The sequence below is a fragment of the Lampetra planeri genome, unplaced genomic scaffold, assembly GCF_965212315.1.
Source record: "Lampetra planeri unplaced genomic scaffold, kcLamPlan1.2.h2 scaffold_250, whole genome shotgun sequence".
Taxonomy (NCBI): Eukaryota; Metazoa; Chordata; class Hyperoartia; order Petromyzontiformes; family Petromyzontidae; genus Lampetra; species Lampetra planeri.
In genome coordinates, this window is record NW_027615079.1 from 1 (window position 1) to 67,500 (window position 67,500).

Genomic DNA, 67,500 nt, shown 5'->3' on the forward strand with positions numbered 1-67,500 from the left:
TACCAGTTTAAAAGGGTAAAAACCTACTATATTTTGCCACTGGTAAAAGAGATCTCATAGGGGAAATTTAGTTCAGATCCACACGGCGTAGACGTTTCAATACGCGCAAAAAAAAAGTTGGTCTATTTCTTTGTGTATCTCTCCCTTGTGATGGGACTTTGTAGGATGAACGTTGAGACTTATAAAGGGACACACGGGGGTGACCGACATGGTCCGAATTGGTCCGTAATAAGGCAGGGCACTGATCGTGGGTTGACCGGTATGAATAGGAGAGTTGTGGAGCAGAAGAGATGGGGGGAGTGGGGAGAGAAGACGGGACACAGCAGGTTCCGGAGAAGCCGCGGTGAGCGGAGGAGCCGGGAAGGGAAGAGGGGAACGAGGAGGAGAGGAGGGGAGGAGAGAGAGGAGGGGGGAGGAGGGGGGAGCAGAGGGGAGAGAGGAAATGTGGTGGACAGGGGAGTGGGCGATGGAGGAGGCCGTGTGCTCGGTGGCAGATGACGGGGAGCTCTGCGTGCTGATGTGAGCTACACGTCGGAGGCCGTCGGACTGCGAGAAGGGCTGCGTGCAGAACGAGAGAGAGCGAGGAGAGTGAGCGAGTGAGTGAGAGAGTGACCGAGAGAGAGAGCGAGAGAGTGAGCGAGAGTGACCGAGTGAGTAAGCGAGTGGGCGAGAGAGTGAGCGAGAGAGTGAGCGAGAGTGACCGAGGTGAGTGAGCGAGTGGGCGAGAGAGTGACCGAGAGAGGGAGAGAGTGAGCGAGAGAGTGAGTGAGCGAGAGAGGTGAGCGAGGTGAGTGGGCGAGAGGGTGAGCGAGAGAGAGAGCGAGAGAGTGAGCGAGAGTGAGCGAGAGAGTGACCGAGTGAGCGAGAGGGTAAGCGAGATAGAGAGCGAGTGAGTGAGCGAGAGAGTGAGCGAGTGAGTGGGCGAGAGGGTGAGCGAGAGTGACCGAGAGAGAGAGCGAGAGAGTGAGCCAGAGAGTGACCGAGTGAGTGAGTGAGTGGGCGAGAGGGTGAGCGAGAGAGAGAGCGAGAGAGTGACCGAGTGAAGTGAGTGAGCGAGTGAGCGAGAGCGAGCGGGTGGGGGTTTACATAAAGCAAAGTTAAAAAAAAAATTACGAAATGATGAACGAAGCAAAGTGCCGAATACACCGAGCATCTTCTTGTTTCCACTGATCGTAAAAATAACTAAATAATAAATAAAAAAGGGGAGGAGAGGGAAGGGATCGGAGGGGAGAGAAGAAATGTGCTGGAGAGGAGAGGGGAGAGGAGGCACAGGAGGTGGAGAGGGGAGGAGAGGCACAGGAGAGGGAGGGGGACGAGGTGGAGAGGGGGAACGAGATGGAGGCGAGAGGAGGCACAGGAGGGGAGAAGGGGGACGAGGTGGGGAGGAAAGGGAGCAGAGGGGAGGGGAGAGAAGAAATGTGGAGGAGAGGCACAGGAGAGGAACAAGGTGGAGAGGGGAGGGGGCACAGGAGGGGAGAGGGGAGAGAAGGCACAGGAGAGCAGAACGAGGTGGAGAGATGGGAGGAAAGGAACAGGAGGGGAGAGGGGCACGAGGTGGGGAGGAGAGGCACAGAGGAGAGAGGAACGAGGTGGAGAGGGGAGGGGGGGGAGAGGCACAGGAGGAGGGGGGCGGGGTGTAGAGAAGAGGGGAGGGAGAGGGGAGGCACAGGAGAGGGGGAGGGGGGGCGGGGGTGACCCACACGCACACCACACCTCCAACTCAGGGCCGACTTAGAAAACATTTTAATTTTTCATTTTTTTTTCTATTTTTTTTTTCCATTTTTAAACACGCTTTTGTACAGAAAGTTGGCCAGTCGAGGTCAAAATCGGTTTCTTTTTTGCTCGAATCCCAAAAGCATGCACACACGGCAAACCACCCCCCCCACCGACCCCTGCCCCCCTCCACCCCCCCACTTCACGCAGCTTTACTGTAAGGTCGCTTCAGTCAATTCCTCCACGACTAACAAGAATTACTCTGCAATTGGCTAATTTTTAAACCATTTCTCTTATCTAAACTGCGTTACGTTGGCAAACGGGGGACGACGGATTGAGGGGGTGGGAAGATGAATCTGAAAAATAATATCACGCCGATTAAATTTCCCCGTTTCATCGCTGCGCTCACCACTGGTTAGGGGGGTCCTTACGAATTTAAATTAAAAAAAAAAGCAAAGCACCGCTCGCCAAGGTTGGAAGTGGCCATGAGCCGTCGTCACGGCGACGGCCCGCGCCCAGAGCCGTTGTCAGGGCGACGACCCGCGCCCAGAGCCGTCGTCAGGGCGACGACCTGTGCCAGAGCCGTCGTCAGGGCAACGACCCACGCCCAGAGCCGTCGTCAGGGGCAACGACCCGTGCAAGAGCCGTCGTCAGAGCGACGACCCGTGCCAGAACCGTCGTCAGGGCAACGACCCACGCCATAGCCGTCGTCAGGGCAACGACCCGCGCCTTAGCGGCTACCAAGGCCGGCACACGCACGAGGCGGGGGGGTGGTGTGGGTCAGCATCACGCCCGGCCACCTTTGTCTCCCCCATGGCGATGTTTTACGGAGGGGGGGCACCCATCGCCAAAGAGGCGCGTCACCGTGGCCGTGCCGACCTGGTGTGGCGGGGACCGAGGCCCAGGACCGGTTCAGATAAAATCGCATCGTGGGTCGGTGAGACCGCCAGAGCGGGAATCTAACGAATGGGGCCCGGAGCCGGGATTCGTAGCGCATAGCGCACTAACGCTCCCCACACTCACTCACGCCGGCGGTGGTGGCGCGGTGGTGATTTGGTGGCAAAATGAAATCTTCGGTGGGACACCGGCGGTGTCACAGCGGCAGCCTGGGACCGGCGGGGGGGGGGGGGGGGGAGAGGGGGTGTGTAGGAGCCCCCCCTCTCCACGGTCATCGTCGTCGTCGTCACATTCACTTTCTCCGTCACGTTCACTTTACCGCGTCGCCGTCGTCACCATGGTCAGGTTCAACTGTCACCGTCTTCACGTTCAACTGTCATCGTCGTCACCATGGTCACGTTCAACTGTCCACCGTCGTCACCATGGTCACCGTCGTCACGTTCAACTGTCATCGTCGTCACCATGGTCACCGTCGTCACGTTCAACTGTCACCTTGGGCCATGGGTGTCCATTTTGAATACTTTTCAAAATGGCCACCGCATCCCCGTAGTCAACTTGCTAAACTCTTGAGTCTTCTCGTTGCTTTCCTTTGCTTGTTTAAACGGTTGTCTGTGTGTCGGTTCTATCTTTTAGCTTTTTTTCTTAATTACGTTTTTTGCTTATTTTTTAAAGTTTCCATTTCAAAGTTTTCTTTTTTTGTCGATTTTCATTTTTTTTGGCCCGTTACCCCAAACACCCCTCCAACCCCACCCATCCCTCCCTCCCACACCCTCCCCACCCTCACCTTTCCCAAAATGCCCGAGCGAGTCTCTTTCCTTTGGAAGCCAAATACGGTTACACACACACACAGAGAAATAGGCCCTGCGGTCAATGTCGAGCGAGACTGGGTTACGCGCGGACCAAAACTAAATCGGGGGGGGGGGTTCGGGGGGAACCAAACTCCGCCTGTAAAACTATCTGAAGAGGAAGTGAAATGGAAAACGGGGGGGCGGGGGGCGAGGGAGCGATTCGACGATTCAAAACAACGACAAAAAGCGGAGGAGAAATGTTTTGGGTATTTTTTAAATATTACGTCAAAAAAAGGAGAGGGTTGGGTCGGGGGGGGGTCGGGGGGTCGGATGGAAAAAAAACCGTGGTTGGAGAGAGGCCGCCGCCTCTCGTCACTTCGCGAGTGACGCAGACACAAGCAGGACCCCCCCCCCCCTCCACCCCACCACCACCCACACCCCTGGGGGAGGGGGTGGGTGGTTGTGGTGGTGGGGGGAGAGGCCGATTTTTCCCCGGCGACCACGCATAAAAAAAACCCACAAACAGCGGAGAGAAAACGTGGAGGGGGATGAAAAAAAACACGCACAAAAGAATCGCGCAAAAAAATCAAGTCGAACCGGTGCCTAACGGGGTGGTACAGGGTGTGTGTGTGTGTGTGTCGCGTTAATTTTATGTCGTTTTTTTGTCACTTTTACTGTGGGGGGGGATTTTTAATCACATTTTTTTTAGACCCCTTTTTTATAACGTCACTATCGTTGGAAACAATCTCGCCCGCCCGATCGCCCGTCCGTCGCCCCGCCCGCGCGTGCCGATGGGTGGGTGGTCGTTACAACACTCGGCGGCGGGGGTGGTGTGGGTGGTGCGGGTGACAGTGGGCGGTTGTTGTGGTGGTTTGTCGAGCCGACTCTACAATCGCGGGCTTGGCTCGGTTGGTGGTGGTGGTGGGGGGGGGGTGGGTGGGGAGACGGTGGTGGTGGTGGGAGTGTGGGGGGGTGGGAGTGTGGGTGGGGGGGGGGTCGGTGTGGGAGCCCGGTGTGTGTGGGTGGGGGGAGTCGTACATTTAAACGACCACCCCCCACACCTCCTCCCTCCTCCCTCCCCGTTCTTCTTCTCCCGCCCCTCCCCTCCCCCCTCTCCTCACGCCTAGATGAGGTCGGCCACGTTCATGGGCATCTCCTCCACCTGCGTGTTGTAGAACGTCTCGATGTCACGCAGAATCCGCTTGTCCTCCTCAGTCACAAAGTTTATGGCGACGCCCTTGCGGCCAAAACGACCTCCTCGACCAATCCTACACGGGGGGGTGGAGGGGGGGGAGGAGGAGGAGGAGGGGGGGGAGGAGGGGGAGGAGGGGGGGGAGGAGGGGGGGGAGGAGGAGGAGGGGGGGTGAGGATGGGGGAGGAGGAGGGGGGGTGGAGGAGGGGGTGGAGGAGGGAGAAGGGGGGGGTGGAGGAGGAGGGGGTGGAGGATGGGTGGAGGAGGGGGGTGGAGGAGGGGGGAGGAGGGGGGGGGGTGGAGGAGGAGGAGGGGGGTGGAGGCGGGGGGTGGAGGAGGAGGGTGGAGGAGGAGGGGGGTGGGGGTGGAGGAGGGGGGTGGAGGAGGAGGAGGGTGGAGGGGGGGGGTGGAGGAGGAGGGGGTGGAGGAGGAGAGGGTGGAGGATGGGTGGAGGGGGGGGGTGGAGGAGGAGGGGGTGGAGGGAGGGGGTGGAGGAGGAGGAGGGGGGGGTGGAGGAGGAGGGGGTGGAGGGGGTGGTGGTGGAGGGAGGTGGGGGGGACACGCACGCGTTGGTAAGTTGGCACAGTGGACAGGGAAGGTGGAGCGTGACAAAGTCATCCGGCGCAAACTCCAGTGATCGTCCCTTGCAGCAGCAGCTTTTGGCTAACCGTCGAACAAAGATGGTGGTCACCGCGGCAGTCTGGAACATACAGAGACCTGTAGACTCATCACACAGAGACCCACAGACTCATCGCACAGAGACCCACAGACTCACCACACAGAGACCCACAGACTCACCACACAGAGACCCATAGACTCATCACACATAGACCCACAGACTCACACAGAGACCCACAGACTCATCGCACAGAGACCCACAGACTCATCACGCAGAGACCCACAGACTCACCACACAGAGACCCACAGACTCATCACACAGAGACCCACAGACTCACCACACAGAGACCCACAGACTCATCACACAGAGACCCACAGACTCATCACACAGAGACCCACAGACTCACCAAACAGAGACCCACAGACTCACCACACAGAGACCCACAGACTCACCACACAGAGACCCACAGACTCATCACACAGAGACCCACAGACTCACCACACAGAGACCCACAGACTCACCACACAGAGACCCACAGACTCATCACACAGAGACCCACAGACTCATCACACAGAGACCCACAGACTCATCACACAGAGACCCACAGACTCATCACACAGAGACCCACAGACTCATCACACAGAGACCCACAGACTCATCACAGAGACCCACAGACTCATCACGCAGAGACCCACAGACTCATCACGCAGAGACCCACAGACTCACCACGCAGAGACCCACAGACTCACCACGCAGAGACCCACAGACTCACCACACAGAGACCCACAGACTCACCACACAGAGACCCACAGACTCACCACACAGAGACCCACAGACTCACCACACAGAGACCCACAGACTCACCACACAGAGACCCACAGACTCACCACACAGAGACCCACAGACTCACCACACAGAGACCCACAGACTCACCACACAGAGACCCACAGACTCACCACACAGAGACCCACAGACTCACCACACAGAGACCCACAGACTCATCACACAGAGACCCACAGACTCATCACACAGAGACCCACAGACTCATCACACAGAGACCCACAGACTCATCACACAGAGACCCACAGACTCATCACACAGAGACCCACAGACTCACCACACAGAGACCCACAGACTCACCACACAGAGACCCACAGACTCACCACACAGAGACCCACAGACTCACCACACAGAGACCCACAGACTCACCACACAGAGACCCACAGACTCACCACACAGAGACCCACAGACTCACCACACAGAGACCCACAGACTCACCACACAGAGACCCACAGACTCACCACACAGAAACCCACAGACTCACCACACAGAGACCCACAGACTCACCACACAGAGACCCACAGACTCACCACACAGAGACCCACAGACTCACCACACAGAGACCCACAGACTCACCACACAGAGACCCACAGACTCACCACACAGAGACCCACAGACTCACCACACAGAGACCCACAGACTCACCACACAGAGACCCACAGACTCATCACACAGAGACCCACAGAGTGGAGCGAGTGGGGGGTACCTGTGGATGTAGTTCTCTCGGTTGGTGGGCAGGTCGTAGTTGATGACCAGGGAGACTTGCTGCACGTCAATGCCACGGGCCTGGGTCACGCACAAAGACAAAGATCCCCCATGTAGCCTTAGTTAACTTGTCCGCCAAATACAGGCCTCGTCAGAGGTCGAATTCGGAACCACGACCTCCTGCGTACCGGGCTCGGTAGTTAACATCCTGCCAAATACAGCAGGCATCGTCAGGGTCGGCATCGGACCCACGACTTCCTGCGTACCGGGCAAGGTGGTCAACATCTCTCAGTGTCTGGGATCGAAACCACGACCTCCTGCGTACCAGGCGAGGTAGTCAACATCTCTCAGTGTCTGGGATCGAAACCACGACCTCCTGCGTACCAGGCGAGGTAGTCAACATCTCTCAGTGTCTGGGATCGAAACCACGACCTCCTGCGTACCAGGCGAGGTAGTCAACATCTCTCAGTGTCTGGGATCAAAACCACGACCTCCTGCGTACCACGCAAGGTAGTCAACATCTCGCGAGTGGGCTCCGCTACTCACCAGCAGGTCCGTGGTGATGAGCACGCGACTGGAGCCAGAGCGGAACTCGCGCATGATGAGGTCTCGCTCCTTCTGATCCATGTCACCGTGCTGCAGACGGACACAACAAAGACAAAGATCCCCCGTGTAGCCTTAACAGACTGTAGGGGCAAGTGCTGTTAGCGAGCAGCACCTATGAAGGCCGGCACGGTGGCACACGAGGGGGTGGGTGGCCAACACCACGCCCGACCGCCTTTGTCTCCCCAGTGGCGATGTTTACACACCGCACCAGGTACTCATTTGAGGCTGAGTCGACCTAGGAGAGGCCCGGGACCGGTTCAGATAATCGTCACCGATGTTGGCCGTGAGCGGGAATCGAACCCGGGTCGCCAGGTTTGTAGCGCAGCGTAGCGCTAACCGCTACACCACCGCTCCCCATGCAGACGGACACACACAGGTGTACACACACACACACACGTATCGTGTGTCAAACTTCTTTGGCACCGTAACGTAGCCAACCGTGCCGTGTGTCGAACTTCTTTCGCACCATACTTAGCCACAAGCGGCGGCGCGCGAACGCCCTAGCCGTCACTCGGCCCGTGTTTAACCGGCGGAGTCGGGGTGGATGGGAGGCGACTGAGTGGATTGGGAGAGCCGGTGAAGTGCGGTTGGTGGCGTTGTTGTGGAGTGTTGGTGTTAGACGGTGAACGGGCCGAATCGCCGGTTCCGGTGGATTCACGGAGCTGGCGGGACACGCCGAGAGGCAGCTTCAGGTCATCGGGGGTCATGAATATCGCAGCTCCGATTGGCACAGTTGGGTCTGGAGAATCAGCGAGTCTGGGCGAGCTGCTGAGCGTGCTGGCGAGCAGGCGAATCAGCGAGTTGGTGAGTAGGTGAGTCAGCGAGCCGATGAGCGAGTTGGTGAGTAGGTGAGTCAGCGAGCCGGTGAGTAGGTGAGTCAGCGAGCCGGTGAGTAGGTGAATCAGCGAGTTGGTGAGTAGGTGAGTCAGCGAGCCGGTGAGTAGGTGAATCAGCGAGTTGGTGAGTAGGTGAGTCAGCAAGCCGGTGAGTAGGTGAATCAGCGAGTTGGTGAGTAGGTGAGTCAGCGAGCCGGTGAGTAGGTGAATCAGTGAGTTGGTGAGTAGGTGAATCAGTGAGCGAGTTGGTGAGTAGGTGAGTCAGTGAGTTGGTGAGTAGGTGAATCAGCGAGTTGGTGAGTAGGCGAGTCAGTGAGTTGGTGAGTAGGTGAATCAGCGAGTTGGTGAGTAGGTGAGTCAGCGAGCCGATGAGCGAGCTGGTGAGTAGGTGAGTCAGCGAGCCGGTGAGTAGGTGAATCAACGAGTTGGTGAGTAGGTGAGTCAGCGAGCCGGTGAGTAGGTGAATCAGTGAGTTGGTGAGTAGGTGAATCAGTGAGCAAGTTGGTGAGTAGGTGAATCAGCGAGTTGGTGAGTAGGCGAGTCAGTGAGTTGGTGAGTAGGTGAGTCAGCGAGTTGGTGAGTAGGTGAGTCAGCGAGCCGATGAGCGAGTTGGTGAGTAGGTGAATCAGTGAGCGAGTTGGTGAGTAGGTGAGTCAGCGAGTTGGTGAGTAGGTGAGTCAGCGAGTTGGTGAGTAGGTGAGTCAGCGAGTTGGTGAGTAGGTGAGTCAGCGAGTTGGTGAGTAGGTGAGTCAGCGAGTTGGTGAGTAGGTGAGTCAGCGAGTTGGTGAGTAGGTGAGTCAGCGAGTTGGTGAGTATGTGAATCAGCGAGTTGGTGAGTAAGTGAGTCAGTGAGTTGGTGAGTAGGTGAGTCAGTGAGTTGGTGAGTAGGCGAATCAGTGAGTTGGTGAGTAGGTGAGTCAGCGAGTTGGTGAGTAGGTGAATCAGTGAGTTGGTGAGTAGGTGAGTCAGCGAGTTGGTGAGTAGGTGAATCAGTGAGTTGGTGAGTAGGTGAGTCAGCGAGTTGGTGAGTAGGTGAGTCAGTGAGTTGGTGAGTAGGTGAGTCAGCGAGTTGGTGAGTAGGTGAGTCAGCGAGCCGATGAGCGAGTTGGTGAGTAGGTGAATCAGCGAGTTGGTGAGTAGGTGAATCAGCGAGTTGGTGAGTAGGTGAGTCAGCGAGCCGGTGAGTAGGTGAATCAGCGAGTTGGTGAGTAGGTGAGTCAGCGAGGCGGTGAGTAGGTGAATCAGCGAGTTGGTGAGTAGGTGAGTCAGCGAGTTAGTGAGGCGAGTCAGCGAGCCGATGAGCGAGTTGGTGAGTAGGTGAGTCAGCGAGCCGGTGAATCAGCGAGTTGGTGAGTAGGTGAGTCAGCGAGCCGGTGAGTAGGTGAATCAGCGAGTTGGTGAGTAGGTGAGTCAGCGAGCCGATGAGCGAGTTGGTGAGGAGGTGAGTCAGCGAGCCGGTGAGTAGGTGAATCAGTGAGCGAGTTGGTGAGTAGGTGAATCAGCGAGTTGGTGAGTAGGTGAGTCAGCGAGTTGGTGAGTAGGTGAGTCAGCGAGCCAGTGAGTAGGTGAATCAGTGAGTTGGTGAGTAGGTGAATCAGTGAGCGAGTTGGTGAGTAGGTGAATCAGCGAGTTGGTGAGTAGGTGAGTCAGCGAGCCGATGAGCGAGTTGGTGAGTAGGTGAATCAGCGAGTTGGTGAGTAGGTGAGTCAGCGAGCCGGTGAGTAGGTGAATCAGTGAGTTGGTGAGTAGGTGAATCAGTGAGCGAGTTGGTGAGTAGGCGAGTCAGCGAGTTGGTGAGTAGGTGAATCAGCGAGTTGGTGAGTAGGTGAGTCAGCGAGTTGGTGAGTAGGTGAGTCAGCGAGTTGGTGAGTAGGTGAGTCAGCGAGTTGGTGAGTATGTGAATCAGCGAGTTGGTAAGTGAGTCAGCGAGTTGGTGAGTAGGTGAGTGAGTGAGTTGGTGAGTAGGTGAGTCAGTGAGTTGGTGAATAGGTGAATCAGCGAGTTGGTGAGTAGGTGAGTCAGCGAGCCGATGAGCGAGTTGGTGAGGAGGTGAGTCAGCGAGCCGGTGAGTAGGTGAATCAGTGAGCGAGTTGGTGAGTAGGTGAATCAGCGAGTTGGTGAGTAGGTGAGTCAGCAAGTTGGTGAGTAGGTGAGTCAGCGAGCCAGTGAGTAGGTGAGTCAGCGAGCCGGTGAGTAGGTGAATCAGTGAGTTGGTGAGTAGGTGAATCAGTGAGCGAGTTGGTGAGTAGGCGAGTCAGCGAGTTGGTGAGTAGGTGAATCAGCGAGTTGGTGAGTAGGTGAGTCAGCGAGTTGGTGAGTAGGTGAGTCAGCGAGTTGGTGAGTAGGTGAGTCAGCGAGTTGGTGAGTCAGCGAGTTGGTGAGTATGTGAATCAGCGAGTTGGTGAGTAGGTGAGTGAGTGAGTTGGTGAATAGGTGAATCAGCGAGTTGGTGAGTCAGCGAGCCGATGAGCGAGTTGGTGAGGAGGTGAGTCAGCGAGCCGGTGAGTAGGTGAATCAGTGAGCGAGTTGGTGAGTAGGTGAATCAGCGAGTTGGTGAGTAGGTGAGTCAGCGAGTTGGTGAGTAGGTGAGTCAGCGAGCCAGTGAGTAGGTGAATCAGTGAGTTGGTGAGTAGGTGAATCAGTGAGCGAGTTGGTGAGTAGGTGAATCAGCGAGTTGGTGAGTAGGTGAGTCAGCGAGTTGGTGAGTAGGTGAGTCAGCGAGCCGATGAGCGAGTTGGTGAGTAGGTGAATCAGCGAGTTGGTGAGTAGGTGAGTCAGCGAGCCGGTGAGTAGGTGAATCAGTGAGTTGGTGAGTAGGTGAATCAGTGAGCGAGTTGGTGAGTAGGCGAGTCAGCGAGTTGGTGAGTAGGTGAATCAGCGAGTTGGTGAGTAGGTGAGTCAGCGAGTTGGTGAGTAGGTGAGTCAGCGAGTTGGTGAGTAGGTGAGTCAGCGAGTTGGTGAGTATGTGAATCAGCGAGTTGGTGAGTAGGTGAGTGAGTGAGTTGGTGAGTAGGTGAGTCAGTGAGTTGGTGAATAGGTGAATCAGTGAGTTGGTGAGTAGGTGAGTCAGCGAGTTGGTGAGTAGGTGAATCAGTGAGTTGGTGAGTAGGTGAGTCAGCGAGTTGGTGAGTAGGTGAGTCGGTGAGTAGGTGAGTCAGCGAGTTGGTGAGTAGGTGAGTCAGCGAGTTGGTGAGTAGGTGAGTCAGCGAGTTGGTGAGTAGGTGAGTCAGTGAGTTGGTGAGTATGTGAATCAGCGAGTTGGTGAGTAGGTGAGTCAGCGAGTTGGTGAGTAGGTGAGTCAGCGAGTTGGTGAGTAGGTGAATCGGCGTGCTGGTGAGTAGGTGAATCGGCGTGCCAGTGAGTAGGTGAATCGGCGAGTAGGTGAATCGGCGTGTTGGCGAGTAGGTGAGTCAGCGAGTAGGTGAATCGGCGTGCCGGCAATCCGCGTGCGTACCATGGCGGACACGGTGAAGTCACGCGCGTGCATCTTCTCCGTGAGCCAGTCCACCTTCCGCCGGGTGTTCAAGAAGATCACCGCCTGGGTGATGGTGAGCGTCTCGTAGAGATCGCACAGCGTGTCCAGCTTCCACTCCTGAATCGCACGAGCAACGCACGCACACCAAGGCGGTCACACACACGCACACCAAGGCGGTCACACACACACACACACACGCACACCAAGGCGGTCACACACACACACACACGCACACCAAGGCGGTCACACACACACACACACGCACGCACACCAAGGCGGTCACACACACACACACGCACGCACACCAAGGCGGTCACACACACACGCACACCAAGGCGGTCACACACACACACACACGCACACCAAGGCGGTCACACACACGCACGCACACCAAGGCGGTCACACACACACACACACGCACACCAAGGCGGTCACACACACACGCACACCAAGGCGGTCACACACACACACACACGCACACCAAGGCGGTCACACACACGCACGCACACCAAGGCGGTCACACACACACACACACGCACACCAAGGCGGTCACACACACACACACGCACACCAAGGCGGTCACACACACACACCAAGGCGGTCACACACACACACACGCGCACACCAAGGCGGTCACACACACACACCAAGGCGGTCACACACACACACCAAGGCGGTCACACACACACACCAAGGCGGTCACACACACACACACCAAGGCGGTCACACGCACGCATGCAAGCAGCCCCCTGGGGTAGCAGTGGCATAGTCGGCTATAGCGTCTCTCGCACGCGTGCCCACGGTAGGCCTCGGCAAGGTAAGGTAAAATTGTAAAAACAACGAGCCTACCTTTACCCTACCTTTCACCTTACCACAATACAATCACTCTACCCTACCTTTTACCCTTGAGCAGGTAAGGTAAAAAGCAACGAGCCTACCTTTTACCCTACCCTTTACCCTAACCCCTTGGCATGTCGACACCTTTACCTTTACCCTTTACCCCGGTAAAAAGGGTACAATTACCTCACCTTGCCGAGGCCTAGCCCACGGTCGGTCGCGCCTAGTACGCCCGATTCAGACTCGAGTCCTTGCAAAAGGTTTAATCCAATTGGCGCTTGAACATCTCAACACACCTCCCTGTTCTACTGCCAGAGAAGGAGAAAAACTACTCCTCAATCTCTCGGTCGTTTTTTAACCCACTTCCCGTGATCCAATCGAGCTGACATTTTCCACACAGACTCGTTGTGCGTGACAATGAATTTTGCGCGAAATTTTTTTCCAAAATTTTACACTTTTCAGGACAAAAAAATTATATTTAATTACCAATTGCTTAATGCTGCCATGCAATCATCTGACCCATAGGTGGCAGCCATCTCAAGCCAGAGGACGAGAGGACTCTAGCTGCCACGCTTATAAAGGATTTAGAGTGAAAAACTTAGTTTTTACGGGTTATACTTGTTTCATACTTTGATACTGGCAAAAAAAAGGTGCCATGTTAGTAGCCGCTCATCCCGAGCTGTGAACGCTCTCATAGTGCACTGCCCTTGGCGCCGTCCGCATTTTGTCTATCGACCACCGTTGTGGCCGAAACGTCGTGAGAATTGTATTTTATTGTGTTTGAGTTTTATTATTTTATAATTTCCCTTCTACGTAACTTTACCGAAAGAACCAAGAAGAAGATATCGACCACCAGTTCTAGTTGTGGTGGTTGTGGCGGTTGTTCTCGTTGTGGTAGTTCTAGTGGTGGTGGTTGTGACTGCAGCGATTGTGGTAGTTCTAGTGGTGGCGGTTGCGATTGTGGTAGTTCTAGTGGTGGTGGTTGTGACTGCAGCGATTGTGGTAGTTCTAGTGGTGGTGGTTGTTCTCGTTGTGGTAGTTCTAGTTGTGGTGGTTGTGACAGCAGTGATTGTGGTAGTTCTAGTGGTGGTGGTTGTTCTCGTTGTGGTAGTTCTAGTTGTGGTGGTTGTGGTGGTTGTTCTCGTTGTGGTAGTTCTAGTGGTGGTGGTTGTGGTGGTTGTTCTCGTTGTGGTAGTTCTAGTGGTGGTGGTTGTGGTGGTTGTTCTCGTTGTGGTAGTTCTAGTGGTGGTGGTTGTGACTGCAGCGATTGTGGTAGTTCTAGTGGTGGTGGTTGTTCTCGTTGTGGTAGTTCTAGTTGTGGTGGTTGTTCTCGTTGTGGTAGTTCTAGTTGTGGTGGTTGTGACTGCAGCGATTGTGGTAGTTCTAGTGGTGGTGGTTGTTCTCGTTGTGGTAGTTCTAGTTGTGGTGGTTGTGGTGGTTGTTCTCGTTGTGGTAGTTCTAGTGGTGGTGGTTGTGACAGCAGTGATTGTGGTAGTTCTAGTGGTGGCGGTTGTGGCAGCAGCGATTGTGGTAGTTCTAGTTGTGGTGGTTGTGGTGGTTGTTCTCGTTGTGGTAGTTCTAGTGGTGGTGGTTGTGACAGCAGCGATTGTGGTAGTTCTAGTTGTGGTGGTTGTGACGGCAGCGATTGTGGTAGTTCTAGTTGTGGTGGTTGTGGCGGTTGTTCTCGTTGTGGTTAGGTCAGTGGTTCCCCCACGCACCTCGCGCTCCACCATGATGTAGAACTGCTTGATGCCCTCCAGGGTGAGCTCCTCCTTCTTGACGAGGATGCGCACCGGCTCGCGCATGAACTTCTTGGTCACCTCCAGCACCTCGGCCGGCATGGTAGCCGACAGCAGCACCACCTGGGGGTGCGGGAGCAAGCCCAGGACGGTGAGCAGGTGAGCGAGCGAGTCAGTGAGCAAGCCCAGGACGGTGAGCAGGTGAGCGAGCGAGTCAGTGAGCAAGCCCAGGACGGTGAGCAAGTGAGCGAGCGAGTCAGTGAGCAAGCCCAGGACGGTGAGCAGGTGAGCGAGCGAGTCAGTGAGCAAGCCCAGGACGGTGAGCAAGTGAGCGAGCGAGTCAGTGAGCAAGCCCAGGACGGTGAGCAAGTGAGCGAGCGAGTCAGTGAGCAAGCCCAGGACGGTGAGCAAGTGAGCGAGCGAGTCAGTGAGCAAGCCCAGGACGGTGAGCAAGTCAGCGAGCGAGCGAGCCAACAGGCGTGCGTGCGATTGGGGAGCCGCGGGGCAGTGGTTATGTCCGTACGCATGTGTAGGTGTTCAACTTCTTTCGCACAGTACGTAGCTAACCGTGCGCATACCCCCCCCCCCCACACACACACACGCGCAAACTCCACACACACATACAAACCCCCACACACAAACCCACGCACGCAAACCCCCACGCACGCAAACCCCCACACACGCAAACCCCCACACACGCAAACCCCCACACACGCAAACCCCCACACACCGCCACACACACAGGCAAACCCCACACACGTGAAGTGAACGAATGCCTGCGAGTAGGCGAGGTCACGGGACAGACCGAGGTGCCATGGATCGACCGACTGAGATAACTAGCCAACTTGCTGTGTTTTAGCCACCCGGCGCTCCGCTCGTTGTTGTGAGCGTCGCTCCCTCTGACCTCCGTTGTTGCCTCCAACTGCCCAGTAGCATCCTTCACGAGCCTCCTCCAGAGGCCGATCTTGACACCGCTGGTACCAGTCATCGGCAAGTCCTATCAGCTCCACATCCTCCTGTACCACATCACTCCATCTCTTCTCTAGCCCGTGCCGCGCCCGTTTAGCCCCCTTGATCCGGCCAAACAAAAGCTGTTTAGGCATGCGGTGGCTGGGCATGCGGGCTACATGACCCAGCCAACGCAGCCTTGGCTGGAGGAGCTTACCCATGGGACTTTGCCCAGATCTTTCAAGGATTTGTGAGCTCCTCACACAATCCAGCCTGCAGGTTAAACCCAGGATGGATCGTCGGCAGGCCAGCCGAAATGTTTATAACCGGCGAAGATATTCCATTAGGGGAGTTCACGTTTCGCAAGCATGGAGAAGGGAGGGCATGACCTAAAGCTTCGTGTAGAGTGACAGACCAGGTAGCTTCCACACAGCGTTACACAACCGATGAAAAGATAATGCCGCTCGACTGATTCGGAGTGAGACCTCTGCTGTTAAACCGTAGCTGGTCATGAGCACACTGCTCAGGTATGGGAAACTCTCCACTCTCCACAACCCCCCCCCCCCATCACCAATTGGGAGTTGAGGGGGGACAAACATCACCGCACACACACAATCCCCACACACACACACAAACACACACACACCCTCAAACACCTCGCCATTCGCCACTTAGTGGCGGTGATGTCACCACGACACTTGTGCCAGGCTATGTACACCTTGAGGCCACGTGAACTGTCGAATGCCCGCTGGCAGGTCACGGGGCAGACCCAGGTGCCACAGGTCGACTGACAGACGACTGGCTGATGCACCACCTGTGCCCCATACTGTGCTAACCCGCACACACAAACACCCCCACAAACATACCCCCACACACACAAACACACCCCCACACACACAAACACACAAAACACACACCCCCACACAAAACACACACCCCCACACTCAAACACACACCCACACACACAAACACCCCAACACACAAACACCCCCACACACACACACACACAAACACCCCTAACACAAACACCCCCACACGCACACACAAACACCCCCACACACAAACACCCCCACACACAAACACCCCCCACACAAACACCCCGACACACACACAAACACCCCCAACACAAACACCCCCCAACACAAACACCCCCACACCCCCACACAAACACCCCAACACAAACACCCCCACACCCCCACACAAACACCCCAACACAAACACCCCCACACACACACAAACACCCCCAACACAAACACCCCCACACACAAACACCCCCACACACAAACACCCCCACACACACACAAACACCCCCAACACAAACACCCCCCAACACAAACACCCCCACACCCGCACCTGGATGTTGGAGTTGAGCTTCTGGAAGATCTCGTAGATCTGGTCCTTGAAGCCGCGACTCAGCATCTCGTCCGCCTCGTCCAACACGAACATGCGGATGGCGCGCGGCGAGAGGTAGCGGCGGTTGAGCATGTCGAAGACGCGCCCCGGCGTGCCCACCACGATGTGCGGAGCCTCCGCCTGCAGCTTCTGCATCTCGTTGCGCACGTTGGTGCCCCCGATGCAGGCGTGGCAGGCGGCGCCCATGTAGTCGCCCAACGCCAGCACCACCTTCTGGATCTGTCGGAAGGGACAAGACGGCGAGGGACGGTGAGCGAGTTTGCGGCCAAGCGAGTGTGCGGGCGAGTTTGCGGGCGAGCGAGCTTGCGGGCGAGCTTGTGGGCGAGCGTGCGAGTTCGCGGGCGAGCGAGTGAATCTGTGGGCGAGCAAGCGAGTTTGTGGGCGAGCGAGTGAGTCTGTGGGCGAGCAAGCGAGTTTGTGGCCGAGCAAGCGAGTTTGTGGCCGAGCGAGCGCGTTTGTTCACCGAGCGAGCGAGTTTGTGGCCAAGCTAACGAGTTTGTGGCCGAGCGAACGAGTTTGCGAGCGAGCGAGTTTGTTCACCGAGCGAGTGCGTTGGCGTTGGCCGAGCGAGTGTGCGAGTTTGTGGCCGAGTGAGCGATCTCGTGAGCGAGCTCGTGAGCGAGCGGTGCGTCCGTGTACCTGCTGCGCCAACTCGCGAGTGGGCGCCAGCACGAGGGCCTGCGTCTCCTTGGTGCTCACATCCAGCTGCTGCAGGATGGAGATTGCAAAGGTGGCAGTCTTTCCTGTGCCAGACTGAGCCTGGGCAATCACGTCATAGCCTGCGGGCACGGCAGGGACACGCAGCGCACACGCGTGTGCGCGAGGTTAGCACGGCTGGCTAGGTACGGTGCGAAAGAAGTTCTACAAATGTGCACTACACGTCACACTACACGTCACACTAATCTATAAACTACACACCACGCTACACACTACAATCAACACTATACTATACACCACACACTACACATTACTATACACTACGCTTCACACTCCATACCACACTATACACTACACCACTATACACTACGCCACTAAACTAAATTGAAAACGAATTTCTTGAGAACTACTCTGTTTAGTTTGTTGTCCTTCCCCCGCTTTTCCGATTAGCACGGTTGGTTACGTACGGTGCGAAAGAAGTTCAACATACACACATTACACGCATGCCAAGATCCGTGTAGCCTGTGCCGACTATTGGGGAAAGTGATATTAAGCGAGCACCTATGAAGGCCGGCACAATGCACAAGAGGGGTGGCCAGCACCACGCCCGGCCACCTTTGTCTCCCCAGTGGCGATGTTTACACACCGCACCAGGTACTCATTTGAGGCCAAGTCGACCTAGGCGAGGAGGCCCAGGACCGGTTCGAGATAATCGTCACCGGTGTTGATCGTGAGCGGGAATCGAACTGGACTCGCCGGGTTCGTAGTGCAGCGGTGAAAACCGCTCCCCGCAACAACAAAACCCGCCATTCGCCACTAAGTGGCGGCGATGTCACCACGGCACCTGCGCAGAGGTCGCAACCGGGTACCCGATACCCGTACCCTACCCGATACCCGTACCCTACCCGATACCCGTACCCTACCCGATACCCGTACCCGATCAGGTACCCGTTTGCGACCCTGGTGCGGCCGGGTACGGGTACGGGTAGGCCGTGAGTCACTGGTGAGTCACCGTTTGTCACTCATTTCCCAACGTCTTGTCTCTTCTCACAATTCAAGTTCCTAGAATCAACCCACCCGCGCCTGCAACATGGCTTCATCCCAGAGGTCGCAATCGGGTACCCGTACCCGTACCCTACCCGATACCCGGCCGGGTACGGGTAGCCGGGTATCGGGTAGGGTACGGGTACCCGTTTGCGACCCTGGTGCGGCCGGGTACGGGTAAGGAATCAAAACCCGTTTGCGACCTCTGCTTGGCGGCCACGTGAAGTGTCGAACGCCCGCTGGGACAGACCCAGGAGGTCACGGGACAGACCCAGATGGGTGCCACGGGTTGACCGACTGAGATGACTGGGCAGATGCACCACCTGTGCCCCCCCTACTCTGCCACACACACGCACGCACACGCACGCACGCTCACCCTTTATGCAGGGCAGGATGGCGCGCTGCTGGATGGCAGACGGTTTCTCAAAGCCGTAGGCGTAGATTCCACGCAGCAGAGTCTCCTTGAGGCTCATGTCATCAAAGTTGTCCACGATCTCATTCCAGTTGCTCTGTGCACGCGCACACGTGGGGAAACACGGCCATTCCATTGACGAGCGTTTAGCTTCGCGCAAGCGAGTTTGTGGCTCTTTATGCGAGCCTATGGGTCTCTGTGCGAGCCTATGGGTCTCTGTGCGAGCCTATGGGTCTCTGTGCGAGCCTATGGGTCTCTGTGCGAGCCTATGGGTCTCTGTGCGAGCCTATGGGTCTCTGTGCGAGCCTATGGGTCTCTGTGCGAGCCTATGGGTCTCTGTGCGAGCCTATGGGTCTCTGTGCGAGCCTATGGGTCTCTGTGCGAGCCTATGGGTCTCTGTGCGAGCCTATGGGTCTCTGTGCGAGCCTATGGGTCTCTGTGCGAGCCTATGGGTCTCTGTGCGAGCCTATGGGTCTCTGTGCGAGCCTATGGGTCTCTGTGCGAGCCTATGGGTCTCTGTGCGAGCCTATGGGTCTCTGTGCGAGCCTATGGGTCTCTGTGCGAGCCTATGGGTCTCTGTGCGAGCCTATGGGTCTCTGTGCGAGCCTATGGGTCTCTGTGCGAGCCTATGGGTCTCTGTGCGAGCCTATGGGTCTCTGTGCGAGCCTATGGGTCTCTGTGCGAGCCTATGGGTCTCTGTGCGAGCCTATGGGTCTCTGTGCGAGCCTATGGGTCTCTGTGCGAGCCTATGGGTCTCTGTGCGCGACCCTATGGGTCTCTGTGCGCGACCCTATGGGTCTCTGTGCGCGACCCTATGGGTCTCTGTGCGCGACCCTATGGGTCTCTGTGCGCGACCCTATGGGTCTCTGTGCGCGACCCTATGGGTCTCTGTGCGCGACCCTATGGGTCTCTGTGCGCGACCCTATGGGTCTCTGTGCGCGACCCTATGGGTCTCTGTGCGACCCTATGGGTCTCTGTGCGCGACCCTATGGGTCTCTGTGCGCGACCCTATGGGTCTCTGTGCGAGCCTATGGGTCTCTGTGTGCGACCCTATGGGTCTCTGTGTGCGACCCTATGGGTCTCTGTGTGCGACCCTATGGGTCTCTGTGCGCGAGCCTATGGGTCTCTGTGCGTGAGCCTATGGGTCTCTGTGCGTGAGCCTATGGGTCTCTGTGCGTGAGCCTATGGGTCTCTGTGCGTGAGCCTATGGGTCTCTGTGCGTGAGCCTATGGGTCTCTGTGCGTGAGCCTATGGGTCTCTGTGCGTGAGCCTATGGGTCTCTGTGCGTGAGCCTATGGGTCTCTGTGCGTGAGCCTATGGGTCTCTGTGCGTGAGCCTATGGGTCTCTGTGCGTGAGCCTATGGGTCTCTGTGCGTGAGCCTATGGGTCTCTGTGCGTGAGCCTATGGGTCTCTGTGCGTGAGCCTATGGGTCTCTGTGCGTGAGCCTATGGGTCTCTGTGTGTGAGCCTATGGGTCTCTGTGTGTGAGCCTATGGGTCTCTGTGTGTGAGCCTATGGGTCTCTGTGCGAGCCAACCGAGCTGTGTGTGTGCATGTTGAACTTCTCCAACCGTGATAATCGGAGGTGCGGCGGCGGGCGGGGGGGTGAGGACAAACTAAATGCAAAATGCGGTTCTAACGCAGCGAGTTTTGAGAATCGAGATTTAACCGACTTGAGACCCCGCAACGGTTCGTGTTTCTGGGCTACCTGAGCTGACGGGGGAGGGTGGGGTGGGTGAACGGACGCCACTTTTAGCGCAGACGCCGAGTCAGCTGTACCGGGAGACGATCTCCGGCTACGGGTGTGGTATCTCCACCGCCACCATCACCGCCATCTCCCATTCGCTATCATCGCCATCGCCGCTGTCGTGACTATCGCCACACCATCGTCATCATCTCACCGCTATTGTCACGATCACCACCACCGTTACCATCACCGCCACCACCACAACTATCATCACCATCGCCGCTATCAACACCATCTCTTGTCTCACGACTACGATCACCGCTACTAACACCATCACCACCAACCACCACCGCTGTTGTCACCATCTCCAACACTGCTACTGTAACCATCACCGCCATCATCATCACCGCTATCGTCATCATCACCGCTATCCACCCCATCTCACGGTTATCATGACCATCACCGCCATCGTCACCATCACCGCCATCGTCACCATCACCGCCATCGTCACCATCACCGCCATCGTCACCATCACCGCCATCGTCACCATCACCGCCACCACCAAAACTATCATCACCATCGCCGCTAACAACACCATCTCTTGTCTCACGACTACGATCACCACTACTAACACCATCACCACCAACCACCACCGCTGTCGTCACCATCTCCATCACCGCTACCGTAACCATCACCACCATCATTATCACCGCTATCGTCACCATCACCGCTATCCACCCCATCTCACGGTTATCATCACCATCACCGCTATCGTCACCATCTCCATCACCGCTACCGTAACCATCACCACCACCGTAACCATCACCACCATCATTATCACCGCTATCGTCACCATCACCGCTATCCACCCCATCTCATGGTTATCATCACCATCACCGCTATTTACACCATCTCCATCACTATCACCACCATCACCATCTCACCCACTATCCTCACTATCACCATCACTCTCTATCAACATCACCGCTATCGTCACCATCACTGCTTTACTATCACTACCATCACCATCACCGCTCTCGTCACCATCTTTATCACTGCTATTGTTACCATTACCACCACCATCACCATCTCACCCGTTATCTTCACTATCACCATGACTCGCTATCAACATCACCGTTATCATCACCATCACCGCTATACTATCACTACCATCACCATCTCACCGATATCGCCACTATCACCATCACCGCTATCAACAGCACCCGTCTTACGGCTATCATCACTTTCTCCGCTAACGCCACCATCTCCATCACCGTTATCATAACTATCAGTACCATCATCGCATCGCTATCCTCGCCATCACCGCTATCGGTGATGGTAAACATCAGCACTGAGCAGACAGTCTTGCGGTGGTCTCTCTATGTGTCTTGTGGTGTATGTCTGTGCAGCGCGCCACAAGAGTCGAAGCCACACGCGGCACCTCACCTCAATGATGCCATCGGGTTCCATACCCTCCGGGCCATTGTCACGGGATCTGCGGGGGGGGGGGGGGGGGTGGAGGGTCAGAAGGGAAGGGGGAGAACAAAACGTCAAACTTCGAACGAGAAAACGAAACACGAACATTCCACGGCGACCCTCCCGGGCGTACAAAGACACTCGCCGTTACGATGACGCACGGCGTGTGCACGTTGCACGCCGTCGGGACGGGAATCGGAAGAAAAGCTAAAAATAAAAGAACTTTCCACCGGTACCGAGGCTCTCCCCACAAGGCCCGTGCGCGAGGGGGGAGCAAGCTCGTGTGGCGCAGTTTTGGTGCCGGCTATGGTAGAGTGTGGGGCGGTGATCACGGTGCTACGCGGTGAGGTAACGACGTCTTTATAAAAAATCAACGGCGCTGTTACCGCTACTACGTCTCTAAAAAAAAAGTCATCTCCTGTAGATGTCGATGCCACTGGTTCTTCACGTTCTGCAGATGCCACTGGTTCTTCACGGTCTGCAAATGCCACTGGTTCTTCACGTTCTGCAGATGCAGATGCCACTGGTTCTTCACAGTCTGCAAATGCCACTGGTTCTTCACATTCTGCAAATGCCACTGGTTCTTCACATTCTGCAAATGCCACTGGTTCTTGACGTTCTGCAAATGCCACTGGTTCTTCATGTTCTGCAGATGCCACTGGTTCTTCACGTTCTGCAGATGTAGATGCCACTGGTTCTTCACGTTCTGCAGATGTAGATGCCACTGGTTCTTCACGTTCTGCAGATGCCACTGGTTCTTCACATTCTGCAGATGTAGATGCCACTGGTTCTTCACGTTCTGTAGATGCCAATGGTTCTTCACGTTCTGCAGATGCCACTGGTTCTTCATGTTCTGTAGATGCCACTGGTTCTTCATGTTCTGTAGATGCCACTGGTTCTTCACGTTCTGTAGATGCCACTGGTTCTTCACGTTCTGTAGATGCCACTGGTTCTTCACGTTCTGTAGATGCCACTGGTTCTTCACGTTCTGTAGATGCCACTGGTTCTTCACGTTCTGTAGATGCCACTGGTTCTTCACGTTCTGTAGATGCCACTGGTTCTTCACGTTCTGCAGATGCCACTGGTTCTTAACATTCTGCAGATGTAGATGCCACTGGTTCTTCACGTTCTGTAGATGCCAATGGTTCTTCACGTTCTGCAGATGCCACTGGTTCTTCATGTTCTGTAGATGCCACTGGTTCTTCATGTTCTGTAGATGCCACTGGTTCTTCATGTTCTGTAGATGCCACTGGTTCTTCACGTTCTGTAGATGCCACTGGTTCTTCACGTTCTGTAGATGCCACTGGTTCTTCACGTTCTGTAGATGCCACTGGTTCTTCACGTTCTGTAGATGCCACTGGTTCTTCATGTTCTGCAGATGCCACTGGTTCTTCACGTTCTGTAGATGCCACTGGTTCTTCACGTTCTGTAGATGCCACTGGTTCTTCACGTTCTGTAGATGCCACTGGTTCTTCACGTTCTGTAGATGCCACTGGTTCTTCACGTTCTGTAGATGCCACTGGTTCTTCACGTTCTGTAGATGCCACTGGTTCTTCATGTTCTGTAGATGCCACTGGTTCTTCACGTTCTGTAGATGCCACTGGTTCTTCATGTTCTGTAGATGCCACTGGTTCTTCATGTTCTGCAGATGCCACTGGTTCTTCACGTTCTGTAGATGCCACTGGTTCTTCATGTTCTGCAGATGCCACTGGTTCTTCATGTTCTGCAGATGCCACTGGTTCTTCATGTTCTGCAGATGCCACTGGTTCTTCATGTTCTGCAGATGCCACTGGCTCTTCACGTTCTGCAGATGCCAACGCCACTGGTTCTTCACCTTCTGCAGATGCCACTGGTTCTTCACCTTCTGCAGATGTAGATAACACTGGTTCTTCACGTTCTGCAGATGCCACTGGTTCTTCACGTTCTGCAGATGCCACTGGTTCTTCACGTTCTGCAGATGCCACTGGTTCTTCACGTTCTGCAGATGCCACTGGTTCTTCACGTTCTGCAGATGCCACTGGTTCTTCACGTTCTGCAGATGTAGATGCCACTGGTTCTTCACGTTCTGCAGATGCCACTGGTTCTTCACGTTCTGCAGATGCCACTGGTTCTTCACGTTCTGCAGATGTAGATGCCACTGGTTCTTCACGTTCTGCAGATGTAGATGCCACTGGTTCTTCACGTTCTGCAGATGTAGCAACGGAGATCGCACGCCCAGCAAAGGAGCTCATTTGCTTTCTGGTAACCTTCAACAATTTAACTTTTAAACACAATCTAGTATATTCAATAATACTGTTTGATCTTACATGAAACTAAAACTATTTTAATTCGCCAGGTACGGCCCCCACAGAGCAATGTTTCTTTGAGAAGCGACGTGGCAATCACAAACGATAGCTCAACCAAGCGGCGGCTCATCATCATCATGACGCGGGGAAAAGCATAGCAGCCAAATACTCTAAAACGCATGACACGTCGATTCTAAATGTGGGAGGGAAAAACCAAGACGACCTGGAGAAGAATCTACCGGACCACGGGGGAGAGACACACGCAAACGCCAAATATACAGCAGGCGTCAAGGGGTCAGAATCAAACTCACGACCTCCTGTATACCAGTTTACACGCCTCTCTCCCCGTGGTCGCGTGGATTTTCCCCCGGGGTCCCTCCGATGTTTCCCCTCCACGTTTAGAATCAACGTCACATGTTTAAGAGCATTTGGGCTGCTATACACTACCACGTGATGATGGCGATGATGATTAATCCACTTCCGTTGAGCTATCATTTGTGGTAGCCAGGTCACTTCTGAAAAAGAGTTGCATGGGCTCACTCAGTCGCGTGGTAAATTAAAAAAATTGTTTCGATTACACGGGAATAAGCGCTGCTAGCGACCGCCTATTGAAAACGGGCGCGGCACACTCGCACGCCACCACCCACGCCATTTGAGGCCGAGGCTACCTAGGGGGAGGGTGACCCTTGCCAAACCAGTTCCAGACACCCTTCAGCCCCCCCAAAAAACGAAACAAATCGTGTTCAGGCTAATTATTTGAGGCCGAGTCGACCTAGCGGAGACCCAGGTCAGTTACGGACACCAATTTAGCGCAAAAAACCGCGGGGTGCGGTGTGTGTAGAGCTTCCTTTCGCGCCGTACGTAGCCAACCGTGTTTTAAACTCAGGTGTCGTGGTGGCGATGCTCATTTGAGGTAAACCCCAACCACGTTCACTCCGCTCCCCACTCACCCCCATGTGGCAACAGCTGATGACGATTTTGACGACGATGCTATGAGTCACGTACGGGCAGCAGTATACCCCCACCCCCCAATCGTGTAGACGGTGGGGGAAGCTTCTGCACCAGACTCGATGGGTTGGGTCCCTTACCCACCCAGCAATTCCCTTCCTCCCCCACCCACCAACTCCCTCCCCCCTCACTCCCCACTATTATTATTTATTTTTCCCCACTATTGCTTTGTTAGCACCAACATCCCCCAACCACATCTGCCCATAACACTGGTGGATAAAAGCCATCGACCCGCACCAGTTGTTTGACCACACTTTCAGAATATGTACCGACACAGAAGGAATCTGATTAACTTCATTTTTCACAGACGTCCATGAAACTTCTTCTTGGTTCTTTCGGTAAAGTCACGTAGAATGGAAATAATAAAATAATAAAAAATTATACAATAATTCTCACGACGTTTTGGCCACAACGGAAGTAGCCGTCCTCAGGTGGAGAGCAGGTCTGTCGAGTAGACAGAGTCTGAATGACAAGCCCCAGGCTTGGAGCGACTATTTAAGCTGGGATGGAGGGGCGAAGAGCGCCTTGACAAAATAATTTGCATATCAAGATGAATGTAGCATATTTATGGGAAATGCAGATATGCGATTAGTACTACTTGTGAAATGCGTAGGAGGTTTGGCGAGGGATTTAGTCCATGAAACTACTGAACTTTTACCAGGTAAGGCCCAGCGGCTCTTTTTAAGAATCGACTAGGCCAGCACAAACGATAGCTCAACGAAGTAGCGGCTCAACATCATCATCACGTGGAAACTTCTAGCAGCCGCCAAACACTCTCAATGCGTAGATATTGTTTCTAAATGTGGAGGGGGAATACAAAAAAAACGGAAGACCCGAAGACTAAATCCACGTGACCACTTGGGAGAGACAGAAAGACACACAAACTCCAAATACACAGCAGGCATCCATTGTTCGGGATCGAACCCACGACCTCCTGTATACCAGGCGAGGGAGGTGACATCTCCCAGCCACCGTGGTGCCCCCAGTAGTGGGAACGGGGTCAGAAAGTTACTTCAAGTTATGCGAGGCCAGAATCGGTACGGACGTAACAGATGCCGCTCATCACTTAACATTCACCGTGGGCAAAGTTCGTAACGTGATGCGTTAACTGCACACACAGCGCGAAGCCAAAACTATGTACTGTATGTACGTTGAACTTCTTTCGCGCCGTACGTAGCCAAACAAGCAGTTCTAAAGAAAGCAAATAATTAACGCTCTTTATTCAACCCCAGAAGAGATCCTGAGCCGAGTCTCAGGACTAATTGCCAGGAGGAGGGTGGCTACTATACTGGGGTTTGTTTGACCATTTCCGCTCACGCCATACAAACTATATATTGTTTTATTTTTAAGGGCCCACTCTTAATAGGGAGTGCGCGTCATACGATGCCGGGAAACCGGGATGATTCTGGACTCGCACGGGCAGACAATGCTTGCGACGCAGTCCCTCCCTTGGTCAATCCACTGCTGGATGAAGGCCGTGGCGGTCTAGACACCCCTGACCTTGCCACACGATGATTGCAGTTCACCAATCCGCTTGCTATGCTGCAACACCGCAACACCCACACCCCGTCCCCTCCATCTGAACGAGTTTCATCACACGTAGTAGCAGTAAACTATTTTTATTGTACAAGTTGTAAGGCACCCACTGAACTGCTATGTGGTAAGGGCCCATCCATTTCGAACGTTCGCATAGAGGGGGGGAGGGTGAAACCTTGATCATACATTGTCTACATTGGCCTTCAAAATGAGTTAGATAATCCGGCGGTGCTTAAACACGTTAACGTTATTCATTCTTGATCGTTTCTGCGTGGATTAAATATCGGCCGTTCTATACAATTCGGGGAGGGGGGGGCGCCAAGCGTACGTACGCAGGTGGGGGGGGGGGGTCGGTGTTAAAAGTACACGTGCGTACAGGGAGGGGGGTAAGGGTGAAGTTGACAGATGTTTGCGTACGTACTAAATGGATGGGGCCCCCTAGCTCTTTTTTAGAAGCGACCCCTGGCTAAAACAAATGATAGCTCAACAAAGTGGCGGCGCATTATCATCATCACGTGGAAATTTATAAGCAGCGGACAAATACTCTCAACGCGTCATGTTAATTTTAAATGAGGGAAAAACTGGGGGATTCGGAGAAAAATCCACACAATCACGGGGGGAAACAGAGAAACGCAACTCCAAATATGGAACAGGCATAGTAAGGGTTGCGATCGAACCCACGACCTCCTGCGTACCAGGCGAGGTGGTCAACATCTCCAAGCCACCGTGACGATGATGATAGAGACACTTAAAACTTCAAATATACCGCATCAGGCGGTCAGGGTCGGGATCGAACGCACGACCTCCTGCATACCAGGCGAGGTCGTCAACATCTCCTAGCCACCGTGGCGATGATGATAAGAGACCCGCAAACTTCAAATATACCGCAGCAGGCGGTCAGGGTCGGGATCGAACCCACGACCTCCTGCATACCAGGCGAGGTCGTCAACATCTCCTAGCCACCGTGGCGAGCAGGGACGATGACCTCGGTAGCAGGAGAGTCGCGGTTAACAAGCGCCAGCAAAAAATCCCCATTACGCAAGAACTCGGCAAAGCCAGCCAGAGGGGACTGGCGTCAAGATCCCAAGGCAAACAAGGAAGGGAGAGATAGAGGGGGAGGAGAGGGAGTCCAAAAGCCTCTTTCACAAGCTCATCCGAAAGCATCGCGTGATGCGGTAAAAAAACGATGGGGTGGGTCACCGCATCATCATCATCGTCGTCGCGCACACGTTTTCAGATGAGCCGCAGCTTCCGCGGCCGTCTGGAACGCTCTCTTTCTGCCCGGTATTAAGAAGCCGCTGGGCGCTGTGCCACTTTTGAATCATTATCATCATTACCATCCAGGATTGACAAACTAATTTGACTTAGAACTGGTTGTTGCGTTTCAATAGCCGTCTCCCCCCCCCCGCATCTACGATTCGCGCGACGTACGATGCAAAAAAAGTTCAACACAGACCACACATAGCATGGTTAGCTACGCGCGGTGCGAAAGAAGTTCAACATGCACACGCGCTCGCTCGCATTTCGGCCACGCAAGGGAGGCAAAGGCAACTATCACAAAGCTCCAGGGTGTCTCTTTGTCCACTCGTGTGGCGGGGGTGGTGTTGGGGGAAGCGGTGGCCCATCCTGCCTCCCCCTCCCCCACCAGAGTTCGACTCCAGGCCGAGGCTAAACAATAATGTAGCGGCGGCAGAGGTCGCAAACGGGTTTTGATTCCTTACCCATACCCGGCCGCACCAGGGTCGCAAATGGGTACCCGTACCCGTTCCCTACCCATACCCTACCCGAAACGAGTGACAAACGGTTACTCACCAGTGACTCACGGCCTACCCGTACCCGGCCGTACCAGGGTCGCAAACGGCTACCCGTACCCGGTCGGGTACGGGTAGCCGGGTATCGGGTAGGGTACGGGTATCGGGTACCCGGTTGCGACCTCTGAGCGGCGGGCGAGTTGATGATAACGTCTGTAACTGGCCCTATCGTGTTCCCCCTCTTACGCCACATTCATTCGTTAAACCCTCCCCCCCCCTCCTCCTCCTCCGCGACTGATCAGCATGGGGGGAAGTATGGTCAAGCAAGAGCACGTGACCGGACACGGGTGGAGTTATGGCTCCGGGAGTTTATGTAACTAAAGCGTGTAAAAAATTAACCCGTAAAAACAAAGTTTTTCACTATAAATCCTTTATATGCGTGGCATCGGGGCGGCTAGAGTCCACTCGTCCTCTGGCTTGAGATGGCTGCCACCTATGGGTCAGATGATTGTCTGCCACCATTAAGCAATTCGTAATTAAATATTTTAAAAAATTTCCCTAAACAGTGTAAAATTTGGGAAAATTTTTTTCACGAAAATTCATTGTCACGCACAACGAGTCTGTGTGCAAAATGTCAGCTCGATTGGATCACGGGAAGAGGGTTAAAAAACGACCGAAAGATTTGCACGGTCGTAAGCAAGCAAGTGAACTTAATATAAAGGATTTAAAAATAAAGAGTCTCTCTGAACGGATCTTTAACTCTAGCGCCTTGCCTGCCGCTGTTCGCTTGCTACATTTTGGACATTGGACCAAAACCAAAGCCAAAATCAGCCACCCCCATCCGCTCCTCCTCTGTTTCGTGAACCGGGAAGGGAGAAACGGGAAGGGGTGGATGTGCGGTGGGGGTGGGACTGGTCCCGCAAGATGACTCCGTACAGATGGATTTCACAAGCAAACCAAAAAAAATCCACAACTAAAACCCACCCACATCACGTCTTTTGTGCCCACCTCTTAATCCCAACAAACCTATAAGACCTAGATAATAGATCCCCCCCCCCCCTACAGCCTGAACTGTTGGTACAAGTGCTGTTAGCGAGTAGCAGCACCTATGAAGGGCCTGCACTGTGGCACACGAGGGGGTGGGTGGCCAGCACCACGCCCGACCGCCTTTGTCTCCCCGGTGGCGATGTTAGCTACACACCGCATCAGGTGACTCATTCGAGGCTTAGTCTACCTAGGGGAGGAGGCCCAGGACCGGTTCAGATAATCGTCACCCGGTGTTGGCCTTGAGAGGGAATCGAACTTGGGTCCGCCTGGTTTACGTAGTGCTAACCGCTGCACCACCGCTCTACCAAAACCACCACCACAACCACACCGCGTGCATTGTTTCACGGCTCAAGGCTCGGCACAGATGGATTTAACAATTCATTCAACTCTTGTGCCGTCCACTTGACTTGTGACTATCACCCCACCCCGCTCACCGTGGCCACTCTGGCGAGCCGATCCTTTCAACTGGTCCGTTTCGCCAAGCAGCACTACTAACACGAGACTAGCCACCATCATCATCATCAACAATCAGTAGCCACGGTCATTCCACTGCTGGATGAAGGCCTCCCAAGCCACACGTTAGTCCAATCTTCCTGGCGGAACCTCGACGGGAAATACCGTCAACTGGTCCGGTTCGCCAAGCAGCACTGCTAACACGAGACTAGCCACCATCATCATCATTATCAGTAGCCATGGTCATTCCACTGCTGGATGAAGCACAATCCTCCTTATCCAACCCAATCCGCTGCCATCTCATCCCCGCGATCCGAGAGATTATCCCTCTCGGGATACGTGCAGAGAAGCCCCCGGCTAATGGATGCCACACAAAGACAAAGATTTGCCTCCCCCGTGTTGGGTGGAGGAAAGTGCGGTTAGTAAGCGAGTTGGAGCGCCTACGCAGGAGGCCGGGAACTGTGACACACACACACGAGGTGATGGTGGGTGGCTAGCACCACACCCGGCCGCCTTTGTCTCCCCCCCCCCACGAACAGCACCGGGTAATCTCTAATTCGAGGACGAGTGGTACCGGACCGGTTCGGATAATCAATCGGGGATCTCCAAATGTGGGTTCGTATCGAACCACTCAAAGCACAGCCCGTGAAACGAACTCGCTCCCCACAGAAATGCCACACACAGCAGCAAGTCTCTCCACCACCATCACCACCATTATCGTGCCGTTGTTTAGTTCGTTTAAGACGTTGAAATCCACCCTTCCCCCCCCCTCACACGTGATATAGTATAGTTTGTTTAACGAGATTACGTTAATATCTAAGCGGATTTAACGTTAAAGCGCTCGCATCACCCATCATCATCATCACCAACGCCCATCACCACCATCATTACCATATCACCCATCACCACCACTATCATCCATAATCACCCATCATTACCATCACCACCCGTCACCGCCACCACTACCATCACCCATCATTACCATCATGACCACCCATCACCCCATCATCACCACAATGACCCATCACCGACATCACCACCCATCACCACCATCACCCATAACCATCACCGACATCACCAACATAATCACCATCACCACTATCCTCATCACCACCACCACCATCATCACCACCCACCATCATCACCACCACCATCATCATCACCATCACAATCATCACCACCACCACCACAATCATCACCACCCACCACCATCATCATCACCACCCATCACAACCCCCATCATCACCACCCATCACCATCACCCTCACCACCACCCATCACCGCCACCACCATCGCCCGCCGCAACCGCCTCCATTTTACGTTCGGAGCGCACGCGGCCCTCCCATCCCCCCACGCCTCCTCCTCCCCTCCCAGAGCCTGCGACTCGCCGCTCGCTCGCGCTCCCGCACCACGAAGCCTTCGACGGAGAACATTCGTGCCCTTCACGTCGTTTCGTAACGACGGTTTCACGTTTATTTATCCAACAACAAAACGCCGCTCCATTTTAACACAAAAGCCGCGGCCGTACGCACTTGCATCGGCTTTTTTTGTTGTAAAGGTCAAATTGATTTATTTAGTTTTGATTTCACGTAAATCTATTGTTGGTAACATCGACGCACCGAAGGGAAGGTACATTTAATAACGTTAACAAAAACGTCGACGTTGTATTCGCCACGTGCGACTTTTTATTTTAAAACTCCCTTCGGCGCGAGAACGTGGGTGGTGGTGGTGCTGGTGAAAGCCTAGGCCTCTACGGGGCCTCGAACGAAGCCTCGGTCTTGCCTGACCAACCTCCCCGGTTGGTTGCGCGACGACCCCGGCGACGCCAACCCCTCCGGACCAGAGGGGTCGGGCGGGTCTCGTGAGGGGAAAAAAAAAATTTCCGCCCACGAACTCGAGTCGCACGACAAACGACAGCGAACGATCTCGCCGCTCGAACGGCGACGATTGCGACGAACGCGGCGCGGCTTTTGGTGTCCCTTTGGTCGTCGAAGTCGTTACCTGTACTCGGCAGACGTGTCGGACATTTTCCCTCGCAGCTTCGCGGCAAAACGGAAAAGAAGGGCGGCCCGGTCCGCGCAGCGATACTTTATGTGAAGCGGCCGCGACCCACCCCCACCCACCAGCAGCAGCTCAGCAATGATGGGGTGGGTGGTTATTTAAATCACCGCAAATTAAATCGTTTTTAAAATAAATATACTTTGCTGGGTGAGAAAATATTAAATCGTTTCGAGTGTTGGGGGAGGAGGGGTTGAGAGTTTGCGTGAGAAATAAATCTCGGGTTTTTTTTATGATGTGTGTTAGCGCACTATTTCTTTTCAGAGGAGGTTTTTTTTGTGTGCGCACGTGTGGCGTTCGTCGGGTCGTGATGCGGCCTCGCCCGGGCTCCATTTAATGCGCGTGACGTCACCGGGATTGTGATTTTTTTTATTTATTTTTTTTCAATTCACAATCTGGAACTGAGGGGAAATTCGACTTAAAAGAGCCACGGAGAGACAAATTCCACCAAACCGAGGCTCCCCTTTTAGAAGTTAACGTTTTAATTTCCGTCAAATGGACCGTTATTTTTTTTATTTATAAAAAAAGGAAAAATATGCGGATTCACGTGACCCACCGTCAAGTCTCACCGTCTCACTCAGTCACTCACTCATTCACTCACTCATTCATTCACTCACTCATTCACTCATTCACTCATCATTTCACTCATTCACTCACTCATTCACTCATTCACTCACTCATTCATTCACTCACTCATTCACTCACTCAATCACTCATTCACTCATTCATTCACTCATTCACTCACCGTCTCACTCAGTCACTCATCACTTCACTCATTCACTCATCATTTCACTCATTCACTCACTCATTCACTCATTCACTCACCGTCTCACTCATTCACTCACTCATTCACTCATCACTTCACTCATTCACTCACTCATTCACTCACCGTCTCACTCAGTCACTCATCACTTCACTCATTCACTCATCATTTCACTCATTCACTCACTCATTCACTCATTCACTCATTCACTCACCGTCTCACTCATTCACTCACTCATTCACTCATCATTTCACTCAATCACTCTCTCATTCACTCATTCACTCACGATTTCACTCACTCACCAACCATCTCACTCATTCACTCACTCATTCACTCATAATTTTACTAATTCACTCACCAATTATCACACTCATTCACTCACCATCTCACCCACCATCACACTCATCACTCACTCACCATCTCACTCGCCATCTCGCTCACTCACCAACTCAACCATTCAATCACCATGTCACTCATTGACTCACCGTCTCATTCATCATCTCACTCACCCACCCACCATCTCACTCTTTCACTCACTCAGTCACCATCTCACTCATTCACTCACCACCTCACCCATTCACTCACTGTCTCACTCATCATCTCATTCAATCGCCATTTCACTCATTCACTCACCCACCATCTCACTTATTAGCTCACCCATCAACTCACTCAACCACTCATTCACTCACCCACCATCTCACCATCTCACTCACCATCTCGCTCACTCATTCACTATCTCACTCATTCATTCACCGTCTCATCTCATTCAATCACCATTTCACTTACCATCTCACTCACCATCTCACTCACCATCTCACTCACCCATCAGCTCACCCATTCACTCACCCACCATCTCACTTAATAACTCACCGACCACCTCACTCAACCATTAATTCACCCACCCACCATCTCACTCAACTACTCATTCACTCACCCACCATCTTACTCATTAACTCACCCACAATCTCATTCAGCCACTCATTCACCCACCGTCTCACTCATTCACTAAACAACCATCTCACTCAACCATTCATTCATTCACCCACCATCTTACTCATTCACTCACCCACCATCTCATCCAACCACTCATTCACTCACCCACAATCTCATTCAGCCACTCATTCACCCACCGTCTCACTCATTCACTAAACAACCATCTCACTCAACCATTCATTCACTCACCCACCATCTTACTCATTCACTCACCCACCGTCTCATCCAACCACTCATTCACTCACCCACCATCTCATTCAACCACCATCTCACTCATTCACTCACCCACAATCTCATTCAGCCACTCATTCACCCACCGTCTCACTCATTCACTAAACAACCATCTCACTCAACCATTCATTCACTCACCCACCATCTTACTCATTCACTCACCCACCGTCTCATCCAACCACTCATTAACTCACCCACAATCTCATTCAGCCACTCATTCACCCACCGTCTCACTCATTCACTAAACAACCATCTCACTCAACCATTCATTCACTCACCCACCATCTTACTCATTCACTCACCCACCGTCTCATCCAACCACTCATTCACTCACCCACCATCTCATTCAACCACCATCTCACTCATTCACTCACCAACCATCTCACTCAACCATCCATTCACTCACCCACCATCTCATTCAACTGTGCGCCCGATAACGCACCTGCATTGTCTTTGAAACTGATTGGTCTGCACACCAGAGACAGCTTTCCTTAGAGCCTAGTCTCATATGGTGTTCGACCAGATGACGCCAAAAGGCGCACAACTCAAAGACAATGCACCATCACCGTATGAGAGCTCGGGGTAAGAGTTTACAAAGTCAATGCATAAAGTATCAGAGTCTTGTTTTTTGTTTGCATTTGACTGCAAGTATTGTGGTCAATGTAGTAAGCATGATTCCTTGCAAAAGGTGTCAGTTTTGTTGCCAGAAAAAGGGGAAAACCCCCTATTAGTATATTTTGGTACTGGCAAAGGAGGTCCCATGATGTAACCTGGAGGCGCTTTAACGATTTGTCTAGCCATCGCATGAATGGCAGCATTCTGCGATGGCTGTCGACCGGGGAATTCAGAAACAGCAACCGCTGTCCCGTTGGTGATTCAATACACCCCTGGCCGATGAGAATTTTCAAGGGCATCTTGCCTAGAAAATCGGTGCCCAGCAAACAATATATGTCCTTCCAAACAGATTCCCCCTATTTGCACAGAGGCCAGCATCCGACCCATTGTGCCCAGACCCTCCCCCCCCCCGTTAGCTTCCACTCAAGCGCTCTCCATGGGGGTAAGAGGATCGGACGACGAAGGCAACGTACGAAACACAGCCTCGGAGACCATAGTCGCAACGGCCCCCGTGTCTATCAACAGACGAACCTGGATCTCCTGGATTAACCCCATAACTGCTGAGGAACCCGCCGTGGCGCCCACAACGCGATGAGCCAGAGCCAGAGGTCGCAACCGGGTACCCGATACCCGTACCCTACCCGATACCCGGCTACCTGTACCCGGCCGGGTATGGGTAGCCGTTTGCGGCCCTGGTGTGGCCGGGTACGGGTAGGCCGTGAGTCACTGGTGAGTCACCATTTGTCACTCATTTCGGGTCGCAAACGGCTACCCGTAACCGTACCCGGCCGGGTACGGGTAGCTGGGTATCGGGTAGGGTACGGGTATCGGGGGGTACCCGGTTGCGACCTCTGGCCTGGGGTGCCATTCCCGTGCTGATGGGTGCAGGCCAGCGCTACTTCCCCCCTCCGTTCCGCGGGCGAAGGAGGCACACGCAATGCTCGCCCACGGCCGGCTCCGTTGCACCGGCCGCCACCGCCGGCCAGTCGTTAGGGTTGAGATGCGCTTGGATGCCGCGGGCCACCTGCAGAAGAGAAGTCGGGTCGTCTTCCTCTGCCACCGCGAGGGTGACCCCCAACTCCCGAGCCAAGGAGAGAAGCCGCTCCAAGGCCAGGGAATCCAAGGCGACTCTGTCCATGCGAGGGAAGGCCTCGTGCCCCAAGGCGAGGAGCGCACTGCGTTAGGCCAGCCGCGTCTCGCTCTCACCCCGTCGCCGCAGCTTGAAATCTTCTCCGAACTTTAGGCGGGGGATCAGAAATAGCGGCCATCTCGGTGTGGGCGGCGCGTGCGAGGGTCGCTCTATCCGACTCGAGGATGGCGAAAAAGCGGCTAACGAGTCGTCGTCGAGGGCCGTGGGAAGAGCTTGGAGCGCCTCCCGGGATGTCCACCCCACCGAGATGTAGGCGGCCTCGAATCGACGACGAAAATGCGTCCAATCTCCACCTGCAGCAGTGAACTGATGCACCTGCAGCAGTGAACTGATGCACCTGCAGCAGTGAACTGACGCACCGGCGGCAGCCGTCGGAACTTGGGAACGACTTCCACCTTGGAACCCGGCGGCTGCTTCTGCGGCGCGGGCCGATCGCCCGAAATGGCGGACGAGTGGAGCATGGCTGCAACCCGCGGAATGGCGGGAAGGTCCAGCGCTCCAGTCGCCTTGGTCATGACAGCGGCGGGAAGTGCGTCTTGGCGTCAAAAACATGAGCGGCGGCTGACAGCAACCTCGCCAGGTGATCGGCGATGTCCAGCCAGCTCTGCGAAGGAGGTGGCTGGGCTGGACTCGCCATGCACTCCTGAGTGGCAGAGGTCGCAAACGGGTTTTGATTCCTTACCCGTACCCGGCCGCACCAGGGTCGCAAATGGGTACCCGTACCCGGCCAGGTACGGGTAGCCGTTCCCTACCCGTACCCTACCCGAAATGAGTGACAAACGGTTACTCACCAGTGACTCACGGCCTCTCCGTACCCGCCCGCACCAGGGTCGCAAACGGCTACCCGTAGCCGGGTATCGGGTAGGGTACGGGTATCGGGTACCCGGTTGCGACCTCTGCTCCTGAGCCGACTGAAGCACGTCGTCTGAGCGAGCGCTCGGAGCTCCGGCAATCGGAGCTGTAGGAGGGACGACGTCTTGGTCGGCGTCGTCATCACCGGACGACGCAACAGGTGCGTTCTTACGTTCGTTGGCACTTCTAACACCAAATGTAGAGTCTTCAAAAATGTCTCACACCGACACGTTGTAACAAGTCACCTGCTTAGACTTTATTCAGCTGTTCTTGCACCAGCTGTAGGCACACCTATAACTACGCTTGGCGTGCAGTGCCAACCCCTACAGGACAGGGTGTGGGAATGCCGGCCGTAGGTATGGGGTTACTAAAGGTCATGGCACTCTCGTTAACCCGAGAGGACACGTGACCGGTTAAGTCTACAAAGTGGCCCAGTGGGAGGGGCTAGGGGTGGTCACGTGGTTAGCATCCAGATCCTTCCCGAGGATTCTGCAAGGTGGGCGTGTGTTCTACGGGACCGTCCATAAATGACGTCATGCACCTAGGGGGCGGGGGGTCAGACATTTGTGACGATGTGTGACGCGGGGGGGGGGGGGTTTGAGAAATGTGACGTCACATTAAAATGCGCAACTTAAAATAAATATACTTAGTTAAATAGACTTTTTGATAAATGTTTTCTCCTACAACATCAGAGTGCAGCACCACATTGAATACGCACTACAATGAACGTGTTGTTTATATTTATTTAAAGTCGCGCATTTTGATGTGACGTCACATTTCTCAACCCCCCCCCCCCATCTCGTCACACATCGTCACAAATGTCTGACCCCCACCCTCCCCCCTAGGTGCGTGACGTCATTTATGGACGGCCCCTTCCTAATTCTAGGTTTGAAGCTTTCGTGACTGCAAGGATCCATATTCTTAGGGTTTTTCGGTAAAGTCACGTGTTGCCTCCGAAACGTCGTGATTTTTATTTAATTTTTATTTTACTTTTTGTTAATTAAAACATTTTTACCCACGTGACTTTACCGAAAAAACCTAAGAATATGGCCCCTTTTAAAATCCTTTATTAAATCCTTTATATTAAGTTCACTTGCTTGCTTGCTTGCGCGCTTACGACCGTGCAAATCTTTCGGTCGTTTTTTAACCCACTTCCCGTGATCCAATCGAGCTGACATTTTGCACACAGACTCGTTGTGCGTGACAATGCATTTTCGTGAAATTTTTTTTCTCCAAAATTTTACACTTTTTAGAAGGAAATGTTTTTTATATTTAATTACCAATTGCTTAATGGTGGCAGGCAATCATCTGACCCATAGGTGGCAGCCATCTCAAGTCAGAGGACGAGAGGACTCTAGCCGCCACGCATATAAAGGATTTATAGTGAAAAACTTTGTTTTTACGAGTTAATTTTTTAATTGGCCGTGTCGTGTGGTGGCGGGTTTAACGACACAACGACATATTTATCTAACCCTCCCAAAAAACCCTCTATAATGAATGAAACACAACTTGCACGCGGACATTTCGTCTGTCGACAAAGAGCTTCATAGCTCCTCGGATTCCCTCCCCGCTGCACGCTCTGGAGAAGGGCCATTGCCCCGAAACGTCGACGGACGTGCGCTGCTGACGACACACCGCCGTGAACGCACGGCTGCGTCGTGACATCACCCGTGCGTCGTGACGTCATCGCGTCGCTCCACGCGTCGTGACGTCTTCACGCACGGTGACGTCACGCTCCAATCGGCCTTTTGTTCCTTCACTCGCAAACCGCGCGATGACGTCACGCCGCCTCGCGGTTTGTTTTTTATCCCCGTCTCGAAACTTCGTGACGCCACGCGCAGCGGCGCGGTGACGTCATTCCGCAAACAGCACCGATTCTCCACGCGACGTGGCGTCATCACAACCACGGTGACGTCACGCTAAACAACCGTCTTCTCGAGATGGCGTGACGTCACCACGCTAGGTTATGATGCCATGACGTCTCAATCTTAGCGTCGGATGGGATCGTCACCACGCGTCTGACGTCATCACACTTACACGGTGACGTGACACCACAATTCTCTTTTAACCTTCTCGAAGCCGTCGTCATCACGTGGCGTGACGTCACCCTCGGACACCGAACGCGGTGACGTCATTCCGCAAACAGCAACTTAAGTCTCGCGCGGCATGACGCAATACGCGCGGTTGACGTCACGCACAAAATCCGTCTCCACGCCTTCTCACAAACGGCGTGACGTCACCACGCTCCGGTTGTGCGAGGGTGACGTCACGCCGCAATCTCAGCGGTGACGTCACCACGGCGCTTGTGCCAGGCAAGGTGCACGTTTAAGGCCAATTGTCGAACGCCCGCCGACAGGTAACGGGCTGACCCAGCAGGTGTCACGGATCGACCGACACGCCCGGCCGCCTTTGTCTCTCCCCCAGTGGCGATGTTTGCTACACACCGCACCAGGTACTCATTTGAGGCTGAGTCGACCTAGGGCAGGAGACTCAGGACCGGTTCTAGATAATCGTCTCTACTGGCTTTTGGCCGTGAGCGGGAATCGAACTCGGGGCCGCCAGGTTCGTAGCGCTAATCGCTGCACCACCGCTCCCCACGTGGTTGCAGACGCACGCGCGCGGTGACGTCACGCCACAATCCGCCTTCCCTGTTCCCGCCAAACGGTGTGACGTCATCAAGCGCGATGACGCCACCGCGTCGGTACGGCCGCGCCGCGACGTCACCGCGCACGGGTGACGCGCGGTCAGCCGTGCGCGGTGACGTCACGACGCACTGTTAACTCCTCCCCCTCTCTAACCACGCCCCCCTTTAACCCCTCCCCTTCCTCCCTCTAGCCCCGCCCCTCCATCCTCTATAACCCGGCCTCTCCCCCCGTCCCTCTCTCTAGCCCCTCCCCTTCCTCTCTCTCTCTCACCTCTCCCCCCCTCTCTCTCTCTCTAACCCCTCCCCTTCCTCCCCCTCTCTCACTTCGCTCCTCCCCCTTCTCTCTTTAGCTCCTCCCATTATCGCCCCTCTCTCTCTAACCCCTCCCCTCCCTCTCTCTCCTCGCCCCTCCCCCTTCTCTCTTTAACCCGGCCTTCCCCCCCTCTCTCTCTCTAGCCCCTCCCCTTCCTCCCTCTCTCTCACCTCGCCCCTCCCCCTTCTCTCTTTAACTCCGCCCATTTCCGCCTCTTCCTCTCTCTAACCACGCCCATAACCTCTCTTCGAGATTTGAAGCTTTCGTGACTGCAAGTATTCATATTCTTAGGTTTTTTTCGGTAAAGTCACGTAGGTAAAAAATTAAAATTAATAAAAGTTAAATAAAAATAAAATTTAAATTTAAAATATGTATTTTTATTTTACTTTTATTAATTTTAATTTTTTACCTACGTGACTTTACCGAAAAAACCTAAGAACATAACCTCTCTCTCTAGCCCCGCCCATCCCTCTCTCTAGCCCCTCCTCTTCCCCCCCCTCGCCCCTCCCCCTTCTATCTTTAACTCCGCCCATTTGCGCCCCTTCCTCTCTCTAACCACGCCCATAACCTCTCCGAGATTTGAAGCTTTCGTGACTGCAAGTATTCATATTCTTAGGTTTTTTTCGGTAAAGTCACGTAGGTAAAAAATTAAAATTAATAAAAGTTAAATAAAAATAAAATTTAAAATATGTATTTTTATTTTACTTTTATTAATTTTAATTTTTTACCTACGTGACTTTACCGAAAAAACCTAAGAACATAACCTCTCTCTCTAGCCCCGCCCATCCCTCTCTCTAGCCCCTCCTCTTCCCCCCCCCTCTCTCCCCTCGCCCCTCCCCCTTCTATCTTTAACTCCGCCCATTTGCGCCCTTCCCTCTCTCTAAGCCCCTCCTCTTCCTCCCCCTCTCTCTCCTAGCCCCTCCCCCTCTCGCCCTCTCTCCTTTCCCCCTCCGCCGCCATCGACGCCGCCGCGACGTCGTCTCCCTCAGAATGGTGAGGAGCAAACCGCGCGCGACAAAATCCATCGCCATCCGCCTCCATCGCCGCGTTTAATCGCGACCGGGACACACCCCGAGTTCGCCCATCGTGGATCCGCGTCGCGATATCGACGCTTTATCGTTTTAATTTCCTTTTTAAAACAAAACTTTGAGGGGAGAAAAATTCTCCGACCGCCTCCCCCCACCCCCATTGCCCACAGCGGTTGAAGCCTTTCCTCGTAGGCCGCAATTGCGGTAACAGTCGCGGCCTGTCTGAGGAGATTCACGTTTGGCTGCTTTTATCTCTTCGCTCATCACCACCATCATCACCATCATCACCACCATCATCATCACCATCATCATCACCATCATCATCATCACCATCATCACCATCATCATCACCATCATCATCATCACCATCATCATCACCACCATCATCACCACCATCATCACCACCATCATCACCACCATCACCACCATCATCACCATCATCACCACCATCACCACCATCATCACCACCATCATCACCACCATCATCACCACCATCACCACCATCACCACCATCATCACCACCACCATCACCATCATCACCACCATCACCACCATCATCACCACCATCACCACCACCATCACCACCATCATCACCACCATCACCACCATCATCACCACCATCACCACCATCATCACCACCATCATCACCATCATCACCATCATCACCACCATCATCACCATCATCACCACCATCACCACCATCATCACCACCATCACCACCATCATCACCACCATCATCATCACCATCATCACCACCATCATCACCATCATCACCATCATCACCATCATCACCACCATCATCACCATCACCACCCGTCCATTCGTTGCTCTATCCACTGCTCGACGATTTCGCTTCCGAAACGAGCCGGCACATTCAGATTTTGACTATAAAGACAGCCTCGCTCGCCTCGCACTCACCACGACCACTCCAGCAGTAGACGGAGCACTGCCTCATACGTCACGACTACAGTAGAGTGACGTGGGGGGGGTGACATCATCCAGCAGTAGACGAAGCACTGTCTCATACGTCACGACTACAGTAGAGTGACGTGGGGGGGGGTGACATCATCCAGCAGTAGACGAAGCACTGTCTCTTACGTCACGACTACAGTAGAGTGACGTGGGGAGGGGGTGACATCATCCAGCAGTAGACGAAGCACTGTCTCTTACGTCACGACTACAGTAGAGTGACGTGGGGGGAGGGGGGTGACATCATCCAGCAGTAGACGAAGCACTGTCTCTTACGTCACGACTACAGTAGAGTGACGTGGGGGGAGGGGGGTGACATCATCCAGCAGTAGACGAAGCACTGTCTCATACGTCACGACTACAGTAGAGTGACGTGGGGAGGGGGGTGACATCATCCAGCAGTAGACGAAGCACTGCCTCTAAGAGTGAGATGATGATGGGTGATGATGGGTGGTGGTGGTGATGGTGGTGGTGGACTATGCTCTCTCTCTCGAGGCCCGTGGTTCGAAACGTCGCCTGTGAATTGGTCGATTCGGTGACCGCGAGTGTGACTTGTCAGACTTCAAATATTTTGACTGAGGCATCTACACACACGCGTGGTGCTTCAAAAACATGTTAACACTTACATGGGACTATCGTTTTTTAATGATAAAACAATCGTAAGACGATGACATGTAACGTTTATAGCTTCAAAGAGTCTCCCATTTGTTCGCCAGCGTTGTCAACAGCACGTCTGGAATCTTCTCCAGGTGGTCTTCGAAGCCTGGAGACGCAACATTTGTTGTTGTGGTGCTGTTGCAAATGCTCAGCAGCAGAAGCGTTAACATTTTTTTGAAGCACTCTGTATGTAGTGTATAGTGTGTAGTAGAGGGTGCTTCATAAAAATATTAACACTTGTATGGGACTATCGTTTTTAATGGCAAAAGAAGTGTAATGTGATAACGTGTAATATTAACATAACATGTAATATTAACATGATAACATGTAATATTAACATGATAACATGTAATATTAACATGTAATATTAATAGCTTCAAAAAGTTAAAGGGTCTCCCACTTGTTCACCATCATTGTCAACAGCACGTCTGGAATCTTCTCCAGATGGTCTCCGAAGCCTGGAGACGCAACATTCGTTGTTGTGGTGCTGTTGCAAATTCTCAGCAGCAGAAGCGTTAACATTTTTAACGTGAAGCACACCTCTATATTATAATGTGAGTTGTGTATCTGTGCGATTGTGTCAAAGTTGTTGTTAGCTGCGCTACGAAGCCGGCAGTCGATCCGAGTTCGAACCCCGCTCTCGGTCAGCCACTGCTGACGATTACACTGGTCAACATTTGCAGCTGTTTCAGACTAATTTCAGGGTGCTGATTCCAAATCTGATCTCAGATTTGCTCTATCACGTCTCATTTTTATGCTATCAGCATACCCCATTTTCATTTATTTTACCCGAAATTAACTGTCACTTATGATTGCAAGTTGTTGCGAGTCAGTGACTGCTTTAGTGTTAAAACATGGTGCTGTATTTTTAGGATAGTGCGTTTATAATATCATTTTATGTAGATATCCACATTTATTTAATATTTTTCTACTGCAGTTTTTATTGAAAATGCAATATTTGACATCTCAAAAACCTGATGTGATAGACAAAAACTGATGCCAGATTTGGAATCAGCACCCCCCAAAATTACCTTCAAACCGTTGGAATACCTTATGCCAGAAAAAGTGTGTTGACCAGTGTTATCCGACCGGTCCTGGGCCTCCTCCCCTAGGTCGACTCGGCCTCAAATGAGTACCTGGTGCGGCGGTGTTGTGTAGTAAACGTCGCCCGCTGGGGAGACAAAGGCGGCCGGGCGTCGTTGCTGGCCAAACCCATCTCGTGCGCCGGTCTTCCATCGTACCCAGCCGTGTGTCAAGGCTACGCGGGGGATTCTTTGTGTCCTCTTAGGTTTTTTCGGTAAAGTCACGTAGGTACAAAATAATACAAAATAAATGAAAATAAATCAATTAAATCACGACGTTTCGGAGGCAACACAAGCTTCCTTCATCAGGTGGAAACCGTCACAGCACGATAGCTGTATCAAGTTACCTACGTGACTTTACCGAAAAAACCTAAGAATATGAATCCTTGCAGTCACGAAAGCCTCAAGTCTAGGATTATTTGCGTGTCTGTGTGCCGTGTAGAGCTCACACAAGACGTTCAAGATCAAGCGCTTCCTGGCGAAGAAGCAGAAGCAGAATCGGCCGATCCCCCAGTGGATCCGCATGAAGACGGGGAACACGATCCGGTAACTCCTCGCTTTGCACTGCACTAGACACTACGTCACTATACACTACTTCATTATACACTACTACACTATACACTACTTCATTATACACTACACTATACACTACACTATACACTACTTCATTATACACTACACTATACACTACACTATACACTACGTCACTATACACTACTTCATTATAAACTACACTATACACTACACTATACACTACACTACGTCACTATACACTACTTCATTATACACTACACTATACACTACTTCATTATACACTACACTATACACTACACTATACACTACGTCACTATACACTACTTCATTATAATCTACACTATACACTACTTCATTATACACTACACTATACACTACGTCACTATACACTACTTCATTATACACTACACTATACACTACGTCACTATACACTACCCTATACACTACACTATACACTACACTATACACTACTATACACTGCACTATACACTACACGACTATACACTACACTATACACTACACTATACACTACACTATACACTACACTATACACTGCACTATACACTTCCCCATACACTACACTACTATACACTTCACTATACACTACACTACTATACACTACACACTACCCTATACACTACTATACACTACCCTATACACTACATCACGATACACTGCATCACTGTACACTACCCTAGACGAGAGAGAGACACACAAACTCCAAATATACAGCAGTCGTCAGGGTCAGGATCGAACCCACGACCTGTACACCAGGCAAGGTAGTTAACATCTCCTAGCCACCGTGATGATGATGATGAGAGAGAGACGCAGACTCCACATACACAGCTGCAGGCATCGTCAGGGTCGGGATCGAACCCACAACCTCCTGTACACCAGGCGAGGTAGTCAACATCTCCTAGCCACCGTGATAAGAGAGAGACGCAGACTCCACATACACAGCAGCAGTAGGCATCGTCAAGGTCAGGATCGAACCCACGACCTGCATACCAGGCGAGGTAGTCAACATCTCTCAGTGTCTGGGATCGAACCCACGACCTCCTGCGTACCAGGCGAGGTCGTCAACATCTCCTGGCGGGACGCAATTACGGCGTCGGTCTGACCCCGATCACCGCGCCGCCATTATTCCCGCCAACATCAACGCCGCCGCGTGTCACCCACGCCTCCCCCGTCTCCCACGCACCTCGCCGCACGCCCCAGCGAGGTGCCGGGAGATACGGACACAGCCTTGCACGGTCGTCACCGTTGCGTGCCTACGTGCACCGTGCGTCGCCCAGCGTGTGATTCGATAACAAACTAAACGCAGCAGCAGCAACAACAACAAGAAGCAGTTCTAAAGAAATGAGTTTGTCGGTGCAGACGACGATGATTTGAAAGTGCAGCGTAGCTCCCCAGCGGCTTCGTTATATCGGCAGGGAGAGCGTTCCAGACGGCCACAGAAGCAGCGCGTCTGAAAGCGCCGCGCGGCGATGATGCGGTGACCACCGTGTTAGTTGGACGGTTAGTGAGAAGCGGCCGCTGCGAAGATGACCGGAGTTTGCGTGGTGATGGTTTCCGCTTGTGCCAGGCTGTGTGCACTTATAAGGCCACGTGAGGGATAGACCCAGGTGCCATGGGTTGAGGCGCACACTCACGACGCACACACGAACCCCACACACACGACACACAACGCTCGCACACACGACCCACACACACCCCACACACACACGAACCCCACACACACCCCACACACATGACCCTCACACACCCGTGAGCCTCACATGAACCCCACACACACATGAACCCCACACACACACGAACCCCGCACACACACGAACCCCACACACACGACCCCCCCACACACACGACCCCCACACACACAAACCCCACACACACACCCCACACACACCTCACACACACGACCCACACACACTAACCCCACACACACAACCCCCACACACACGACCCCCCACACACACGAACCCCCACACACACGAACCTCACCCCTGCCCTCCGTCTCTCCCACCGCTCTCCCAAGGTACAACTCCAAGAGGAGGCACTGGCGGCGCACCAAGCTGGGCCTGTGAGGAGGACGAGGAGGAGGGGCCTCCATGGAGGGGGGCGGAGTGGAGAGGCGGTGGACCCAACATCGGCAGGGAATCGCAGCCCGCAGCGACCTTGTCCCACCACTCACCCCACCCCCACCTCACACTGTGGAGCTTTTCAAATAAACCCCCCTGATTGAGACGCAAAGCTGCCCTCCCCAAGACTTGTCTTCCTTTGGCCGCGGCGATTACTCCAAAACTTCCTTTCGACGGCTCTCTCTCTCTCTCTTTGTGTTGTTGTTGGTACGCGCGTGACCGCAGGTATTGTGGTCTCTGCAAACATGACTCCTTGTAAAAAAGGTGTCAGTTTGTTTGCCAGATAGGGTAAAAAAAACAATTATCATATTTTTTTACTGGCAAATGAGGTTCCAATGGTTGACAGAGCTTGCAAACGGGTTTTGATTCCTTACCCGTACCCGGCCGCACCAGGGTCGCAAACGGGTACCCATACCCGGCTGGGTACGGGTAGCCGGGTATCGGGTAGGGTACGGATATCGGGTACCCGGTTGCGACCTCTGGTGGTTGAGCGTTACGAACACCACACACCCCCCCCACCCCCCGATTCCCGTGACGATTCTTCGGAACCGGTCCTGGGCCTCCCGTAGACTCGGCTCATTTTTGCGTCTTTGTCGGCCGTAAAGATTTCTCCAAAACTTCCTTCGGCGGCTCTCTGCTGCAAAGCTTTCGTGACTGCAGGGATTCATCTTCTTGGTTCTTTCGGTAAAGTCACGTAGAATGGAAATAATAAAAATGAAACAATAAATTCTCACGACGTTTCGGCCACAACGCAAGCAGCCGTCCTCAGGTGAAGAACAGGTCTGTCGAGAAGACAGCGTCTGAATGAAACACTCCAGGCTTGGAGCGACTAAGCTGGGATGGAGGGGGGAAGAGCTCCTTGACAAAAGAATTTGCATATCAAGAGGAATTTAGCATAATTATGAGAAATGCAGATATGCGATTAGTACTAGTGAAATGCGTAGGTTTGGCGGGGGGGGGGGTTAAAGTCATTATGCCCGTGCATTATGCAGGATTGCCGTGTTTGGAGCGCAACGAACCTCTCCGGCGACCCGAGTTCGATTCCCGCTCGCGGTTGACGCCCGTGTCGATTCTCAGAGCCGGTCCTGGGACCCTCCCCGAGACTGGCGCTCATTTGGTCTGAGTTCTGGAGCGATTTCTACAACTTGCTAAGATTGTGAGCTGGTGTTCTTGACGAGGCTGAGAAAGAGTTCGCATTCGGTGTGGTGGTTGCAAGGCGTTAATAATACAGGTAGGAACAACGGTTACACACTGCCCACCAGGGATTATTTGTCTGTCTGTCGTGCATAGCCACGCCCTCGATTTGTATTTCATAAAGCGCTTCGGGCAGGCTCAGCATCCGTGTCACGCGGCTTGCGCGTGACACGGATCGCACGAATGCGCTGTCCAACCAAGTTCCTACCTGCCCACTCCGAAGGAACGTGTTGGAGGGGTGGGGGAGTGCCTTGCTGCTTTGTTAAAAGTTGGGCGTGTCTGTGTGTGTTAGTGTGAATGTGTTACGGCTACGTAACGCCGTGTGAAAGCTACCCGGTCTGTCGCACCACACGAAGCCTCAAGTCTTCTCGGACACGGTCATGCCCTCCCTTCTCTACGCTTGGAAAACGTGGACCCCCCCCATAATGGTACATCTACGCCGGATAGAAACATTAACCTGCAGGCTGGATTATGTGAGGAGCTCACAAATCCTTGAAAGATCTGGGCAAAGTCCCATCAGTGAGCTCCGGCAGGCAAGGCTGCGTTGGCTGGGTCATGTAGCCCGCATGCCCAGCCACCGCATGCCTAAGCAGCTTTTGTTCGGCCGGATCGAGGGGGCTAAACGGGCGCGGCACGGGCTAGAGAAGAGATGGAGTGATGTGGTACAGGAGGACGTGGAGCTGAGTGGACTTGCCGATGACTGGTACCAGCGGTGTCAAGATCGGCCTCAGTGGAGGAGGCTCGTGAAGGACGCTACTGGGCAGTTGGAGGCAGTCGCCCTCCAGCAACAACGGAGGGCGGAGGAGCAACGCTCACAACAACGAGCGGAGCGCCGGGTGGCTAAAGCACAGCAAGTTGGCACAGTAGGGGGCACAGGTGGTGCATCAGCCAGTCATCTCGGTCATCTCGGTCAGTCGACCCGTGGCACCTGCTGGGTCTGCCCCGTGACCTCCTGCCAGCGGGCGTTCGACACTTCACGTGTCCTCAAGGTGCACATGGCCTGGCACAAGCGTCGTGGTGACGTCACCGCCACTTAGTGGCGAATGGCGGTTGTTGTGTGTGTACCCGTGTGTGTGTGTACCCTGTGTGTGTGTACCCTGTGTGTGTGTACCCGTGTGTGTGTGTACTCCTGTGTGTGTCTGTGTGTGTGTATGTGTCTGTGTGTCACTGTGTGTGTACCCGTGTGTGTGATCGTGTTAAGAGAAAGACAGAAAGACGACCAGGCAGGCGGCCACTAAGAGCCACGCGGTAGTTTTGTTTCCGTGTTTTCTATTAACAAAATAGAGGCATTTAGTACAAGACGACGACTGCCGTGGGGACATGGGTGGGGGGGAGGTGGGGGGGGGGGGGGGGGGAGGTGGGGGGGAGGGGGACGTCGCAGATGTGGGCGGCGCGCGCGCGTGACCCTACTGGGCAACCCGGGGGGGGGGCGGGGCTGGGAGGAGGGGAGGGGGGCCGAGGGGAGGGGCCCGGGGGGAGGTGCAGGGGGGGGGGAGGCGAGGGGAGGGGCCCGGGGGGGGCGAGGGGAGGGGGACCGGGGGGTGGGGGGGGGGGCAGGGGGACCGGGGTTCTAAAAAAAAAATTGTTTCAACTTCCTTCGACCCCGCCCAGTAGCGAGCGTCCTTCATCACGAATCTCAATCACCATCACCACCAATCATCATCACCATCACCACCATCACAGACAAACACCCCTCCACCCCCGTGCAGCCTCCAACAGGCCGTTTGGGGGGCGGTGGAGTGGGAAAGAGGGGGGGGGGCAAGTGCTGTTTGCGAGCACTTCACGAAGACTGTGGCACACGACAGTGTGACTAGCAACCACGCCCGGCCGCCTTTGTCTCCCCACCCGCCCCCCCCCCATGTTTACACTACCGCTAACACCTCACCAGGGGCTCGGGATCGGTTCGGACACAAATCTCCACCGGTTTCGATTTAAAGCTTTCGTGACTGCAGGGATTCATCTTCTTGGTTCTTTCGGTAAAGTCACGTAGAATGGAAATAATAAAATAATAAAAATAAAACATAATAAAATACAATTCTCACGACGTTTCGGCCACAACGCAAGCAGCCGTCCTCAGGTGAAGAACAGGTCTGTCGAGAAGACAGCGTCTGAATGAGTAATATATAATTACTTATGTCATACTGATGACAATACCATATTCAGACTCTGCCTTCTCGACAGACCTGTTCTCCTGTTCTTCACCTGAGGACGGCTGCTTGATTTGTGGCCGAAACGTCGTGAGAATTATTTTATGTTTTATTTTTATTATTTTATTACTTTCCTTCTACGTGACTTTACCGAAAGAACCAAGAATACATCTCCACCGGTTGTTGTTGTTGGTGGCTCACGCAGACGGGAATCGAACTCGGCTCCTCAGCATCGCAGGCTGCCCGCGCTAACCGCTGCACCACCGCTCCCCCACAACAAACACCACCAACCCCACCACCAACCCCACCCCTCATCCTCTGCGAAGCAACAATAAACCAGGGACTCACTATGACCATTACCGCGACGAGAGGTTTTGATTTGATCGAGTACACAGACGCAGTGTGTCGTCAAACACGCCGCCGCCACCACCACCACCCACCCGACACGACCAATTTAAGTAAGTGATTTGTGTCACGTAAATCACAAGACGTGCATTTATTAGTTTACGACTTTAGCACTAACCGGTTGTGTGTGTGTGACTGTGTCTGTATGTCTGTGTGACTGTCTGTGACTGTGTGTGTGAGACTGTCTTTGTGTGTGTGACTATGTCTGTGTGACTATGTCTGTGACTGTGTGTGCGAGACTGTCTTTGTGTGACTGTCTGTCTGTGACTGTGTGACTATGTCTGTGTGACTGTCTGTGACTGTGTGTGTGTGACTGTGTCTGTATGTCTGTGACTCTTTGTGTGTGTGACTGTCTTTGTGTGTGTGTCTGTCTGTGACTATGTGTGTGACTGTATAACCGTGTGTGTATGTCTGTGTGTATGTCTGTGTGCGCGCAACTGCCACCAACACCCCCCCCCTAGGTTGACTCAGCCTTAAACGAGTACCTGGTGCGGTGTGTAGTGAACATCGCCACTGGGGGAGAGACAAAGGCGGCCGGGCGTGGTGCTGGTAGCCACCCACCCCCTCGTGTAGCCACAGCGCCGGTAGCCTTCACAGGCGCTGCTGCTGCTCGCTAGCAGCACTTGCCCTGCAGCCTGCTAGAGGCTACACGAGGGGGGGGGGATGATCTTCGTCTTTGCTGCAGAGTTTTTTTTAAGGTTTAAAAAAAAACCCTCAACAATTTAACAATTTCGGGCGACGTTTTACCGACACACTCGCCAATTGCACCGCGATCTCCCCGCGACGCACGAAAATTAACAACAAACTCCCCACCCCCTCCCCGCCCCTCCAATAATAACAACAAAAACATCATCATCATCGTCGTCGTCGTCATCGTATCTCCACCGACTCATCGCCGGGGTGGTTTGTGGGTTTGTCAGCAGCCGTAGCAGCCAGCTACCCGGCTAGCACCTAGCGGGGAGAGGAGTTCAGCGGAGGGAGGGAGGGAGAGTTCGATCCCTGGTCTGTTCGTGCGGTTTCACCGGGATGGGGATGGGGGTGAGGTCAATAAATTCACAAAACCGTGGGGGTGAGATTCGGCCCCGTCGTAGGAATGTGGAATTTCCCACCCGGGGGAAGGGAAGGGTCGCCGGTGATGTCCCGTCGTTACACGAGCGGGAGGCTGGAATGGATTGTAACGCGGATTAGCGGAGCTGAGGGTGAGAGAGATGAGGTGAGAGAGTGGGAGAGAGAGAGAGAGAGATAGGGTGAGGAGAGATAAGGAGTGGGAGAGAGAGATAGGGGGAGAGAGAGAGATAGGGGGAGAGAGAGAGATAGGGGGAGAGATAGGGAGAGAGTGGGAGAGAGAGAGTGGGAGAGGGTGAGGGAGATAGGGGGAGAGAGAGATAGGGGGAGAGATAGGGAGAGAGTGGGAGAGGGTGAGAGAGATAGGGAGAGATAAGGAGAGAGGGTGAGAGATAAGGAGTGGGAGAGATAGGGAGATAGTGAGACAGAGTTAGGGAGAGATAGGGAGAGAGTGGGAGAATGAGAGAGATAGGGAGAGATAGGGAGAGTGAAAAAGAGAGTGGGAGAGATAGGGGGAGGGTGAGAGATAGGGAGAAAGTGGGACAGAGATAGGGAGGGGGAGAGGGTGAGAGAGAGGGTGACAGAGTTAGGGAGAGTTAGGGAGAGAGACGGAGAGGGGGGGAGAGATCCGCATGGACATCAGAGTCGGATTCGCCACCAGAGTGACAATCACAAAGATGTTTGGGGCGTAAAAACGAGAGGGGGAGAAAAAAGATCGCGGCCTACGATGGGAGGCTCTCATCCAGCAGCGGATCGACGGGGGGCGGGAGGGCGGGGGGGCCGTGACGCTATTGACAAGAGCAGTGAGGAGGTTGCCAGGGGGGGGCGGCGGGGGCGGAACGAGGAATGAACGTCGGCTTGCCAACGTCAGGAAAACGTTCGGAAACAAAACACAAACATGACGAGACGAGCCGTGCCGCTGCATTTATCCGAAACCGTGCGCGCACGTGGGACTTCTTACGCACCGTACGTAGCCAACCGTGCGAGTCGGAGGTGCCGGGTGGATTTGCCGGTGGAGGTATTGGTGGAGATGGCGGTGGAGATGCCGCGGGGAGCTATTCGGTGGAGGTGCCGGGTGATTTTCTGGTGGAGTTGCCGAGGGATTTGCCGGTGGAGATGCCGCGAAAGATTTGCCGGTGGAGGTACCGGAGCGATTTGCCGGTGGAGGTGCCGGGGGGGATTTGCCGGTGGAGGTGCCGGGGGGGATTTGCCGGTGTAGCAGCGGCGCTTCAATGGAGCGGCGGTCGCGGTGAGAACTTGACAAACCCTCGAGGTCATCGACGACGGAACCGCCGGATCGGTCCGGAACCGGAGTGCCGATTCCCGGAGCTGCGGCTACGGTGGTGCCACTGGGCCCTTCGTGCCCCCCCCCCCCCAAACACACAGGGGGAATGGGGGGGGGTCATGGTGGGGGGCATGGAGACCCCCCCCCCGTCCCCCCGTACTCGAGATGAAGGGACCGGATTCCTGCGGTGGTCAAAACTCCACATTCCTAAGGCGGGGAGACGACGGGGGGAGGGGTGGGTGGTGGTGGTCAAGGGTGGTGGTGGTGGTGGGGGGTCGCGGGTGGGTGGCAGGTGGTGGTGGTGGCAGGTGGTGGTGGTGGCGGGTGGTGGCGGGTGGTGGTGGCGGGTGGTGGTGGTGGCGGGTGGTGGTGGTGGCGGGTGGTGGTGGCGGGTGGTGGTGGCGGGTGGTGGTGGCGGGTGGTGGTGGTGGCGGGTGGTGGCGGGGTGGTGGCGGCGGGTGGCGGGTGGTAGTGGTGGAGGGTGGTGGTGGTGGTCGCGGGTGGTGGTGGTCGCGAATGGTGGTGGTGGTGGAGGGTGGTGGTCGCGGGTGGTAGTAGTGGTGGTGGTCGCTGGTCGCTGGTGGTGGTCGCTGGTGGTGGTCGAGGGTGGTGGTGGTGGTCGCGGGTGGTAGTAGTAGTGGTGGTGGGTGGTGGTGAGGGTGGTGGTGGTTGCGGGTGTGATCGCGTTCCTCTTGCCGAGTGGATCGGGGGACGATGAGAGGAGAGGTTGGTGGGATGGGAGGGAAGAGTGGGATGATGAGAGGGGGAGGGAGTGGGATGATGAAGGGAGTGAGACGATGGGAGGGGAGGGAGGAGTGAGATGATGATGGGAGGGGAGTGGGACGATGAGAGAGGAGTGGGGAGGTGGGGTGGGTGCGGTGTGGGTGGATAGCAGTGGGGGAAGGGGGGTGAAGTAACCACCACCACCACCCCCTTGCCCCCACCAGTCACCAAGTCGCGGGCTGATAATCGTTGCTTAAAACAAAACACAACAACACCAACCACCACCACCACCGCCGCCACCACCACCACCGACTTCCTCCACGGAACTCACAGACGGACGGCAACCTCCTGTCGGGGCCGCCCGCCTCCCGTCGTTACTCGCCGCTTGTTGTTGTTGTATCGGTGTTGTTGTTGTTGTTGTGTATCTGTGTTGTTGTGTATCTGTGTTGTTGTGTATCTGTGTTGTTGTGTATCTGTGTTGTTGTGTATCTGTGTTGTTGTGTGTGTTGTTGTGTATCTGTGTTGTTGTTGTGTATCTGTGTTGTTGTGTATCTGTGTTGTTGTGTATCTGTGTTGTTGTTGTGTATGTTGTTGTGTATCCGTGTTGTTGTTGTGTGTGTTGTTGTTGTTGTGTATCTGTGTTGTTGTTGTGTATGTTGTTGTGTATCTGTGTTGTTGTGTGTGTTGTTGTGTATCCGTGTTGTTGTGTATCTGTGTTGTTGTTGTCGTCCCTTGTTGTTGTGTATGTTGTTGTTGTTGTGTTGTTGTCGTCCCTTGTTGTTGTGTATGTGTTGTTGTTGTTGTGTGTTGTTGTCGTCCCTTGTTGTTGTGTATGTGTTGTTGTTGTTGTGTGTTGTTGTCGTCCCTTGTTGTTGTGTATGTGTTGTTGTTGTTGTGTGTTGTTGTCGTCCCTTGTTGTGTATGTGTTGTTGTTGTTGTGTGTTGTTGTCGTCCCTTGTTGTTGTGTATGTGTTGTTGTTGTTGTGTGTTGTTGTCGTCACTTGTTGTTGTGTATGTGTTGTTGTTGTTGTGTGTTGTTGTCGTCACTTGTTGTTGTGTATGTGTTGTTGTTGTGTGTGTTGTTGTCGTCACTTGTTGTTGTGTGTGTGTTGTTGTTGTGTGTGTTGTTGTCGTCACTTCTTGTTGTCGTCACTTGTTGTTGTGTATGTGTTGTTGTGTGTGTTGTTGTCGTCACTTGTTGTTGTGTATGTGTTGTTGTTGTTGTTGTGTGTGTTGTTGTCGTCACTTGTTGTTGTGTATGTGTTGTTGTTGTTGTTGTGTGTGTTGTTGTCGCCACTTGTTGTTGTGTATCCGTGCTGTTGTCCCTACTGCGAACGACGCTTCCGCGTGGAGTAAAACACAAATTTAGTTGCAATTAATTCAGTTCTTGTTTTTGCCTCTCCCGTCACCGTAAAATCGTCGCCACCACCACCATCCCCCCCACTTCCTCTCCTTGCCCTCGGTGATTCGTGCCGCTCCGTACGGAGGGGGTATAGGGGGGGCCCGGGCCCCCCCACACGACAATCAAGCCGCTACCCCCCCCCCCCAGCCCCCCCTCGCGCGCTCACACAAAACAAAATAAACCAAACAAGATGCAAAATCAAGACGACGGTCCCGCCACACGGGATAGACGGGCGGCCGATTTAAACCTCCCCCCCCCCCCACCCCTGGCCCCCCCCTCCACCCCTGCCCCCCCTCCCGCCCCCCCCCCCTCGCGAACCGCGGCGGTTGTTTACAGATCATCGTAATTTTTTTGCGGTTTAAATTTTAAGTTTTTAGGTTTTTTTTTTTACACAACAACCACCGTTTAACCGACGCCCGCCACTGAAACGATAGGAAACCTTCCCCCCCCCTCCCTCATACCCCCCCCCTCATACCCCCCCCCCCTCATACCCCCCCCCCTCATACCCCCCCCCCCCTCAAACCCCCCACCCACCCCCCCTTCATCAATAATAAAATCTAAACTCTTAAACCTACACAAAAGTTATGTACAGGTGCGTGTCGATAGGAACAAAAATACAAGGTCGCTCGCCACCGCCGGTTCTGTTTGTATCGTCGCCGCAGCCGTCGTCATCGTCGTCGTCGTCGTCATCATCATCGTCATCATCGTTGTCATCGTCGTCGTCATCGTCGTCGTCATCGTCGTCATCATCGTCGTGGTTCCTGTGAAATCTCATCCGCCACTCCGCCCCCCCCCCCTCCCCACCAACCTCTTTACAACAACAAGAAAAAGAAAAACAAAAAATTATTTCCACCGAATCTGGGATTTTTGAATTTTCCTCTGCCGTCTGCCGCGCCCCACTCCACTTTTTTTTTTATATATAATTTTTTGTCGCCGTGGCAACCGCCGCCGTCGCCGCCGTGGCGACCGCCGTCGCCGCCGTGGCGACCGCCGTCGTCGCCTTGGAGATCCCCGCCACCGTCGCCTTGGAGACCGCCGCCACCGTCGCCTTGGAGACCGCCGTCGTCGCCGTGGCGACCGCCGTCGTCGTCGCCTTGGAGACCACCGCCGCCGTCGTCTTGGAGACCACCGCCGCCGTGGCGAGCACCGCCGTGGCGACCGCCGTCGTCGCCGTGGAGACCCCCGTCGTCGCCGTGGCGACCGCCGTCGTCTCCCTCTCCTGCGCTGCCCCCCGTCGTTGCTGTGAGCGTCGTGACGCGGCCCGGCAGCAGAGAGGTGTGAACAGTGGGGGGCACGACAACACCTGGCCAACGGGGGGGGGGGGGGCGGCCTCGCCAGCGCAGTCGTCCATCTGCTGCTGCTGCTGCTGCTGCTGCTGTAGCTGCTGCTGCTGTAGCTGCTGCTGCTGTAGCTGCTGCTGCTGTAGCTGCTGTAGCTGCTGCTGTTGTAGTTGCTGTTGTAGCTGCTGCTGCTGTAGCTGCTGCTGTAGCTGCTGCTGTAGCTGCTGTTGCTGTAGCTGCTGCTGTAGCTGCTGCTGTAGCTGCAGCTGCTGTAGCTGCTGCTGCTGTAGCTGCTGCTGCTGTAGCTGCTGCTGTAGCTGCTGCTGTAGTTGCTGTAGCTGCTGCTGTAGCTGCTGCTGTAGTTGCTGCTGTAGCCGGCTGGCTCACTGCGAGGTTGTGAATGGGGGGGCGGCCGGAATGCTGCAGTTGGGGTGGTCCGGTGGGGGAGGTGGTGGGCGACGTAGAGGCGGGGGGGAGGGTAGTGGAGTCACTTGGTGTGGTGGGGGGGTAGTGGGGGGGGGGTAGTGGGGGGTAGTGGAGTCACTTGGTGTGGTGGGGGGTAGTGGAGTCACGGGGTGGGGGGTAGTGGGGGGAGTAGTGGAGTGGACATTTCTAAAGTTGAACTTCTTCAAATCTCTCCCTCCTTGACCACCACCACCACCACTTTGTTGTTGTTGTTGTTTATTTTTAACGTTATTATTATTATTTACACATTCACCGTCGGTCCCCCCCCCCCCCCCTCTGTCGATCTCGGCCACAGCTACTTCCTAAGATCCAGCACGCACACCTGCACACACGCACGGCGCACACAAAGACACCACCACAGACACCACCACCACCAGGAGCTGTCATCGGAGTGTCGGGGCAAGTGCTCCATGATACAGGCACGGTACAAAGTAACAGGTCCCTGCGGGGTGGGGCTGGTAGGAACGAATAACCAAAGAACATAAACATCATGTATTGTTACACTTGTTTAGCCAGGAAAGCCTCACTGAGTGTAAAGGTTTCTGTAGGGTCCTGCCAAGTGTTTGCAGTAGGGGGCGATGCTGCTACACCTAATTGGACGATACGAAGGGAGAGTTTGAGGCCTAGTTCTAGGCTTTAGGCCTAGCTGTAGGCTTGAGGCCGCTGTGAGTTAATTTTTTATTTAAATGTTTAATTATTAATGTAAAAGCTTTAAATGTAAATGTTTCTATTTAAAAACATCAGGGAATGTAACATTGTTAAACATTAACTCCCTTTCACACACGCGGGGGTACGATACGAAGGGAGAGTTTGAGGCCTAGTTCTAGGCTTTAGGCCTAGCTGTAGGCTTTAGGCCGCTGTGAGTTAATTTTTAATTTAAATGTTTTAATTAAAAGCTATCTCAGGGAATTACAAGGGAATGTCACACTTGTTTAGCCAGGAAAGCCTCACTGAGTCTAAAGGTTTCTGTAGGGTCCTGCCAAGTGTTTGCAGTAGGGGGCAATGCTGCTACACCTAATCGGACATCGGACGGACGGACGATATAATCTATTGTCGGCTGGTTCACTTCGTTCCTACCAGTAATAAATAGTAATATATAGTATCGTAATTGTATAGTGAATATACAGCAGTGTGAAATATACATTAGGGTGGGTAGAATAATACATAGTGTAATATTACAATGTATAAGGCGTGTGTATAGTAATACGGTATGTAATTTAATGTTGGGTTTGTCTATGGCAGTGTATAGTACGGTGTAGACCGTGTGATGTAAGAGAATAAAGTTTAGATGGAAGCATATTATATTTTTTACGACGTAGAATTGTAATGTATTACTTACTGTTAGTAGCTCAGCTTATTGGAGAGTATATTTAGCATACTGATGATACTATGTAGTTTATACCTTAGTTGTTTACGTGGTGGTTTTAGTTACTGCAGCTACATACTATTAACACTCCTTCCCTTGATTAATGCTACCCCCTATCCCCTCCCTTTGATGCTGCTAATCCTGCATAATGCACGGGCATAATATGACTTTAAACCCCCCGCCAAACCTCCTACGCATTTCACAAGTAGTGCTAATCGCATATCTGCATTTCCCATAAATATGCTACATTCATCTTGATATGCAAATTATTTTGTCAAGGCGCCCTTCCCCCCTCCATCCCAGCTTAAATAGTCGCTCCAAGCCTGGTGGAGTTTCATTCAGACGCTGTCTTCCGGACAGACCTGTTCTTCACCTGAGGACGGCTGCTTGCATTGTGGCCGAAACGTCGTGAGAATTTTTAAATGTTTGATTTTTATTCTTTTATTATTTCCCTTCTACGTGACTTTACCGAAAAAACTAAGAAGATGAATCCCTGCAGTCACGAAAGCTTTAAATCGAAAAATTACGTGACTTTATTTGAATGTCACGTAAACAGAACGTGGCCAATTCGTTACTAGTATAGCACTAACCGGTTGCTGTGTGTTGGGGAGTTAAACCCACTACAACATTTACAATTCGTTACTAGTACAGCACTAACCGGATGCTGTGTGTTGGAGAGTTAAACCCACTCACTCGCTCCCTCACTGACTCGCGCGCTCACTCACTCGCTCCCGCACTCACTCACTCGCTCCCGCACTCACTCACTCGCGCGCTCACTCACTCGCTCGCTCACTCACTCACTCGCGCGCTCACTCACTCGCTCACTCACTCGCGCGCTCACTCACTCACTCGCGCGCTCACTCACTCACTCGCGCGCTCACTCACTCACTCGCGCGCTCACTCACTCACTCGCGCGCTCACTCACTCACTCGCGCGCTCACTCACTCACTCGCGCGCTCACTCACTCGCGCGCTCACTCACTCGCGCGCTCACTCACTCACTCGCGCGCTCACTCACTCACTCGCGCGCTCACTCACTCACTCGCGCGCTCACTCACTCACTCGCGCGCTCACTCACTCACTCGCGCGCTCACTCACTCACTCGCGCGCTCACTCACTCGCTCCCTCACTCACTCACTCACTCGCGCGCTCACTCACTCGCTCCCTCACTGACTCGCGCGCTCACTCACTCGCTCCCGCACTCACTCACTCGCTCGCTCACTCACTCACTCGCGCGCTCACTCACTCGCGCGCTCACTCACTCACTCGCGCGCTCACTCACTCGCGCGCTCACTCACTCACTCGCGCGCTCACTCACTCGCGCGCTCCCTCACTGACTCGCGCGCTCACTCACTCACTCGCTCCCTCACTGACTCGCGCGCTCACTCACTCGCTCCCGCACTCACTCGCTCGCTCACTCACTCGCGCGCTCACTCACTCACTCGCGCGCTCACTCACTCGCGCGCTCACTCACTCACTCGCGCGCTCACTCACTCACTCGCGCGCTCACTCACTCACTCGCGCGCTCACTCACTCACTCGCGCGCTCACTCACTCGCGCGCTCACTCACTCGCGCGCTCACTCACTCGCTCCCTCACTGACTCGCGCGCTCACTCACTCGCTCCCGCACTCACTCACTCGTGCGCTCACTCACTCGCTCGCTCACTCACTCACTCGTGCGCTCACTCACTCACTCGTGCGCTCACTCACTCACTCGCTTGCTCCCTCACTCACTCACTCACCCACTCACTCACTCACCCACCCACTCACCTCACTCACTCGTGCGCTCACTCACTCACTCGCTCCCTCGCTCACTCGCGCGCTCACTCACTCGCTCACTCACTCACTCGTGCGCTCACTCACTCACTCGTGCGCTCACTCACTCACTCGTGCGCTCACTCACTCACTCGTGCGCTCACTCACTCACTCGTGCGCTCACTCACTCACTCACTCGTGCGCTCACTCACCGATCCATCGCTGGCGCTCGCCCCGACTTTGTCGCCCGACGAGTTCCAGCAAACCTCGAAGATGCCCCCCGTGCCCCGGTAGCTGTGCACCAGGCACCCCGTCTGTGCGCACACCGCAGAGATACACGCACACACACACGGGGACACATGGACACACAGGGACACACACACAGGGGGACACGCGTACACACAGGGACACACACACAGGGACACACACACAGGGGGACACACACGGGGACACGCGTACACACAGGGGGACACACACAGGGGGACACACACACAGGAAGACACAGGGAGACAAGAACACACAGACAAGCATGTCAAACCTCACCCCGGGTCTCTCTCTCCCTGGGTGTCTCTCACCCTGGGTCTTTCTCTCTCTCCCTGTGTCTCTCTCCCTGTGTCTCTCTCTCCCTGTGTCTCTCTCTCCCTGTGTCTCTCTTTCTCCCTGTGTCTCTCTCTCTCCCTGTGTCTCTCTTTCTCCCTGTGTCTCTCTCTCTCCCTGTGTCTCTCTGTGTCTCTCTCTCCCTGTGTCTCTCTCTCCCTGTGTCTCTCTTTCTCCCTGTGTCTCTCTCTCTCTCCCTGGGTCTCCCTGTGTCTCTCTCTCCCTGTGTCTCTCTCACCCTGTGTCTCTCTCTCTCCCGGAGTCTCACCCTGGGTCTCTCTCTCTCTCCCTGTGTCTCCCTGGGTCTCTCTCACCCAGTGTCCCTCTCACCCCGGGTCTCACTCACCCTGTGTCTCTCTCACTCTCTGAGTCTCACTCACCTGCGTGTTCCATATGTGGACACACTTGTCGAAGGAGCCACTGGCCAGGTACTTCCCGTCGGGGCTGAAGGCGACGCTGTACACGGGCTCCTGGTGCTTGGTGAGGGTGTGGATGCCGATTCCCCGGTCCACGTCCCACAGCCGCACCGTCGAGTCAAACGACGCGCTGGCAACACACACGCACACGTGGTGATGCACACACACACACGTGGTGACGCACACACACACACGCGGGCACACACACACACGCGGTGACGCACGCACACACACGTGGTGACGCACACACACACACGTGGTGACGCACACACACACACGGTGACACACACACACGCGGTGACGCACACACACACGCGGTGACGCACACACGCAGTGACACACACACACACACACGGTGACGCACGCACACACACACACGTGGTGACACACACACGGTGACGCACACACACTCGCACAAACGCGGTGACACACACACACAAAAATGCGGTGACACACACACACACGCGGTGACGCACACACACGGTGAGACGCACACACACGGTGAGACGCACACACACGGTGAGACGCACACACACTCGCACAAACGCAGTGACACACACAAATGCGGTGGCACACACACAAACGCGGTGACGCACACACACACACACGGTGAGACACACACACACACGGTGAGACACACACACACGCACGGTGAGACACACACACAAACACACACAGGCTCCGACACACACACACGTGCGAACGTGTCCCTGACTACCGCCACCACCGCCACCACCGCCACCACCGCCACCACTCACCTGGCTAGCATGAGGTTGGCGTTGGGGTTGCTGGTCCCTGGCCCCGTGGGGCTCCAGCGTATGGTGTAGATCTCCTTGCTGTGCGCTTGCAGGTCGTGCACGCACGCATCTTGCTTCATGCTCCAAATCTGCGCGCACGCACACACACAGATCCCGCGGGCAGCCTGTAACAGACCGTCGGGCACAGCGCTGTTCGTAGCCAGTAGCGGCACCTGTGAAGGTAGGCACGGCACACGAGGGGTGGGTGGGTGGGTAGGCACGGCACACGAGGGGTGGGTGGGTGGGTAGGCACGGCACACGAGGGGTGGGTGGGTGGGTAGGCACGGCACACGAGGGGTGGGTGGGTGGGTGAGCAGCACCTGTGAAGGTAGGCACGGCACACGAGGGGTGGGTGGGTGGGTAGGCACGGCACACGAGGGGTGGGTGGGTGGGTGAGCAGCACCTGTGAAGGTAGGCACGGCACACGAGGGGTGGGTGGGTGGGTAGGCACGGCACACGAGGGGTGGGTGGGTGGGTGGGTGTGGTGAGTGTGGTGAGGTGGGCCCCTCACCTTGAGCGTCATGTCATCGGAGCAGGAAGCGAGCAGCGACCCCGAGGGATCCCACTTGATGGCGTTCACCTCGTTCTGTCGGAGGCGGCACACAGACGAAGGTCACCCGCGTAGCCTCGACAAAGCGCGGGCGGGGGGGGGGGGTGCCGCTGTCGGCAAGTAGCGGCAAGGCCTTCCAAGGCCGGCACGGCGGCGCACGGCGGGTGGCCGGCCGGCACCACGCCCGGCCGTCTTTGTCTCTCCCGTGGCGATGTTTACAAATCGCACCGGGTACCGGGGTTACTCATTAGAGGCTCTCCATGTGTCTCCTGGCGCGTCCCATTTCTCCCCGTGTCTCCCTGTGTGTCCCTGTCTCTCTGTGTGTCTCCCTACATGTCCCCGTGTCTCCCTGTGTGTCCCTGTCTCTCTGTGTGTCTCCCTACATGTCCCGGTGTCTCCCTGCGCCCCTGTCTCTCAGTGTGTCTCCCTCCACGTCCCCGTGTCTACCCCTTATTGCGTGCCCCCGTGCGCCCCACCCCGTGTCTCCCCGCGTGTCTCACTGTACCACCCCCCCCACCCCCACCGTGTCTCCCCCCCCGCCCCCTCACCCCCGTACCGTGTGACCCTGGAAGGTCTTGATTGGCCGGTCGGCGCCCAGGCGACAGATGTGGATGCACATGTCGGTGCTGCACGAGGCAAAGCTGGTGTTGCTCTGCCAGTCCACGTCCAACGCTGGGGCTGTGGGGGATAAACCGCCACGGTGAGGAGGAGGAGGAGGGGACGCTCACCCTCCACGGTGAGGAGACGCTCACCCGCCACGGTGAGGAGACGCTCACCCGCCACGGTGAGGAGACGCTCACCCTCGCTCGCACGGTTAAGTGCCCACTCACTCACTACAATGAGTGCCCACTCACGTACACGCACTCACACACACATGCTCACACACTCGTACACGCTCGCACACGTACACACACTTGTACACGGTCACACACACACACACGTACACACACTCGTACACGTACACACGCTCACACACACACGTACACACGCTCACACACACACGCTCACCAAGACGCTCACACACAAGTACACGCTCACACACACACACTCACCAAGACGCTCACACACAAGTACACGCTCACACACACACACACACACGCTCACACACGCTCACACACAAGTACATGCTCACACACACACACACTCACACACACACACACACGCTCACACACACACACACACACGCTCACACACAAGTACACGCTCACACACGTACCAGAGTGGAAGGGGAACTGCTGTTTGGCCTCTCCCGTGTGAGCGTCCCAAATGATGGTCGTCTACAGGAAAACACGCGCACACACGTTATACACACGCTAAACACACGCTAAACACACGCTAAACACATACTATACACACGTTATACACACGCTAAACACACGCTAAACACACGTTATACACACGCTAAACACATACTATACACACGTTATACACACACTATACACACACTTTACACACTATACACAAGTTATACACACGCTAAACACACGCTATACACATACTTTACACACACTATACACAAGTTATACACACACTTTATACATACTATACACACGCTAAACACATACTTTATATACACTATACACAAGTTATATACACGCTAAACACACTATACACACACTTTACGTGTGATTCACGTGCTATAGACACGCTATACACACGCTATAGACACGCTATACACACGCTATAGACACGTTATAGACACGCTATACACACGTTATAGACACGCTATACACACGTTATAGACACGCTATACACACGTTATAGACACGCTATACACACGTTATATACACGCTATAGACACGTTATACACACGCTATACACACGCTATACACACACTGCACATGCACTATATATACACGCGCTAAAGACGCGTTATACACACACGTATGAACAGATGGACAAATGGTGTGTGCGTGTGGCGTGTGCGTGTGGTGTGCGTGTGGCGTGTGTGTGTGGTGTGCGTGTGGTGCGTGTGGTGTGTGTGGTGTGCGTGTGGTGTGTGTGTGGTGTGTGTGGTGTGCGTGGTGTGCGTGGTGTGCGTGTGGTGTGCGTGTGGTGTGCGTGGTGTGCGTGTGTGGTGTGCGTGGTGTGTGTGTGTGGTGTGCGTGGTGTGCGTGTGTGGTGTGCGTGGTGTGCGTGTGTGGTGTGTGTGCGTGGTGTGTGTGCGGTGTGCGTGTGCGGTGTGTGTGGTGTGCGTGCTCCACCTTGTCGACGCCGGCACTCAGGATGTAGTTGCCGCGCTTGTTCCACTTGAGCGCGAAGATGGGGCCCTTGTGCTGCCCCAGCGTGCTCGCCAGGTTCCCTGACAGGCACGGGAGCGGCACGCCACCATCACCATCATCGCCATCATCGCCATCACCACCATCGCCACCATCGCCACCATCGCCACCATCGCCACCGCCATCACCACCGCCATCGCCACCATCGCCATCACCACCATCACCACCATCACCACCATCACCACCATCACCACCATCACCACCATCGCCATCACCACCATCGCCATCATCACCATCGCCATCACCGCCATCACCGCCATCACCACCATCACCATCACCACCACCATCACCACCATCACCATCACCATCGCCATCACCATCGCCATCACCACCATCACCACCATCACCATCACCACCATCACCACCATCACCACCATCACCATAGCCACCATCACCACCATCACCACCATCATCATCATCACCACCATCACCACCACCATCACCACCACCATCACCATCACCACCATCGCCACCATCACCACCATCACCACCATCACCACCACCATCATCACCATCACCATCACCACCATCACCACCATCGCCATCACCATAGCCACCATCACCATCACCACCATCACCATCACCATAGCCACCATCACCATCACCACCATCACCATCATCGCCATCACCATCATCACCATAGCCACCATCACCATCACCACCATCACCATTGCCACCATCACCATTGCCACCATCACCACCATCACCACCATCACCACCACCATCACCATCACCACCATCACCATAGCCATAGCCACCGCCATCACCGCCATCGCCACCATCATCGCCGCCACCATCATCGCCGCCACCATCACCATCAACGCCATCACCATCAACACCATCGTCATCGTTACCACCGCCATCACCACCACCGTCATCACCACGATCGCCACCACTATCACCGCCATCACCACTGCCACCACCACCATCAACGCCATCGTCACCACCGCCATCACCACCACCGCCGTCATCAACACCATCATCACCATCACCACCACCACCACAAAACAAACAATGCTTCGTCTCTATGGAATCATGAATCAGCAGATAAAAGTTTTCTCAGTGTAATATAAAACTTAAGCTGATTGGTGAAATCTAAGTTTTATTTTTTACCAAGCAAGCTCCCACTGAGCTGCGACGTCGCTCTTTCTCAGATGCGACCCCCTGGTTACCACAAACGATGCTCACACGAAGTAGCGGATTATCATCATCATCATCATCGCGTGTACATTTATAGCAGCCGCCTAAGACGCGTGACGTCGATTCTAAATGTGGAGGGCGAAAAAAAAACGCAGGGCCCGGAGAAAAATCTACGCAACCACCACGGGTAGAGAGAGACACGCAAACTCCAAAGTTACAGCAGACGTCAGCGTCGGGAACAAACCCACGACCTCCTGTACACCAGGCGAGGTAGTTAACATCTCCTAGCCACCCTGATGATGATGATGATGAGAGAGAGACGCAGACTCCACATACACAGCAGCAGGCGTCAGGGTCGGGATCGAACCCACGACCTCCTGTACACCAGGCGAGGTAGTCAACATCTCCTAGCCACCGTCGCGCCCACGTTCAGAATAATAAACTTCAGCCCCGAATGGAGGAAGGAGGGACGCTGAACTCCACTCACCATCTTTGGTCCATATCCTGGCAAACCCATCGTAGGACCCCGTCGCCAGGAGTGACCCCTCACTCTGCAAAAGATAAAGATCCCCCGTGTAGCCTTTAGAAGAACGCTGGGGCAAGTGCTGTTAGCAGCGAGTAGAGATGGAGAGACAGACAGAGAGAAACGGAGAGAGACAGACGGACAGTCGGACAGACAGAGAGAGACAGACAGAAAGAGACACAGAGACGGACAGAGAGACAGAGAGAGACAAACACAGAGACAGACGGAGAAAGACACACGGAGAGAGACACACAGACAGAGAGAGACACAGAGAGACAGAGGGAGACAGACAGAGAGAGACACGGAGAGACAGACAGAGAGAGACAGACAGAGAGACACAGACACAGACAAAGAGACACAGACAGAGAGAGACAGAGAGAGACAAACACAGGCACAGAGAGACAGAGAGAGACACAGACAGACGGAGAGAGAGACACAGACAGAGAGAGACAGACAGAGAGAGACAGACAGAGAGAGAGACAAACACAGACACAGAGAGACAGACAGAGAGACACAGACAGAGAGAGACAGACAGAGAGAGACACAGACAGACGGAGAGAGAGACACAGACACAGAGAGACAGACAGAGAGAGACACAGACACAGAGAGAGACAAACACAGACAGACACAGAGAGACAAACACAAACACACAAACACACAAACACAGAGAGACACAGACGGAGGGAGAGGGAGGACAGATGCGACGCACGTTCCAGTCGAGTGACGTCACGTCCTTGTTACTGGGCACGTCTTGACCGCCCTCGCGGATGCAGTGGCGCAGCACCAGCTGATTGGCACCGCCACCAACGCCACCACCAACGCCACCACCGACGCCACCACCGACGCCACCACCGACACCACCACCACCGCCACCACCGCCGCCTCCACCCTCCCGCAGGTCCCATATACGCGCCGTCGAATCTCCGGAACTGAGCCGGAAGGGAGACGACACGGTCAGGGTGAGCGTGGGTGAGCGTGGGTGAGCGTGGGTGAGCGTGGGTGAGCGTGGGTGAGCGTGGGTGAGCGTGGTGAGAAGTGTGACAAGCGTGGTGAGAAGTGTGACGAGCGTGGGTGAGCGTGGGTGAGCGTGGTGAGAGCGGGCGAGCGAGGTGAGAGCACGAGCATGGCGAGCGTGGTGAGAGCGGGCGGAGCGTGGGTGAGCGGATGAGGGGTGAACGAGTGAGCGTGGGTGAGCGAGCGAGGGGCGAGCGAGCGAGCGTGGGTGAGCGAGCGTGGGTGAGCGAGCGGATGAGGGGCGAGCGAGCGAGCGGGGGGCGAGTGTGGTGAGCGAGCGAGCGGAGCGTGAGCGAGTGGATGAGGGGCGAGCGAGTGTGGTGAGAACGAGCGAGCGAGTGTGGTGAGAGCGAGCGTGGCGAACGTGGGTGAGCGAGCGGAGCGTAGGTGAGCAGATGAGAGGCGAGCGATCGAGCGTGCGCGAGCGTGGTGATGAGCGAGCGAGTGAGCGAGCGTGGGCGAGCGGTGAAGTGCGCCGCCGCTCACCCAGAGGCGAGGAGGTCGCACACGGGGTTCCAGGCGCAGATGAACACCTCGCTCTCGTGTCCGCGCAGCACCGTCGCCTTGCTGGGGGGGATCTCAATGTCCCCCTCGGCGGCGTCCACCTCCATGGCGTCCGCGTGGCTGTCTGCTCCGCCCACGCCACAAAGACAAAGGTCCCCCGCGTAGCCTTAGCAGACCGTTGGGGCGAGGGCTGTTAGCCAGCGGCATCGGCGCCAACGAAGGCCGCTGCCTTGCCACACGAGGGAGGTGGATGGCAGAGGTCGCAAACGGGTTTTGATTCCTTACCCGTACCCGGCCGCACCAGGGTCGCCAACGGGTAGGGTACAGGTACCTGATTGCGACCTCTGGGATGAAGCCACGTTGCAGGCGTGGGTGGGTTGATTCTAGGAACTTGAATTGTGAGAAGAGACAAGACGTTGGGAAATGAGTGACAAACGGTGACTCACCAGTGACTCACGGCCTACCCGTACCCGGCCGCACCAGGGTCGCACACGGGTACCCGTACCTGGCCGGGTACGGGTATCGGGTACCCGGTTGCGACCTCTGGTGGGTGGGCAGCAACCGCCCCCGGCCGCCTTTGTCTTCCCAGTGGCGATGTTTGCTA

General features: G+C 54.5%; 3 protein-coding genes across 5 annotated transcripts in view; 1 reads left to right on the forward strand and 2 right to left on the reverse strand.

Moving 5' to 3' along the window:
• Positions 1–4,512: 4,512 nt before the first annotated feature.
• LOC144740637 (eukaryotic initiation factor 4A-II) lies at positions 4,513–32,078 on the reverse strand. The gene is made up of 10 exons (XM_078623432.1): positions 31,965–32,078; positions 21,854–21,902; positions 18,686–18,818; positions 17,248–17,387; positions 16,549–16,827; positions 14,227–14,370; positions 11,651–11,788; positions 7,301–7,390; positions 6,756–6,835; positions 4,513–4,666 (listed from the first exon to the last, which is right to left on the reverse strand). The coding sequence occupies exons 1-10, from the start codon at positions 31,988–31,990 to the stop codon at positions 4,522–4,524; spliced, it is 1,224 nt and encodes a 407-aa protein (XP_078479558.1). The 5' UTR covers positions 31,991–32,078; the 3' UTR covers positions 4,513–4,521.
• Positions 32,079–40,466: 8,388 nt separating this feature from the next.
• On the forward strand, positions 40,467–46,102 carry RPL39 (ribosomal protein L39). Its single transcript, XM_078623428.1, has 3 exons — positions 40,467–40,575; positions 43,761–43,864; positions 45,888–46,102. Exons 1-3 carry the CDS (start codon positions 40,573–40,575, stop codon positions 45,934–45,936), a joined length of 156 nt encoding a protein of 51 aa, XP_078479554.1. The 5' UTR covers positions 40,467–40,572; the 3' UTR covers positions 45,937–46,102.
• Positions 46,103–56,011: 9,909 nt separating this feature from the next.
• Positions 56,012–67,500, reverse strand: part of LOC144740635 (F-box-like/WD repeat-containing protein TBL1XR1) — a 45,273-nt gene continuing 33,784 nt past the window's right edge. For all 3 annotated transcript variants that reach the window (XM_078623431.1, XM_078623429.1, XM_078623430.1), the window contains exons 6-16: positions 66,879–67,020; positions 66,088–66,307; positions 65,343–65,406; positions 63,641–63,738; positions 62,653–62,713; positions 61,993–62,114; positions 61,398–61,472; positions 60,848–60,975; positions 60,054–60,219; positions 59,289–59,390; positions 56,012–56,278 (exon numbers count right to left, since the gene is read on the reverse strand). In XM_078623431.1, the coding sequence (XP_078479557.1) occupies positions 56,252–56,278; positions 59,289–59,390; positions 60,054–60,219; positions 60,848–60,975; positions 61,398–61,472; positions 61,993–62,114; positions 62,653–62,713; positions 63,641–63,738; positions 65,343–65,406; positions 66,088–66,307; positions 66,879–67,020 (1,205 nt within the window). In that variant the 3' untranslated portion in view covers positions 56,012–56,251. The remainder of the gene's footprint in view (positions 56,279–59,288; positions 59,391–60,053; positions 60,220–60,847; positions 60,976–61,397; positions 61,473–61,992; positions 62,115–62,652; positions 62,714–63,640; positions 63,739–65,342; positions 65,407–66,087; positions 66,308–66,878; positions 67,021–67,500) is intronic.

Coding starts and splice junctions, on each gene's coding strand:
- RPL39 (XM_078623428.1), top strand. Junction 43,865..45,887: donor AAGACGGGGAACACGATCCG/GTAACTCCTCGC, acceptor CGCTCTCCCAAG/GTACAACTCCAAGAGGAGGC.
- LOC144740637 (XM_078623432.1), bottom strand. CDS start 31,990: ATGTCCGACACGTCTGCCGAGTACAG. Junction 11,789..14,226: donor ACATCATGGTGGAGCGCGAG/GTGCGTGGGGGA, acceptor CGTGCGATTCAG/GAGTGGAAGCTGGACACGCT. Junction 4,667..6,755: donor CGAGAGAACTACATCCACAG/GTACCCCCCACT, acceptor CCCCCCGTGTAG/GATTGGTCGAGGAGGTCGTT.